This window comes from Thamnophis elegans, chromosome 6 (genome assembly GCF_009769535.1).
Source record: "Thamnophis elegans isolate rThaEle1 chromosome 6, rThaEle1.pri, whole genome shotgun sequence".
In the NCBI taxonomy this organism is placed as follows: Eukaryota; Metazoa; Chordata; class Lepidosauria; order Squamata; family Colubridae; genus Thamnophis; species Thamnophis elegans.
The window spans coordinates 21,188,161-21,250,732 of record NC_045546.1 but is presented as its reverse complement, the minus strand read 5'-3'; the positions used below and the strand labels follow the sequence as shown (position 1 = coordinate 21,250,732).

Sequence of the window (62,572 nt, the reverse complement as noted above, 5' to 3'; positions counted from 1 at the left end):
TTAAACAAACAAGTGTAAAAACTGCAGTAGACTTTGAGAAAGAGCAAAACAGATCTTTGGATTCCAGCTTTGGCTGCACCAACGTATATGAAAATTTGCAAAACAGAATAGATAATACCCTATTTATTGCACAAAAGCAATCATGTATCTTAAGCATCCTTCCAATTCACGTGTGAAGGCTGCATATGAAGAAATGCACGACTCTAGAAGCACATGGAACGTATTCATCTTCTTGAGGAGAAGGAAGAAATTATATGTTTGATATGCAAATATGCAACCAATACTTTATTTTTTTCAATATTTTTTATTTTTAAACATAAAAGATACAGCATCCTTCTTTACATGCTATAGAAAGTGTATCAGTTGGTTACAAAAAGACTTTCGTGCATCTCTTCCACAATCAACAAACATAATTCATATTAACTTAGGTATTTTAACTCAAATATTTATACATGTCACCATCATCATATCTCCATTTTCATTTAACTATAATTGTTTAAGCATCCTTCATCATATAATATACCAACATTTAATACATAACCACATACTGGCCTTTCAATTACTATTTCTAAAATCCTCCACTAACACTACATCCTTATGTCCTATTCTAGCTAAACATCCATAATATTTAATAACGAAGTTTTCTAATCCTCCTTTCCAAATCATTCCAATAAAGTTTACATCCAATTTCCTTATGTTATACCCATATCTATATATACATTGTTATTTTTATCCCTCCTTTATTTGACTATATCCTGTATCATAACATTTTCCCCCTAATAATCAAAACTTTAATTGTATCTAACTTAATTTTTTTAAATTATTATTATTAACCTTTATGTATAATCCAAAGGAATTGCTAATCTTCCTTACATGGGTGCCAATCAATATTCATATCCAATTATACTCATCATAACACTACACATTGTATACATTAGTAACATTATCAGTTATTTATTTAAACTCTATCTATTATCAATAAATTTCACTAAGTTTAACTAGTTTTAAATTATATTCTTCCATCTATCAACCTGTATCTTTCCAATAGCAAAACAGTCTCATATCTTCTGTCATTTGTGGTGCCAGTCCTCTAATCATCTGCTTGGTCAGCTTTGTATAGACTTCTCTTAGCAACTCCTTGCTTAGAAGATCTCTCATATAATCTTGATGCTCTCTTTCTGTTTCCTTATTCAGCAGTGTTATCAATGCTTTTGCTAATAGAATTTCTCTCTTTAAATCCATAGATTCTTTAGTTTTTTCTTCTTCTGTATCTTGCTCTCTGGAATAGATTTCCTCTCCATTTAATTCCTTTTTCAGTATTCCATTCTTTCCATTTTCAGAGACAAACCAATTACCATAAATATCAGCAGGTTTAATCCCTTTATATTCATTTTCCACTTCGATTTTTTGAGTTTCAACCACCCTGTTTTGCATTTGATGGACATCCTCAATTTCTTCATCATATTTTATTGTTATGTGCTCTAAGTATTCCAGTTTTTTCTCTATTCTTTCATATGTATTTGATAATTTCTGTATTTCTGAAAGTATCTTTTGCAAACTTGAGACCTCTATTTTCTTTTGAAATTGTGCAATTCTAACAAACACAGCTGCTCTATCTTGGAAGGTTAAATAAAATTAAAGCATAGATTCACAAAGAACATTGTTTTCCATTTTTGTCTAATTAGAAATATATTTCAAAAGGGACATCTGTGTGCTTCCCTTCTTATCACTCTCTGTAGCCAAGCAGTAAAACCTTGTAGTGCCAAGTCAAAACAATTCGTGGAGAAAAAAAAAGTGTTCAATTTTCAAATCACAAAACTCCAATCAACAAAAACCTCCCAGCCTCTGAGCAGCGGTAATACTGTTAAAGATCTAATTTCCTTTTGTATCTTTTTTTGTATTTCAAGTTAGAAAAAAGAGTCCAATCTTTAAATGAATTAGAAAATACCCACAGCAATGAAAGAGGAAAACTTTAGTCCATAGGTTACAGAGAACAATTAAAAAAAACAGAAGAAGAAAACTTAATCCATCCGTTTCAAAAATTCCTTTTGCATAAATTCCATCCATGAAGATAGCATTTAAAAAGTAAGATAACCATTGTCCAAAACCATTCCAAATTTAATTCTGCCGCTTGATTCTTCTACTCCCCAATTTAGATTAATTTTAAGTTTTTATAGGCAGTCTCTTTTTAAAACAGTAAAAGTTCCTCACCAGCTGGAAACACTTTCTCTTTCCGTATCCTTCTGTTTTGGAGCCGCCCCGACTTTGTCAGCCTTGGCTGGATTTTTGTCACCGATTTGAAGAACTTATCTTGCTTCTTTCAGGGATTTTGCAATATCCCTGAGGTCAGCAAGACATATTCTTCCTGTTCACCGTCTCTTCAGGATGGTTTAGGTCTGATTGGACCACTCAGCGGCAAAAGTATTGGCTGCGGTCTCAGAACATCGAGACCGCACGTCCATCTCGTCACAATGTTAGCTCCTTCCCCCACAACCAATACTTTATGAGCAGGAAAACATGAGAAAATACAGCCCTTTTTGTAACAACTGTACTGCAAATGTTTCGATATCCTAGGACAGTGATGGGCAACCTTTTTGGCGTGGTGTGTCAAAAATCGGCAAAAAATCGAGCATAACTCGCGTTGTGTGTCACTTCGACAAAAACATAATTTTGCACAATTTATAGTTTAAACTACAAAAATGTATAATTGCAATATATAATTGTATTTAATAAACCAAAAACAAATTATTTAACATACCTGCTTAGTAACTTCTTTCATCCTCACTTTTTTCCAAGAGCTGGGAATGATTAGTTTCAAAATGTCTATTTATATTCCACGTTCTGCTTACTACCGTTTCAGTACATAGAACGCAAAATGATCTGCCATTTTTTTCTATAATGCCATACATCTCGCTCCATGTCTCTTGAAAGGGTCGGCCACTGCCACTACCACTCCCATTACTTAACCTTTGTTTTTTATTTTTTGGGTGCTCCATCAGTGGCCAGTGACAGCAGATAGAATTATAGATAGCCAATTAGGGGTTAACTAGCCTAACAAGCTAACACAACCTCCCCCTCACTTATCTCAGTTATTGTGGGCAATTACAAGTCCATGGCACCCCAATAGTTGCTGCTAATGGCGCTCACAGTTCCCGTTGGCACTCCGCTGTTCCCTGCTGTGGTGCGGTCGTAACCGACAGTCCCAGGAGTAGACTCTCTGTGCCGGCCTGACTGGAGAGAGGCGCGCACTGTTCCCGCGCTCCTCTCCTGCGGGTCCTCCCTCGCCGCGCTGATGACGTGTGTGCGCACAGCACGCACGCCTTACCAGCAGCCCCTGCGCTCAGAAAGGGGCGGCGGCGATACAGTAAGTGAGTGTGGGCGGGGGAGATCACACGTCCCGCCCCCCCCCGTTCCTCCAGCACAGATTCTTTCATCTTCGGCGGCCGTGCAGGAGCTGAGGATGAATCGCATGAAATCCTGTGTGTGTCACCCCAAATGGCTACGCGTGTCAGCACTGACACGCGTGTCATAGGTTCGCCATCACTGTCCTAGGAATTAAGTATTGAGGAGATGGGTAGAAGGAGAGAAAGAACTGATGCACCTTTAAAGCATAAAAATGGGATTGCTGGAATATTTAAATGTAGTAGCAAGCAAGGCAGCTTTACATGGGCTTTTTGAAATGCCTTTTCTGCAAGTTTTGAGTTTCTTTTCTGCAAGCAGGAGGACAGTTTTGAATATATTGTGCTCCCAGAACTGGAGGTAAGTAGTAGTTTCTTCGATGGATTGTGTTTAGGTTTTCCACCCAGATGGATGTGAGATTTCGCTTTTTATTTTATTGTTCGTTACATGTTAAAGTAAAGAGGGACATGGTGGCTCAGTGGCTAAGATGCTGGGCTTGTCAATCAGAAAGGTCGGCAGTTTGGCAGCTCGAATCCCTAGCGCCGTGTAACAGAGTGAGCTCCTGTTACTTGTCCCAGCTTTTGCCAACCTAGCAGTTTGAAAGCATGTTAAAATGCAAATAGAAAAATAGGTACCAACTTTGGTGGGAAGGTAACAGCGTTCTGTGCACCTTTGGCATTTCGTAAGGCAAGCCATATGACCACAGAGACGTCTTCGGACAGCACTGGCTCTTCAGCTTTGAAATGGAGATGAGCGCTACCCCCTAGAGTCAGGAATGAGTAGCACATATGTGCCAGGGGAACCTTTACCTTAATAGTTTCTTTGATGGATTGTGCTTGTTTTTCTCCCAGATGGGTGTGAGGTTTCCCTTTTTATTTTATTGTTCTTTGCATATTACGGGAGCATCATGTGATGTATCGGGACTTCCCCCCTTTGTTAAACCAGACGTGGGCGTGGCCAGCGCGTAACGCATTCAGGCGTGGGCCAGGACTTTGACAGCCTTGCCCTAGAGCAGTGTTTCTCAACCTTGGCAACTTGAAGATGTCCGGACTTCAACTCCCAGAATTCCCCAGCCAGCGAATGCTGGCTGGGGAATTCTGGGAGTTGAAGTCCGGACATTTTCCATTTGCCAAGGTTGAGAAACACTGCCCTAGAGTATTGGTCAATGTGTGAGTACAGCCTTTCATTTATAAAATGAACAATGAAAGAACTGTAATTCTTCACTTGCCTCTATGTATCTAGAATCTCTAGATAAATAAAAAGTAGTTATAAAGTCCCTCTTTATGACGTCTTCAACAAAACAAAAAGCAAAGCAAGCACAAAGACAATGTCATCTATAAAATGTAGAGTACATCCATGATTTCTACCAAAGATCTCAAGATGACATTCATGATCCTGGCTCCAGGAAGAACAGTGTTTGTCAACCCTGGCTAATTTAAAATGTGTGGATTTCAACTTTCAGAATTCCCACGCTGGTTGAGGAATTCTTGTAATTGGTCTACACATCTGAAAGTAGCTGAGGTTGAGAAACACTGAGAGAGCGTTTAAAGTATCTGTTCCATTTAAAATATTGCACAGACATAATTTCTTGGGTAAAAGTTCCAAGTTTTACTTCACAACCTATGACAGGATAGCACTGTAGTGAAATCTTTACAATTTATCCTGTCAATTGCCTCTTTGCTTCTTATCCAAGCTATTGCTCAACGTATTCCTGAATTTCATTCTTTACTACTGCTGTGAAACACAGTAGGACCTCTGGCAATCCTTTCGCAAGCTTTTCATCTTGCAAAACCTAATCAAAACAGCTCCCATGTGTTGTAAAGCCAAGGACAGTTTTGCCAGCGCTCCTGCTAAAACCAAGGAAGATTAACTTGAACCATATTAACAGAGACCTGCATTGTGCTTCTTTGTTATGCGAGTATACCAGTCCCATTCTTTCAACAACAGCACACACTGAAGCCAATAAGGGTTTTGTTTTTGTCTTTTAAAAAATATGAATTGGAATGTGCTTGAGGTTGTAATGTAATGCTCACTCCACAATGAAGCTCAGTGAAGGAGGAAGAGAAAGTAATTTAATCTACTGGAGTGAGTGCTTAAAGGGAAAGTAAGGGTTTTAACCTTGCCACATAATGCCCCCAACACAGGAAAAATTGTAATGATGGCACATTCCCAAACAAATATTGAGTATTTTTATTTTATTTATATCCTACCCTTATTACTTTATAAGTAAGTCAAGGCAGTGCACATACCTATTACCCCATCCTCCTATTTTTCCTAGAACAAACACTTTGTGAGATGAGTTGCGCTGAGAGAGTGTCTGGCTCAAAGCCATCCAGATGGATGGGTTTCATGCCTAAAGCAGGCCTGGAACTCACAGCCATCTTGTCTCTAGCCTTTGCCTTAACCACTATACCAAACTGGCTCAGGTAATGTAGCAACTTCACATTTTTATGTTAAAAAATATGCCTAAGCAATGCAAGCTTAGGAGACAACTTCAGCACAACTTCCATATTCAAGTCAATCAATAAAATTTAATATAATTTGATTTCCCCCCCTAAAAGATAAAATGCATTTTCTGAAGATATAGAAAATTGAAATTTATAGGATTGTGCAATACTTTAGATTCAATCTTCAAACAGTGTTTTAAGCACATAAGAGGAAGAACATAACATTTCTCCCCAACCCTTTAAAGCAGCTGTTTTAGGGATTGTAGGACTGCCATCTGTTGCTGATGAATATTTCCAGATGCTTCAAGGAATTGCAGCAGGTGCCATGTTCATGGTCCCACCAGTATACTTGATTTTGTTACAATGATTTTTTAAGAATAAAATAGCAGAGTTGGAAGGGATCTTGGAGGTCTTCTAGTCCAACCCCCTGCTTAGGCAGGAAACCCTACACCACTTCAGACAAATGGTTACCCAACATCTTCTTAAAAACTTCCAGTGTTTGGAGCATTTACAACTTCTGGAAGCAAGATGTTCTACTGATTAATTGTTCTGTCAGGAAATTTCTCCTCATTTCTAAGTTGCTTCTCTCCTTGATTAGTTTCCACCCATTGCTTCTTGTTCTACCCTCAGGTGCTTTGGAGAATAGTTTGACTCCCTCTTCTTTGTGGCAACCCCTGAGATATTGGAACACTGCTATCATGTCTCCCCTAATCCTTCTTTTCATTAAACTAAACTTCCTGCAACCGTTCTTCATGTTTTAGCCTCCAGTCCCCTAATCATCTTTGTTGCTCTTCTCTGCACTCTTTCTAGAGTCTCCACATCTTTTCTACATCATGGTGACCAAAACTGAATGCAGCATTCCAAGTGTGGCCTAATTTTCCTCATTTACATCCTTCATTTAATTTCTTCATTTACATTCCTTTACAGGAAAACAACATACCACACAATAATTCTTTTCACCACCGGCTGACCTGGCTCTGAAATGAATAAGTTAACACTCTTAAGTATCAGTAATAAACCTGCAGCACCAACTGTTGGAGACAATGGCAAGATGAGATTTCAGACCTCTTCAAGCTTCCTCTCTCTCTCTCTCTCTGCACTTTGTGTTCGTGGATCGGATGGCGACAGGTATTATTACTGATCACTAGCATTAACCAGCAGCAGCCATGCTTCTCCTTCCTCTTCTTCAGCAGATGGCTGTCCATCCAATCACACCCCCATCCTGATGCCTCTTCCTCTGAGACAGGGGCCATCACAGTCCATACCTGTTGTTTGGTTTAATAAAATTTCTTGTTCCAATCCTCATATTTATTTTTAAAGTACTAGTAGAACTTGCATTTGTTGCACACATATGCTCTATAATTTTCAGGCCTTAGCAAAAGTGCAGACTTCTAACCATTTATTTTCACTTGTTTTCTTAAGGGTATTACCAGTGTAAAGGGCTTTATTTTTTCTTGTTCTCTTCCCGGTATCTCAAATTAGCCGAGTGGCAGTCTCCAGTATGGTAGAAAAATGTTTGGGAATCCTTTTTGATCCCTCCCTCCTTGATGGATTCCTTTAACACTCAGCAACTATTTAGGTAATGTCCTTTCTGTCCCATGTGGCTGAGCACACACCCTTCTCTAGTGATTCCACCCCTTTCTTGTCCTATTCAACTCAATTGCTAAACCACTGAGGCAATCAGGTCAGCTTCCATGCTAAAGGGTAAAAATTATGCTACTGTTCATGATTGCAAATTTATGATTAGAAATGTAAGACTCATAATTAAGAAGCAGGGGTTGCTCAGATATTTAACTATGTTTCATCTATAAGCATAATAATATTAATCTAAGCTGCAGCAGAAAGTGGCACAGCATCTGATGTGTCACTGTTTTAAAATAATAGCCTGAGACATCTAGTGGTGGGATACGCCCGGTACAGGCGTACCGGTGCCTGCTGGGAACACCAGGTACAATTCCAGTATGGTGCTCCGGAAGGCCCACCTGCCCACCTGCTGTCCTTACTTGCATTTGAGCCGATCAGGGCTTCTGCACATGCCGCCTGCACGATGCTCCGCCGAGCAGCTGGAGCATCGCAGAGCCATCGCGGGTGGGGAGTACGCATGCGCATGCTGTACACACACTTGTGGTGGATGCCTGATCCTGTTATACCGTACCGGTTGCAAAGGGATTTGGAATCCACCACTGGAGGCATCCCATATTTATGTACAAAAAGATGAGTATTCTGAGACATACATATATTATTTGAATGACTATTTATTAACAAATAGAAAAATATATAAACACGTACACAATGCTTCAAGTCACACTTGTATTTCTACATATAAAATATTTAAAAAATCTTAATTGTGTTTGAGAGAAAAGTCTGTGTCAGTATATGTTTTTGTTCCCTCCTTCCCGCCCATTTTTCAGCCCTGCTATACTTCCTTATTGTGGTAGCAGAGGGCACGGCTGAGCTTGTGCACCAAATGGATCACCCAAGGCATGAAGGTAATCCTAGTTGCTCAGACAAAGTAAGTAAGCATCTACATTGGGTAGCAAGGATTCATGTATTTAATTTATTAAATTTAATTTTATGCAGCCTTAGAAATAACGGAAATGGTATAATTTTACACTGAGTGGGAGAAGGCAATGTTAAGCTATTCCTGCATTTCACTAAGAAAACCACATGGATAGACCAGGTAAAGCGATTGAGGAAATAATGCCAAATGATGAGCTTCTCATATCAGATGCATTGAAAAAGCTACTGGGAGATGGGATTATTTTGAGTATTGATGCTGCATATGATGTGGTTAGATTAAAACATACAGGATGTAATTGTAACATAGGAAACATAGTTGTAATGTAGGAAAAGAAAAACTGAAGCCACATGGACAAGTGCTCCAATGGGCATGTGGGAAGCATAAATGTGGGAAAGCTCAATACAGTGAAAGATGAAATTAATAAACTATATGTTGACATCTTAGCTATCAGTGAACTGAAATGGCCTGAAATTGAATACTTTCAGTCAAAAGATCATCCTGTTTTATCACTTGGAACATGAAAAACAACGAAGGAACAGTGTTGCATTCATATCCAGGAAGAATATAACTAAGACAGTACTGACAACAGAATCAACACAAATTAGAATCCTACAGATTCTACAGGAAAGGAAAAGGGCAGATGCGGAAGCGGTTTTAAAAAAGGCTGAGGAGCAAGAGACATTATTGATATTTGATAAAGCCAAAGAATACCAAAATAAAAGTTAGCAGAGCACTTCACTGATACCACCAAGGTTTTCAATTGCATTGACCATCTCATGTTGTGCAATGTCCTTGGGAAAATTCAGAGACACATCTCAGTGCCCTTACGCAAAACTTACACTTAGGACAGGAAGCCAAGTCTGCAAGGAACATGGCAAAACAGACAGGCTCCAGGTTGGGAAAGGAATGAGACAAAGTGTATATTTTTCCCTTATTTATTTGACTTGCATTTATTTATTAAACGTATATGCTGCCCATCTAGTTAACAGGCAATTCTAGGATAAAGGAGACTGGATTGGAACAAGATAAGCATGGTTTTAAAATTTGGAAGAAGAAACATGAATAACCTTTTCCACATTACTCTAATAGCTGAAAATGATCTGCAAGCTCTCATAATCAAAGTCAAGGAGCACAGTGAAAAAATGGGACAAAGATTAAATATAATAAATACAAACTACCCTATTTTTCCGTGTATAAGATGCTTTTTCTTAAAAATAATGTAGTTAAAAATGGATCATCTTATACACAGGAGGCCGAGAGGAGAAGGCATGGCCCATCCCCGTCCTCCAGTTCTGCCAGATGAGCCGCTATATTATATGCAGCTCTATCATTCCTCTCTATTGTAGTTGTTTCCTGTATCACACTGCCACTCTAGGTTTCATCTCTATTGTTCCTGTGATGCATTTCCTGTTCTTGTATTACTCTCTCTCTAATAAGGTGACTTCTGCACAGTAGTGGCTTGTAGTGTGCGTTCTTACTCTACATGAAACATGGGGGCATCATACATGGAAAAATGCGGAAATAAATGGTATGGCAACTAGCCTCAGAATTGACAATGAAGATACTGAAATGGAGAATAGCGTTTGCATTTTAGGATGATCTATCAGCTACAAAGTAATAAAGAATTATGCCACAAACTAGCACATGAAAGGGCAGCATGAAAATCTTAGAAAAAAAATATACAGATGCTGTGACCTACAAAGATCAGCATCATTCAGGCAAAAGTTGGAATTTGAATAAGCACAAAGGGAAGAGTACTGAAGTTTTTGAATGTTGGAGAAAACTCACGAGAAAACATCAATCGCCAAGAAAAGAATGAACAGATCACAGAACGAGTCAGCCAAAAAAATTGTTTAAAGCACAAATGGGCAAATTATCATATTTTGGAAACATAATATAAAGACCTAGCTTTTCTGGTAAGTCCATAATGTTGGGAAAGACTGAAGAGAAGTATGATCAGCAAGTGTGATGGCTATACCACTGAACGTTTTGAAGGGATGTATCAGGGACAGAATTATACTGGTGAGGGTCTACCTATGTGATCATCAACTTTATAGCTCATAATCAATCATTCAATCTTTTTGCATATATCACTGTTTGACATAGGCAACATAATCAATATGAATGTTGTTGAAATGAACAGTATATTATACATAATTTATACTTCCCTGTCCTTCGGTTTTTAATATGTGGGCTGGTGGGTAATCTAATTATATAAAGTGTAAATTACACATACAAAATGACCATTGTCCACAGATAGCATAGATGAAGGATAAAGATGACAAAATTAATTTATGAAAGAGCTTTCATGGGTGAAATTTCTATACATATTTTATCAAAAGTTTTACACAATACTGAAATGCATGTCAGATTATTTACAAAATTTACATAAATATGGTTCCTCATGCAAAAATTATAGAAACGTGAATTTTGCAATAATGTTAACATAGTACCCTGCATACCTATCTGCCTCGGATGTCTGACCTTACATTCTAGTTTTTTGTGGGTCTCACCTTTCAAATAACTATGGATAAGACTGCATTCCCTCAATTATGTATTTGTGGGTTAAAAATGTAGCTTTTAAGATTGCAGTTTTATCCATATCTACTGAGAAAATAGATCCCACTGAATTCAATTTTTATCCACAAGGAAGAGGGAATAGTATTGCAGAGTGGCAGAACTATTCTAATGCTCTCTTTGCTACTATTTTAAAGAGTAGAAGTAATTACTGATATATACATCTCTACCTACTTCTTCAAGCAATGAGATTTCTTTTTAATAGTTCCACTGCTGAGCTATATTTCCCTGCAGTTTAGAGACATGGAAACAGGTTGGAAATTAGGTAGAGAGTTTTGGATCCTGAATGCTTTCTGTTCTAACTGCTCATTTCTTTATTTAAAAAGAAGAAGAAATGTAAGGAATCCTAGGATCCTGAGATACTGTCCAATGGGCCAAAGCCATTTATAATTTTATTTCAAACTTTTAAAAAAAAATGTATAAAAAAGCACATTAAATTTCACTGATATAGTAAATGCCTGGTATAACTAACAAAACATCCCTACTGAAATAAATGACATCTAATGTGTTTTTTTGAATTATGAAATTCTGCCAAACACCAGCATATAACAGCAGTTATTTATAGGGGAAATATTTCATTGAAAATTGGTGTTATTTTACCTCCAGGGTAGGCAGCACCGAACCCACCAGGACTTAGTTCAAGATAAACATCAGAGAGCTGCCCTATAAAGAGCCGTGCAAAAGACTCTTGAGCACCGCTTTTCAATTTCTACAATGTGTTTTTTCCATATAAACACTTATGCAATACTGAACTGTGAAAAGCAGAGGAGATTTCCAGGTTCACAATAAATAAATATAGGCAAATCAGACATTTTCATTTTTCTTAAAAAGGATTCTTTGCAGTGCTAGGATTCTTGGCACATTCACAGGGATTCAACACAGCTTTTTGTTGCAAATCCTATCAAATGCTTCCTTTTGCCAATATAATAAAGGATAAATTCCTGTCACACGTCTGCTGTTAGTACATATACTGAGAAGACTATTCTACCGCTTGTTAGCCTTACATAATCTCCTTAGCTGTGAGTTCAATCCATCAAACTATGTCTGAATGAGGGAGAACCCGCAGTTAGCTGCCCCTGGTCTTTGACCACACCGCTCCTTGAAATCTTCTCATACAGCTGCTTTGTTGCAAATCCAAGTGCCAAAGAGCTTTCAAATGCTGCCAATTTATTCCAGCTGTTTCTGAAACAGTACCACTGAGACCCAGGCAGCATTCCATTCACAAACATTAGAGAAGAGGCACTCAATATAAGGGCTGCCAGGAAAGGTCATGCGGATTCCTAAAAAAAAGAAAAGAAAAATGTTGACAGAATGCAGCAAGTCTCTCTTATTTTTGTCCTCCATTTTATTAGCGATAGCCTAAAGACCTTTGTAGGCCACTTAACTTTTCATTGCGACAGAAAAAAACTACCTTTCTTTTTCTCTTGATATTTTTCTTCTTGACATTTCAGATCAAGGACTTTTCAATCCTATTCAGAGAAAGCTTGTAGTGCATCTGCAACTGCTGTTGTACACATACAATGTTACAGTTTTATTTTCAGATGATCTCATTAGTTAATGAAAGATGACAAGATCTGCTAAACCAAACACATGAACTTTTTTTCCTCACCTCTCTGCTAGCCTCCAAAGATGGTAGAAACCCCCAGAGTGGAAACTACAACAGGAGCAACCGAGGAAGCCTAAACCTCATTTGACACATCCAAAACCCAAGGACAAATTTGGAACATCTCTAAAAACAGAGACATAAACATTTCTGCAGCCAATAGAAACATTATGCACAACTAACAATTGGTCTCCTTCTCTCCTTCCCTGTTTATTCTCCTACCCTAACTCATTCCTGCATGTCCACTCAACAGTTTTAGAGGACTAAGCTGCAGCAGTGTCCCAGGGGTCTCCAAAGCTTTGCTTTGCTGCCTGAGGAATTCTGGGAGTTGAAGTCTACAAGTCTTAAAGTTGACAAGGTTGGAAACCCCTGAAGTAGAGGAACTCATACCAGGAGGAGCTGCTACCCCATGGGAATCAGTCTGGCCTTTTCCTGCTTACATTGAAAAAGATTCTCAAAGAGAATTGTTCAGACAATATTCTAATTAGATCAGCCCTTCTTTAGTATTTTGGGGGGGCTTGCTCTATTCTTGACTTTTTATTTATTATTATACTGCTTTGATTTTATTCTACCATGAATGTTTTAGACTTCTTTTTCCATGTCAAGTTAATTGCTGACAGTCATTTGTGGTGAGATATAAATGTAACAAATGAATTATACAAAATACAACCCAGAAAAGTAGTTTTAAAAATAACTTTTTGTCATTTTCTCCCTGTGGTGTGCATTTAATTGAACAAGAAAATAATTATTCCAGGCAATACTGCTTAACAGTTTCATTTAAACTATCTAGATAACTGTGCTTACCTGTTTATCAGTTTGTTCTGTCATAATCTGTTGCTGAGAATGGTTCAGCAGCCAAAACCTGATTTAAGGGAGCAGTGATACTGGAAAGTTCATGTGATTCTGTCAAGCTTCCGAAATGAGGGTTTGTAGATGTGACTATATTTAAATCCTGTTTGTTATCTGAATCCATAGCGTCACTTTCTATCTCTAAGGGGCTGAAAAGGTTTTCATCTTCTCCCACTAGTTCAGAGTATGATTCAGAGAAAGAAATACTATCACAACATTCTGGTTTTTGGATGAGAGGCCAAGCATCTGAAAGATCTCCACAAGTGGAATGTGAAAGAGAACCAAGAAATGCTGGAATCATTTCTCCAACAGAATTTGAATTCCTGTAAAAAGTTGAGAAAGAAGACATTTAAAAATATATATATATATATATATATATATATATATATATATATATATATATATATATATATATATATATATATATATATATACACAGTATGTATGTATATGTGTGTGTGTGTGTGTGTGTGTATGTGTATATATATATATGCTGTCTTGTTGTATTCGGGTCTTTTCCCATGTAAGATTGAAATTGTCTTGGCAACATTTCAGCGAGGTCTCACTCGTCATCTTCAGGCTGGTGTTTTGGGCTTAAAGTATGATTGGAGCTGCCGTCCCTCTACAAACCTTGGGGATGGGGGTGGAGTGCTGGTCCCATTTCAGCAAATGGATTGATTGGATGTGTGGCTGTATCATGATTGGTAGATTGGTGCTGGCTGTAGGTGCTCTGTTGTTTCGTGTTGTAACGGCCTGGGTGGTGGGTGGGGCTCGTTTTTTGACTAGGGCTGGTTTCCAGATGTCTGGTAGGCGGGAGGTATCGTCATGTTTATTCATGTTGTGGGGGTGTTTCTCTATTTTGATAGCTTCCATAATTATTCTCTTGTTGAAGTGTTCAGTTTTGGAGATTAACCTGGTTCCTGTAAAATTAATTTCATGTCCTATAGCTTTAAGGTGCTGGAAAAGGGAGGAAGTTTTTTTCTTACTGCGTTCTTGTGTTCTGTGATGTGTGCATTTATTATCCTGTTTGTTTGTCCTACGTATGTTGCAGGGCAGATTTTGCATGGTATTTCGTAGACTCCTTGGTTTTCTAGCTGGATTTTGTCTTTGGGGTTTCTTAAGATGTTGGCTATTTTTTGGTCAGTGTTGAAGGCTGTCTTGATATTGTGTTTGTGGAGGATTTTGCTGATTTTATCTGTGGTGCCTTTGATGTAAAGGGGGAGGGTGATGCTGTTGTCCTGTTCTGTGTCTCGGTTTTTGGGGGGAGTCTCCCTTTGGATTAGGTTGGTAACTGTTTTTCTTTGGAATCCGTTGGAGAGTAATACGTTTGTGAGAGTGTGTAATTCAGTTTTCAGGTAGTCTTTGTTGGCGAGGCATTTAGTTCTGGAGATGAGGGTCTTGACTATAGAGTTGATCTGTGCAGGGTGGTGATGGGATTGTGCGTTTAAGTAGCGGTTGTTTTTTTTTTTTTCTGGTAGATGGTGTGTCCTAGGGAGCCATTGGGTTTTTTGTAGATTAGGATATCCAGAAAGGGAAGTTGGTTGTTTGCTTCTATTTCCATGGTGAAATGTATTTTGGGGTGTAGGCTGTTGAGATGTGTGAGGAAGATGTCCAGTTTTTCTTTCCCGTGTGGCCAAATCACAAAAGTGTCAACATATCTAAGCCAGAGTTTGGGTTTGTGTTCAGATTTATCTAAGGTGTTAGTTTCAAAATGTTCCATGTATAAGTTTGCGATGACGGGTGAGAGGGGTGATCCCATGGGTGCTCCTCCTATCTCTTTGTATCTTTCTCCATTATGGATGAAGTATGTGTTGGTTAGGCAGTGGTTGGTCAGGATGTGTTTAGAGGGATTGTGTTTGTTCTGGATAGCTGTCAAGGCTTCTTTTATAGGCACTTGGGTGAAGAGGGATATGACATCGAAACTCACGAGTAGGTCGCTGGGTTGTAGGTTTTGCTTCTTTATTGTTTCTATGAAGTGGAGTGAGCTTTGTACGTGTGAGGTGATGGATTCTGCGTAGGGTTGGAGTTGTTTGGTGAGGAATTTGGCAAGATTCTGTAGAGGTGAGCCTATGGAGCTGACTATGGGTCTGAGTGGTGTTCCTTCTTTGTGTATCTTGGGGAGGCCATAGAGTTTGGGGCATCTGGAAGATTTCTCTCTGGGGATGATTCTTTGCTGGATCTCTTCACTGATGGGACAGGATTTTATTTTGGATTTGTTGGTTTTTCCCAGGTAGGTGGTGGGGTCTGTGTTTAGAGGTTTGTAAGCGGGGTCTTGGAGTAGGTTGGATAGTTTGGCTTGGTAGTCAGACGTGTTCATCACTACTGTGGCGTTATCTTTGTCTGCTGGGAGAATGATTATGTTGTTGTCTTTCCTCAGGTTGGTGGGTACTGTTTCTTCTTCTTGCTGTAAGTTTCTTCTGGGTGGATTACTGGAGCAAAGGACATTGCTGACTGCAAGTCTGATTTTATTGGCTTCATCTGGGTTGATTTTGGGGAGTGTAGCTTCAACTCTGCATATGGTGTCTTCAGTGGGGATGCATTTAGGGCGACTGCAAAGTTGAATCCTCTGGAAAGGACATTGGTTTCAGCTGTGGTGAGGGTTCTGTCTGATATGTTGTGTACTGTTTGTTTCATGAGTTGCTCTGGAGGGGGGTTGGGCTTCTGTTGTTTTTCTAGTCTGTGGAGTTTGTTGGTGTGTTTGTCTGTCTTGTAGGAGGTTTCTGTTTCGGCTCTCCAGAGGGCTAGTTGTTTGGATTTGTCTCAGAGTGCTGGGTGGATTTTGTTGCTGTGTTTGAGGTAAAGAGTGAGTAGGTCTCAGTTGGTTTGGTCTAGTAGGAATCTTTTCCTGTGGAGTTTGTTTCTGATTAGGGCTAATTCAGTTCTTTTCAGGATCCTTTTGGTGGCTGAGGTTTGATCCTAGCATGCTAATTGCATATCAGTAAAGTATGGTTTGTGTCAAATTTGTGCATTTAGGAGCAGAAAGATGGCATTAAAATATAATTAAAAAATAATAATATAATTTTACATCATACAGTCAGTTATAATTATTGCAGGTGACAAGACAGAGAGAAGTTCAAAATGTAAGAAATGGACACAACAAAATTATGCTTTTCAGTACTAACAAAAGTGCAACAGAACTTTTAAAAACAACATTACAGAGTAGAATATAGTTAGAATATAGTTAATTTACCTGAATTGGATTTTTCCTGCATATTGTACATTCCCCTTTCCCTTTCAAATTAGTGATTGAATCTGTCAGAAATGTCTGTTCCATTGATTGAAAACTCTACAGGATATATACTCCAATGTATCATGTAATAAGGCCAAACAAATATTCAGTAGAAGAGTTAGCAAAAGGCAGAAGTTAAAAACCTGAAGTACCTTTCATGAAGTGTAGTCTGAGAGTGAAAAGGACAGCTATGACAACTACGTTCAAAGCTACAGGACTCGTCACAGCACAACGATGGAATCAAATGCACTGGACCTTGAAGAAAGAAAACCTTAAATAAGAAACAAATTGCAAAGTGTTTTCTAGAAATACAAATAATTTATACTTGTTGAGACTAGCTTTGAGCTGGTTCACACAAGTCCCATAGTGTATACTTGACACATAGTGAAGAACAGCTGTTGGCTTCTGGCTTTTGCCTCTCTGTTATGTAAGAAAATATCAACAACAAAAGGGGTTGTTTAGATCCCATTAGAATTTAATGCCTAGCCAAACAATCCATCATCCATCCACTTTGGGGAAAGGGGCAAGTGAGGGATGATGATATGGGATTGCGTTCTACACAACAATCATATGTTTGAGAATGACACAGCACAGGCCTCATATCTGCTCTTATACAAAATCTTCATAACACATTTAGCCTTTGCGATGGTCGTGTTGCATTTAGCCTTCATATAAAGTTTTAATTATAGAAACATATATTTTTATATTTGTAATTTTGATTTGCTTTATATTATTAAATGCTAGTAATTCTATTATTTTAACCCTATTGGGATCTATGCTATTAAATAGCAATGTATCCATAAATTACTTTTCTATGCTTCTTTCAAATTTCAGTTTCACTGTGTTTCTCCTACTTAGACTAACCCAGCAAGTAACTAGAGACCATACTTACCACACATCTGTAATGAATCTTGCTGGCCCCGGCAGCATGTTCTATGTTCATATATATTAAGTTGTGATCTATCAAAACATGCAAGTTCTGACCCTTCATAGTGAACATCCTGTGATTGTACAGACCCTTTAGAACAGAGAAGATATTGACACTGGGTGTTAACCCATTTTATTTACATTTAAATTATTCTATAATCATATTTAGTAACATTACATTTTAACTTAACTTAGAGCATCTATTATAAAAGTTTTCACGGAATATGAATTAAACCTTTTTAATGGATCTTGTTGCTTTATGCCTATTTCAATATGTTCCCCATGATTTTCTAATTTTAAAAATCTAAATACAGAATTTGGAACACAAATTATAAACTAACATGATCAGTAGCACTCAAAGAAAATATGTATAAAATGTTTTATCATTGGCATTTAACACCAACGAGATTGGCTAAAATGTACCCAAACATGAATCCGACCTGCTGGAAGTGTAAAAAAATACAAGGGACTTGCATTTGGACCCGCCCGGAAACTCAAAAATATTGGACAAAAATTTGGAAACGGGTGCAAGAAATTACAGGAGAACAAATAAAATACAAACCCGAACTCTTTCTGCTGGGAATAATCAAAGGGAAATATACAAAGAAAATTAAGTACATATTAACACATCTGCTGACCACAGCTAGAATAGCGTTTGCCCAATGCTGGAAACAAATAATATCCCCTCGGACAAATTAGTGATACAAAAAAGTTTGAATTGTGCAGAGATGAACAAATTAACACTAAAATTAAAAGACAAAGACGAGTTGGAATATTATGAAATTTGGAACAATTGGTACAAATGGCTGCAAAACAAGAATAAAATTAATTAAGCCAAAAAACTATATAGATAGATGATAGATAGATAGATAGATAGATAGATAGATAGATAGATAGATAGATAGATAACTGTGTATAAAGGTTTATAAACATAGAAGCAAAATAATATTTACATGTAAAGGTATGATGACATAATAATGTTGATATAATGACTGTAAGGTGTTATAGAAGGAAAAAATAATAATAAATTTTTTTCAAAAAAAACCCAATCGAAATACAACTGAGTAGCACGAAAAGTAGCCCTAACTAACTGCTAATCTTTCTTCAGACTCTCACAGTTTTCACACTGCAACATGAATTTGGGATATTAATTTTTGATATATTTTTGTATGACCTTTTGAGTGTTTCACAAAATGCTAGACAAAATCAAGAGAGATATAGACGGAATTTATAGTCAGCATATTCACATTATTTATCTTCTTTGATGTAATTGATCAAAGCTACATTTGGGAAACTGTGAAGCAACTCCAGGTTACACTTAAGTTACATTAGTTAAGCTCAAATACATCTTTTTTTTTGCCACAGACATTTATTAGATGGTAAAACTCAACATAAAGATGACATGAGTAAGAATATTAGTAATAAATGTAATGTGGTGGCGGTAGTGGGAGGAGAGAAACTTACAGTTTGGCTTCTTTTCCATGAACTGTCTTTTGCAATAGATAACACACAGGATGAAGAGCGCTGAAAGTACAGTTGCCAGTGCACTGCATATCACAGCAGCGAGAGCAGTGTCTCGTGGGCTGGAAACAGTTGATGGGATTTTCACCAAGTTCACTTTTGTGGTGCCTATATATAAATAAAAGCATACCTCTTATTGATATGAAATTTTAGGCAGGGAAGAACAAAAAAACATTTAGGCACATGTGATAAATCCTTTTAAAACTTTACACAGCACAGCACAAACAGACTAATAAAATTGGAAATGGCCAATGAAGTCAAACCCCACTAAGTGAATGAAACCAAAGAAAAATATTTTTAGTGAATACTACCATTACTCAATCTCTATTTGAATATAACTAGCAAAAGGAACTTATCTTTTTCAGTAATTCATTCCGCTGTCAAACTACTCTTAAGAGCAAAATGCTTTCTCCTACAACTCAAATGAACTTGTCTTGTAACTTAAGACTGTTATTCTGTACACTTTGAGATGACAGAGAAAAACTCTTGTCCTTCTTCTATTGGCATCTATTCAGACATTTGAAGAATCTTACTGATCTCCTCTCAGTTATCTTTTCTCAAAGGAAATCCTACCCCAGTTCCTTCAATCTCTTCTCATATCAGTTAATTTCTAGTCCCTTGATCCTCATCACTGTTATTCTTTGCTCTTAAGAAAATATCTTTCCTAAGTATAGTGCCCAGGACTGAATACTCTACTTCATCTGGTGAAATTGTAACTTTTCCAGCAAGCTATATACTGTAAATGTGTTCACTGTAACTAATTCTTATACAGAGGGTCAGATGAAGATGTTTTCTATTACTGTTTCATAAGTGGATAAAGAACAGCAATCCAGATCTACTAATATCAGCAAAGGGACACCAACAAGCTCCTCCACTAATTTTATGTTATGCTCTCAGGCCATTTAAATAAGGCCAACAGAATCTAACCACTGCTCAGTCTGTCCAAAATTTGTTAAAAAACAGAGTCAACAATTATCAACTGAAGATATATGAAATACAATGGCTAAAATCCAGACTTCCGAGGAGTTGTACTATAATAATTAACTGTCTTATGAAAAGAAGAGACATAATCTTCACCAATTCCCCCAAAATATTCCCCCCTTCATATCTGAAACAAAAATTTTGGAGACTATCAGAAACAAAATAAGGGGAAAGAGGAAGTTGATTAAAAAAATCTTCTGAGTCTGGATCTGGATCTAAGGCAGAAAGTCAATAAAATGATTTCTAAAAATGGAACTAAAGTAGCACATTTATTTTTTTCAGTATATTCTACCCTGAAACAAGCAAATTGAAATTGTACTAGAAATATATAAATTTTTCAATGTGGTTTGCAGGACTGCTCCAGAAAATAGTGCAGCATTAATACATCATTTGTTTGTGACTGAGGAAAGCAACTGCATATTTCGGGGAGATCCTATGGCTGCTGCCAGGAAACTTTTGCTGCCACTATGTGAACCTGGAAACTGGCAAAAATGTCTTTTAAGAAGACAGCATATTTGTAATCCTTCATGTTCTAAACTCCGATCAAGTCAAATCAAAACACAGCACTAGCATAATGTCTATGATAAAAATACTGAACCTCCCCCCGACCCCAATTGGAAGTTCCAAAGAAATTCATCCATGTATCTTTTGTTTACTTTGAATGCTGATGAAGTAGGAAATTGATGTTGAAAGTAACAAAATTACTACTTTCAGTATATCAAGTACAATACAATAGTAAAGACATCAAAGACTTTTAAAAACATTTTGGGAATCTTATTTCTTTTGTTTGATTAGTCTTGTTCAACATTAATGGGGATACATTCAGTATTTGTATGGGCCAAGCAATATGGGAGCTGTCTCAAAATGGGCCTATGCAATAAATATATGATTTTTATATATTACTTACATACAGTGGCTCTCTACACAGTACACTATAGTAAACAAAACCCAAAGGCAGAGCCTGCCACTATCACTATATGCATTCTTTGTGGATTATTAACATCTGCAGAAGGCTATCATTATCTGTATTCATATATGTTTTAAATTACAGAAATCTACAAAACCTGTTTATCAGAGAAAAAAGTATAATTTGTCTGTAATAAAAAACCCACCCAAAACCAAGTATGTACAGTATATCTAATGCAACAAAAGATATGATGTAAGACATTTAATGCTTATAACACTATAATTGACTATTAAACAACTATAAATTGCTGTATTCATGGACTCTCATAAAAAGCTCTGGCTTCACGTGCAAACATCCACAAATATTTAATGTAATAAAATATTACAAGAAACTGTTCCAACGTATTAGCTTCTGAAAAATGTTAAATCTATTACCACAAGTTGGTCTAGACAAAACTAAAAGGGTATAATTTGCTGAAAAATTATATGTAGACATAATGATCAGTTAAAAGACCAAACACTGACAAAGTATCTGCATACACTTCAACGTGTCTTTAATCTGGGACCTAGATATGTTGGACTCCAATTGCATTATAGCATCTGAAGACTAATACCACTGGAAGGTGCCTATTTGGCAAAGGCTGCTCTAACATGTAAAAATGTTTAAATTTCCAATATATATTTAGTAGAAAAAAATCAAATGGTTTTCATTATGGTGTTTCCTATTTACTTACTATCACATTATATGAGGGAGAATAAAGTTTTATATTCTAAGTAAATAGGAGAGAGTAGACTAAGCTACAGCTAGGGGACAAGAAGAAAAAGATAATCAGACAAACTTGGCTCAGATTAATCACACAGTGTCCATCAAGACTACCATTTAAGTTTTCAAAAATTAATTACACATATTACTAGATTATGCTGAGTCCTTAGCATAGAATTCATGTTGCCCTGTGCATACTTCAATTCAAAAGGAAGTTCATATTTATATTTCCTTTAAGATTTTCTAATGATTGACTAAATCCTTTGTATCACATCTGTTAAGCCAGAAAGAATCTACAATATATTACTATGAGCTAGTATTCTGCCAATAGAACTATGTCATGAGCAAAAGTGTATAATTCAGCAATAATGACTACAGTATTTAGATAAATTAGAAAAACTGAAATATTTGAACCATTTTCTGATACAGTTAAATTATATAAATTATATAATAGAATATACTGGGACTAGTGTTACATAATTACAATGATGAAAAATAAAAGTATTTTAAAAAAGTCACAGCAGTATTTCAGAAAGAAAAAAGTAGATAGGTTGAAGCTCTAGTTCAGGAGAGTCAAACTCAATTTCATTGAGGGCCACATCAAGGCTGTGTTTGACCTCAGGAGGCTGGAGTGAGTGTGGCCATGGTGGGTGTGGCCAGCTTGACATCACTTGTGTCGGAGGCGCCTGTGATGGTCTGAGAGCTCTGCCAGTGAAAATGGGCTCCTGATCTCTGTTTTCAGCTGGGACAGTCTCCTGCAATCCTCTGCCAGCGAAAATGTAGTTTGGAAGGGCCATGTGTGGCCCTGCTGAGCTCTGTTTTTGCTGGCAGAGGCAGGGCGGACCGGTCTTTTGCTGTTTCAGGGTGGCCCCGCAGGCCAGATCACCCTGCAGCTCGCAAGCCTTGAGTTTGACACCCCTGCCCTAGTTTCATAAATATATTACTGATGAAATGATGTTATTTACAATACTAGACTTTTCATTTATATATATAAACATCCTTGTTTAACACAGATTTGCCACACTGGATAAGTGTTTCCTGGATTATCTGGATTATCTTTCATCTGTAAACCAGTAACCTTTTTGAAATTTGAAAGAATAATAAAAATGCAGATTATGTAGCTAAAAAGCCCTACAAATTATTATGTTACTATTAAATATAACATTTGCAGTCCTATTAAAATTGCCCATTTAATGTATACAGGTAGTCCTTCATTTAATGACCAAAGTTACAATGGCAGTGAAAAAAGTGACTTACGACTGTTTCACACTACGACCATTGCAGCATCCCCATGGTCACATGATCAAAATTCAAATGCTTGGCAACTGACAAGCAAAGTCAATGGAGAAGCCAGATTCACTTAGCAACTGTGTGACTTATTTAACAACAGCAGTGATTCACTTAACTGTGACAACAAAGGTAAAAAAATGGAGCAAAATTCACTTAATAACTGTCTTGCATAGCAACATAAATTTTGGGCTCCACTGTAACTGTAAGTTGAGGATTACCTATAATTATCTGCAAATTTATACTAAATATTCAGAAACTTTCAGAGGAAAGAAACAATAATATTATTTTCTTCTTCTGCATGCATCTACTCATGGATTCATATGTAATTATAAAAATTTTATTATTGATACCAACTTCACATAAAAATATTTTTGTAACAGATCCTATTATAAAGTACAATCAAATCACATTATCAAGATTAATGATTACTCACTTTTGTTTCTAAAATGCACTTAAAAGTTGTTAATTAGAAAAGGGTTGACTGATTATTTGCTAAATAATTGTAATTAAAAAATTAAATTTATTATTTTTTGAATCCTCAAAAATATAAGCAACTGGATAATTCGGGCAGCATTAAATCTTAAAATAATGTACTATTATGCTATTGGCTTCAAACTTATTATCTGAATTATCTGCTAGTCTTAATTGTAAATCTTGGTTCATATGTGCATACTGAATTTATCAACAAATTGCTTGTTTTCTGTGGTAATAGTAATTAGATAATATTAAAAAAATGTTTCTACATTTTTTCTGTTTTCCAGGGCTTTGCAAAATTGTTGACATTAATTAAAGATATATTTCCTTCCTTATCTTTAAAACTACCATGGAAATGTCAAGTTAAATTTTTTCAGATTACCTATTCAAATTTTTTGTACCCCAGTGCGCTTACATTATTTTAATAACAATATTACAAGCAGAAAATTCTACCCTTTACCTGCTCTTTGGTCACCTTGCATTGGCTACTAACTACAGTAATCCCACAATGGAGCTTTTGGTTATTAGATAGGTTTTCAATTGTCATCTCATTGAACATTGAATGCTAAATACAAAATATTCTGGACCCACTCTTTTGTCCTCTAGACACCAGCACAGTGTTTTCCTTCGTCGCCCCTTATTTTTGAAAAAGCAATTTACCCAACTATGAAACATTTATAGGTTCCAACACCATCTATTTTAATTTATTCATCTCCCTGAATTGCTAGGAGTCTGTTCATCTGCAGAGCTTTTCAGGTTGCTTTGTTTGTTGTAGGAGAGCTAGAGCAAACCCTTTCCCCTAATATATGGGGAAAGAACATCATGCTCTATATTTCAAGAAATGGGTTGGAAGTTCCACCTTAACTGTGTGCACAATCAACACAGTGGCATATTGAATAGCACATCAATGGCCAGCACAGCAGACATCATACCAAGGAAGGGTAGACTTAAATGCAAATAAGATCAACAATATTTCATTCTTTATATAATTTTCTGGAAGCTGAGGACATAAGGAACATAAGCAACACTTGTTATCACTTATACATTAATCTAGTTATAACCTAAATTACTTTACTGTTTACATCTTAAGTTGAATTTTGTTCTCAAATGGAACAAGAATGAATTACTGAAGTATATTTTCATTGTCTACAAATTTTGTGTGTCAATAAATTCTGAACAAAACTAATAAGGCCACTGAAGTATGTACAGATCACATTCCTGTAATCTTGTAGTTTAATGAGCTGTAGGCAAATGTTTAGTTAGTAATTAATATCGGGTGTAAATACTTTCACTGTCCTTAAGGGTTAGCTGTTTTAATAAACACATAAGAGAATCTATTCAGTATAGGTTAATCATTACCCATACATCATTCCCTCTCAGGAATTTCAAGTTCACTTAAATCTGATAACTAAGCAGCTATTTCTTTGTTAATAAAAAGTAATGATTAAGTTAAATATCTTGCAGACATCCTATATGTAAAATAAACACTCATTCAGCCCCTGGCAAAGAAGGATCCTAATTATGGGATTGACTCAAAAGATGAAAGACTGGTTCTAGTATTAACTTGTGTAAAAACTGGTTAAGAGAAATACTGACTTTATCAAATCTCATGGCTGAAATTAACACTTTCTTTCCTCTTTCCAGGGAATAAAGCAGATGTACCAGTGTGTGCACAATAGGTAACTGTAAGGAATAAGAAATCTCACAGTATGTCACATCCCTATTTAACTTGTCCTTTCTCTTTAACAAGGGTGCAGCTCCATGATCTTTCAAGAAGCCTACACAAAACATACTTCCTCTATAACCATTTGGCATAACTAGGCAGGAAGAAAGGAAAAAAAGAACAGGTAGGTATTCCCATGGAATGTAAAGGTAAAGGTTTCCCTATCCAGTCATATCCGACTCTAGGATACTATGTTCATCTCTGTTTCTTGGACAAGGTAGCCAGCATTATTCAAAGATAATTTCCGTGGTCACATTGCCTGCATGTGACCTATGTATCGAAGGAGCATGGAAATAGTACCTATTAATTTACTCACATTTGCATGCTTTTGAACCTCTAGGTGGGCAGGAGCTGGGGCAAGTAATGTGACCTCACCCCATTGTGCAGAGCTCGGGTCTCGAACCCCTCTGTCAACTCTCCATCTGACCTCAGCATCTTTAAGTTCTGAGCCATAGCATTCCATATGGAAAATAATCTGTATCCCAAATGTACATTCATCTAAGCACTATCTAGTGCTATGTGGGTAAATATTTAAGAACCAGCTTTGCCAGTTCCATTGCCACTGCCATGCTGTTAGTTGCAGAACAGCTAATCAGAGATTGGTGATTTCCAAGACACTTACAAAAAGCAAATGCAAACTCAAAACATAAATAATAATAAAAATGATCTAGCCTGACTTGATTAAAAAGGGCATTATTTTTTCTCTACACCAACTTTTCTAGAGTTGATAAACAAATGCTAAAAATAAAAAATACTTTATTTGTGTAATGGAATAATATACTGTGATTTTTATTCATTAGGTGTCTGTTCAGAAAAGAGGCCCTGTCAAAGAGGAAAAACCACCAAGAAGCATTTTAAAATAAATTATAAGAAGACATTGATTAAAAAATATCCCTTAAGTTAGCTAGCAATAGGATGGTATCTCCAATTTATGATCCTGGTTAACAATAAGATTACTAAAAAGTATTTTTGACTACTGGGGGTCAACAGATTAAAAAATGCAGCTTTTAAAAGGTTAGTTTTTCTGAACATGTCCAAATGTCATTTTTTATACAGAACAAACTAATTTTGATTAGCCAGGGTGAACTCGAACTTCATTAAAGAAATGCTGGTATAATCAATTCCGAGACACAGTTCATTAAGTAAGTCTAGAAACTTGTTTTGTTTCATATAATATACTGCAATCAGTATTTGTGGTAAAAAAAATGAAATAACTATTCCCATCCCATTTCCTTGAAAAATAAAACCAGAAAAGAGGGAACATAAGAGGATCCTGGAACAGAATTTATTAAACAAATGTTTAAGGGCCAAATTATGGTCAGCAAGGAAGCAGTTCAATTCATTTAATCAATATCTTAGTGTATACTGAGTTGGCATCTGCCTCTATAGCCATACGCAAAGTTAAAATATAAGAATGCCTTCAATATCACAGTTTTAGATTCTCTGCTATAAAGAGCAGAAATAAAATAGTTATGTTTTTAATAAATTTGTATTTATTATACAAGTGCAATATTTCATCTCTAATATCCCTTGAATCGACTTTCTGCCTATTGGCTCTGACCAGACAAAAGCATTAGTTATGCTCTAGGCATTACCCTGGTTTGTCTGGACATGAAGACGACAAATCACTATTGAGATGAAATGTAAATGGAAAGTTACTTTAAATCTTATTATGAATCCTCCTAATTTAAAACAACAACTCCATTCTTGAAAGGCTGTTTTTAGGCGTGTGCATCTACCAAATGTAGAAATACGTTATCCATATTTCATCTAGCTACTTTATCTAATGATGAAAAAAATGACTCAATATGTTCTGCTCTGGCATAAATGTTATGATGTTTGATAATGTTAGAGAACCATGTTTCTTTTAAATGTAGAATTAGAAACCAGTTTGGCATTTGATGAAGATGTGATATTTATAGTTAGTTTCCCTTTTGTTGTTGTTTTGGTCTTTTTTTTTTTTTTAAAAAAAAGTTACCAATTCAGGATTTAAAGTATTTTCTGTTTTTGTAGTTTCTTGTCAAATTTGTTGAGGCAGATAAACTAAAAAACAAAAAGTCTTAGCAGTGATGTAAATTGCATGTTCACTTATTATTCTCCTGAAATGGTAATGGTAAATATACAGGTAGTCCTCAATTTACAATCATTCTTTTAGCAACCATTTACAGTTATGACAGCATTGGGAAAAAAGTGACTTACCAATGATCCTCACGATTGTTGCATCTTCCCCATGATCACATAATCTAAATTTGGCTGCTTGGCAACCAGCATGTATTTATAAATTTTTAACTAAAATTATATTTACATGCTTTTTTCCAGGCCTTCAAGTTTTTGAAAATCCAGTACATTTTATGCATATTATATCTAGCAGAATATAATATACAATATTCAGAAATGCTTCCTTTATTTTTTGCAAATTTATTTGTTCTTGATTCCATTTCAACATATGTCACCGCATTATTTGCTATTACTGAATGTTACAGAATTCAGTGTTTATCATAAATGTTTACTCAAGAGTGATTTCTCTTCTTTTGCCTTTTATTCTCCTTTCAGAAAGTCCTTTTAACTTTCTGAGAGCCTTTTTACAATCCACAACGAGTTTTTTCATGAGTAAATATTTAAACCATAACTCTGTTTTAAAAGATCTACTGATGGAGAGTAGATGAAAGCAGCCCTGAAATTTATAGCTAGCTAGGTAATAATCAACTGCTATCAACATTCTCTGATCGTTATTAATGTTGCTATCACATTATATGATCATAGGATTTTAGCCTGGGAAGGCTGTGTGGATCCAATTTAGCATTCAAGAGCAAACAGTAACACACTGTAATATAGGGTATCAGCGTACACTTTGGGGAAGTTCTATGAAATTGAACATGCTTACTAAACATTTCTAATTTTGTCCACATAATTATTGTGCCAGTTTTATTTACAATACACTAAAGTTTCAAAAAACTGAAATAAATTGGTTAATTTTGAAGCAATTTATCGAGTATTAAAGTATTATAAAACAGCTCAATATCAGTATTCACCAATACACATAATTATCTACAGATGTAGGGAAATCTTCAAACAACATATTTCGACTTGATGAGAACAGCAACAGGTTTCATATTACTAAATTCTGATTGTTGTTCTCCATAAGGGATCTTTCATTAAATGCTTCAGTTTGAAAAGCTACTGTTTTACTTTTCCAATTAGCAATGTTATTCTCCACAATATTCCTGACTTCACAGGGTTGTTAAAATGTCTCTTTCAATTTTTTTAAATAATGAAAAATCTGTATTTCTGCTAAAATTGGGTTTTGTGAGTCTAATGATATATTTCATTAATATTAATATACCTCTTCCTCACATTTTGTTTAGCAAAAAACTATATTGGCAGAAAATATATTACCCTGGTTGCCAGTCCCTAACCTATCACATACCAATGCTGTCAAATTGGCTGGTCTTATTTACTATTAACTACAATGTTTTAAATCAGCTTTCCAGCTTAGCGGCCTGGGGGGAGGGGAATGTTTCTGTGTGAGTGGCAAGTGCATGCATAAGCACATACAGCTCCATTTGTGCAAATGGAGTACATGCATGTCCACTGCTCACATAAATGAAGCTTTGCGTGTGAGTGAGAGCACCTGCTGCTCGCGCAAATGGGAGCTGCGCACACACAGATTCATTTGGCCACCCCTTATGTTGTTCAGTTCCAAAGCACAAATGGAGTTTCACATGTGTGCCCTCGCCTACCGCTTGTGCTTGTCTGGTTCTGAATGGGCCGTGGCCCGATAGTGAGCTGCACCTTGAGAGTTGGGGACCCATTTTAAATAAAGGCCCGGGTAGAATCCATCAATTTTGCTGCCTTCATTTTCCATAAAAATAATTTCTTGCACGTACTTCCTATACCTATCAAGTCAGGCTACTACTGTCAGATATAGTAACAGTATTAAATTATGCTTAAAAGTAATATGACTTAAGAGTTGCCATACCATGAAAACCATGCCATACCATGCAAAGACCTCACCTCATCTATTTCTCAAGAGAATATAGGCAACTTTGTTTTTTTAAGGGGGCTTCGCAAAGCCCACAAACATATGGAACTTCTTCAGAATTACACTCTTTGTAACTCTCCAGAGAATAATTATGGACATACAGGTAGTCTGGAGCTATAACAACAATTGGGGACTGGGATTGATGTTGCCAAGTGATGCAGTGGTAAAGTGTGAAATTATATGACTGTATTACTTAGTGATAGCAATCCAAGCCATCCAGATTGTCACAGTAACCAGGAAAATGCAGTTTACATCATGAACGTTCTAATATTTTAATATCAGAAGCACTTACAATGTGGTTCATAAGGAGGAGGTGGATCACCACAAGGAATACATTCCATATCTTGAAAGCCCCCAAGCTTTGTCTTTCTATAAAATCTGGAAGACACAAGAAAAATATCGTATTTTTCATACAGAATTATGCTAATAAAATCAATAAAATGATATTGAAATAAGATGGGATCATATAAACTGTGATTAAGCAAGAGGTTCAGGTAGTGACACTCTTCTGATGGGCTAGGACAATGTAATGTTTTATTGGACAGAAAAATGAGGGCAGCGGTGAGCACAGCAATGATGAAAAAGAAGCAGATTCATATCAAATGCACAAGCATGGGCAAGATTTTGCTTTTTCTTAAGTTTTATGAAGATTGTTTTTAAAATAATGCACAGTACTATACAGAACTAACTAAAATGGCAGGAAACTGTGCCAAATTTTGGCAAGCATAACATTGAAATTCATCACTGCAACCCAATGCATTCTGGGCAAAATAAAAAACAGGTTTCTAGGCTCACTTTCCCCATAAAGCCTATAAGTTCAAGCCTTTGGTCTAAAATCCTGAGGTGAATTTGGTGAATTTTTTTATTTTGTCATCATTTGTTTTACTATAGCTTGTTGTTACTCACTGCTACTTTTTGTCCTTCACCTCCATCTGTTCAATTGGAAATGTGATGGGGAACTGATCAGCACAGAAACCGCTTTGGTCGCATTGACCGATGATCTTTGGAGAGCCAGAGATGGAGGCCATCCCTCCATCCTGGTTCTCCTCGACCTCTCAGCGGCTTTCGATACCATCGACCATGGTATCCTTCTGCGACGACTGCGGGAGGTGGGAGTGGGAGGCACTGTGCTGCGGTGGTTCTCCTCCTACCTCTCGGACAGGTCGCAGTCGGTGTTAGTGGGGGGGCAGAGATCGACCCCTAGGCCCCTAACATATGGGGTGCCGCAGGGTTCGGTCTTATCCCCCCTACTATTCAACATCTACATGAAACCGCTGGGTGAGATCATTCGCAGGCACGGGATAAGATACCATCAATATGCGGACGATACCCAGTTGTATCTGTCCGCCCCGTGCCAACTCAATGAAGCGGTGGACGTGATGAACCGAGGTCTTGAGGCCGTTATGGACTGGATGAGGGCTAACAAGCTTGTACTCAACCCGGAAAAGACCGAGTGGCTGTTGTGCTTCCCTCCCAACAATTCGACCAGTACTCCATCGCTCAGGCTGGGGGGTCAAATCCTACACCCCTCAGAGAGGGTTCGCAACTTGGGAGTCCTCCTGGATCCACAGCTGTCCTTTGACCACCATCTGACGGCTGTGACCAGGGGGGCATTTGCCCAGGTTCGCCTGGTGCGCCAGTTGCGACCCTACCTGAATCGGGAGGCTCTCACAACAGTCACTCGGGCCCTTGTGACCTCTAGGCTGGAATACTGCAATGTGCTCTACATGGGGCTGCCCTTGAAGAGCATCCGGCGACTTCAGCTAGTCCAGAACGCGGCCGCGCGAGTGATCGTGGGTGCACCTCGGTTCACCCACATAACACCTATCCTCCGCGAGCTGCGCTGGCTACCTGTTGATCTCCGGGTGCACTTCAAGGTGCTATTAGTCACCCATAAAGCCCTCCATGGTAGTGGGTCTGCGTACTTGAGAGACCGCCTTCTGCCAATTACCTCCCTGCGACCAATTAGATCTCATAGATTGGGCCTCCTCCGAGTTCCATCTGCCAGCCAGTGCCGGCTGGCAATTACAAGGAGGAGAGCCTTCTCAGTAGTAGCTCTGACCCTTTGGAACGATCTCCCCGTGGAGATTCGTACTCTCACAACCGTCCAGGCCTTCCGCATAGCCCTTAAGAACTGGCTAGCCCGTCAGGCCTGGGGACAAAGATAATTGCCCCTCACGAATGATGAATGAATGTTGCTCATTATTTTATTCTATGTTTGTCTGCGTTACTGTTTGTATATCCCTCCCTTGATTTTATGTAAGCCGCCCTGAGTCCCCTCAGGGAAAAGGGCGGCCTATAAATGTTAATAAACCTCTAAACCTCTAAACTGCACTTGCATTTGCTTGAATGCCAGTGCAATTTTTTATGTGATCTGAAAAATTAATTTATTAGACTCTTGGATCATATTGAGAGTTGTCACACTGAAACCAACATAAATTAATCCTTTTCCCCCCAGATTTCCAACTCATCACTGGGCGGTCAAGCAGGAGGGGAGGGCTATGTCAGCAACTCTTCTTTGGCCACTTTAACATCTCCACATCTCCACCTAAAATATGGTATCTCTATCTCTCCTTTATACATATCTGAGCAATGTGCACTGCATAATGGAGTTCTGAAGAAAAGGAAGTTCTGCTATTGTGAGATGACTTTTCATCAGAACACCCTAAGAGCAAGGTATCTGGAAGACATGGTAGAAGGAAAATCTAGCAGACTGACTTTGATGTAATAGACTTAATACCCAGGCCAGTGGACAATTTTACATATCAATTAACATTAGTTGTATAATTAAAATTGTGGAATGATGTAAACCATCATTTCTTTAACAAAAATAAATGCATTTACTATTAATATTATAGATATTTATATTGAATGGACATTTGGAAGCAACAGACATTCCCTCCTCTCAATTTAAACCATGAAAGCAAGTTTTCACTGCAGTGTACAGAAGCAATTTGACAACTTTAAGTAGCAGAGCCAACCAAAACTGAGAATACAAATTATTTACAGTCCTTCATCATTCCTTCTATAACTTACCCAGGCAAGCAGTCTCCACAAACAGCATTGCTAATGGCAGAACAATTGCTTTTCTGAAATCGATTTACTGAAGCACAGTCCAAACATTGTTTGCATTTTTGAAAGCCCCAGTCCTCTTTGAATCGGTTTGGCCTGCATGTCATGCACTGGGCATCCTCTCCATATCCAAAACCGCATTCCTGTGGGATTAACGAACACTACTGTGACACTTCCAAAGAGACATGAATAATGGGAAGCAATAAAGATGAAATGAGGTTTCAGGGTAATTATTTCTGAAAATAAAAACTTTCCAGAGATAAAATAGTCTTTTCAGCAGTTTCTAAAGTGCTGTCCATTGGTAATAATCCCCTTTACTTTTATAAGAAATACTAACTTATCCACTTTATCACAGAAACCCTAGCAGTTGAATGAAAAAGGATTCAGTGGATTCCCACTGCTTCATTATTATAAATTTATGAAAATTGATGGCACATCCATCTTTAAACTATGCCAACAATGTCAAAATTTAGAAGCCAGCCTATGAAGTCCTTCAAGCAATTATATGAACACCCAAAAAATAATTTTAATATAAACTTGCCGAGCTAAGCTGAAGGTGTATATGATCAACAAAAATGCTTACAATTGTTATTTTATATAAACAATAGAAAAAGCTATATGTTAAATATAATGCAAAGTCTCTCTCCCCCTTCCCCCTCTCATATTCTGCAATACATGGAGGCTCACATAAAATACATGAAATTGTACCTAACCAAACAAAATATCAGAAAATATAATAGAACCATAAAATTCTATCAAGTAAAAAATGTGGGAAAACTTTAAAAAATACTGAGATAATTCTACAGTTCCTCTAAAAACTGCTTCCTAATAGGAGCTGTTTACAAGAGGGGAAAATAAATTTGCAAAATAATTAAAAATAATCTATTGTTAGGCAATTATCATATAGGCAGATACAGTTCTTTACAGAGAAAGAAAGATCAGCCTGGTGTTGTTACTTGTGAAGTGCTACAGGGCTCAGTTCCTTTTAACTTCTATATGAAGCCAGTGGGAGAAGCATCTATCAGTATGGGGTGCAATATCGGCAAATTGCTGATCACATCCGAATGTGCATCACCAATTTGACAGTGTGGTCAATGTTTTGAATCAATATTTGAAGATAATTAGAATCTGAATGAGACGAATCAAGTGAAACTAAACTCAAGCAAAATAGAGTTGTTGTTTGTCCACTGAGATTCTCACATGTTGTCTTTTCAGGAAGTGATGCTAGGGGAGAAGAACCATGACTTGGGGATCTTCCTGGGTTGCTAGGTATACTACTCAATGGGCAAGTAGAAATCATGGCCTGCTGGTCGAGCTTCAGCCTTAAGTGAAGCAGGAGCATAATCATGTCTCATCTATTACAATGTACACTAAATGAGGCTGCCTTTAATTAATGGAAAATGTAGCAACCGGTGCAATAATTTCTATGGGACACCATGAACACAATAACCCTGCACTGTGACCCTGCATTGTCTTAAGTGAGATGGGTGGCCATACAAATAAAATGTATGAAAGAATGAATGTTTAATCCTTAAACTATGAAAAGACCTCTCTAGTAAATAATATTGCAATTTCCAAAAAAAGTTAATTTACAAATGTTTTTTCAGTGCTATATGTAGTGGAGAAATATAGTTAGTAATTATCAAACTTGAAAAATTAAGAGAATAATTTTCATAATTTTATATGAACATACCTTAGATAATTCCATTCCAGGGCCACACTGTTCACACAATATACAGTTTCCACCATGATCTCTGTACTCCTGCTCTCTACACTCTCCAGTTTCACAAATTATAACATTTAACTACAAACAAAAGAGAAGCAGTTAAGATTACATTGTTAAAGAAACGAATACAGTCCTATACATACTCAAAATTTGCTCCCAAGAAAATACATAGCTACAGAAATGTACTTGGAATTGCTAATCAAAGTTCGGGAACATATATAACTAGAAGAGTTTTTGGGGAAACCCCCCCCCCCCAAATCCCCAGATTTATACTGCAAGAATGGGTGTTGTATAGTAGTTAAGTCTCAAAGGTGCTTTTTCAAAAGGCAATTGGACTGTTTTTTCCTTGAGGAAGAACAAAACCAAAAAGCTTCATTGGTTGTGATGGCAGGGAAGCAAAATGTTTTATTCTTCTTCCTCAAGGAAAAAAGCCCAGTTGCCTTTTGAAAAAAGCACTTTGAGACAACCCATGACCTGAATTGCTGAGAATCTCCACAGACATATAGTACTTAAGATAATGAACTTGAATAGGGGAGACCTGTGCTAAAATCCTCACACAAGGATGACTTGGTGCATTGGGTTACTTGTGTTATCTCAAGACAACCTATCTCATATGTATATTGTGGAGATGAAATTTTGCCATTTTAATAACCACATTGGGGCTTCAAAAGACGCAGCAGCAAGTTCATTTGTGCACCACTCCTCCAAATGATTTGTGCAGATTGCTTTGCATCTGCAATTTTTAGACAACACAGAAATCACCCATGCTTATATTATTATGATGGTTGGTCGCACAGCCAGCCAGATGTTTAGACTGGATTTTGCATTTTTATCTACCTATTCAGTCCTTGCCAAGAACCTGGGATAGGCAAATGTTGTTGTTTGATGACATTAAAGTTGTTATTGCAGAATGTAAGCTGTTCCAAGGAAAACTGCCTTTTACAGTTGACTGATGGTGATTTTTGTCAATGGCAATGGTATTGAAGTTGTGCTCTAGATGTTTTGGGATTGTACCCAAGTCACATATTACTACTAGTACGTATATCTTTGCTTTCTTTTACCATAGTAATTCTACTTTTATTTGCAGATTTTTGTATTTTGTGATTTTCTTCAGTTCTTTGTCTTCTGCTATTTTCACTATTACCATGTTTTTTTTGTCTTTCTCATCAATAGCTGTTAAGTCTGGGGTGTCAGGTCTGTTTGAATTCTGATGTCCCAGAATACTTTAGCCTTTTCATTTTCTATTACTTAGTCATTTTGTGGTCCCATCAGTACTTACTTGCAGGCAAATTGTATTTTTTGTAAATATTCCGGGGCAACATTATTATGGTTTGTTGTACAGTCAGCCAGATGTAACATTATTATTACTATTATTTGTCACACAGTCAGCCAGATGTTTAGATTGGAGCTGGCATTTTTTCAACCTGTCAAGTCCTTCCCAAGGACCTGGGGATAGACAGTTGTTCTTATTGTTTTTACACTAAAATAAATATATGTTAACTTAGCTATCCTTAGGTTAATGTCAACTTGTGTTAATCAACTTGATATTGATCAGATTAATCTGATATAATAAACAATGACATCTGGTCAGTAAATCAACATTTATAAAAGAGTAATTCCTTTGCTGCAGTGTAAGCAAACAATACAAACAAACTTTATAGTGCTTCACATGCTGGTTTGCGGTCATAAAACAACTATCCAATTACTTAGTTTTCTGACTGCAAGAACATTTACTAGTACAACATACAATGCATAGTAAGAAAAATGTTTATCTACTTACAACATATATCAAAAGTATCAGCAATCTAAAGATGAAATATTGCCACTCAAACTTTTGTCTATGCATTTTTCCTTTAAGAAAGAAATAGACCTATAAACAAGAAAAAAACAATTTGTAAAGTTGTAAAGTACAATTATGCCTATGCCATATAATAAATAATACACAGTAATAATGTTATGCCTCGATTTTATGTCTGAATCGAAATTTCAGTGAGAAAGTTCTCATAACCACTATTTGAATGCTATCTATGCATTAACTATTAGAAGAAGGGACAAACCCATAATTTTTAATAATAGTAGAAAAATGAAGAGGACAGAAACATTATTGACCAAAATGTCAATGTGGTTGTTTAAATATATATTAGCTATAACATTTACAAAATAACTTGTCTACTTTGCAAACTAGCATCATATTGCATTTCCTAATTTAGTTCCAACTACAATTAAACCAGATTAATTTTCACTGGAGGAAGAATGATTTAAAACATGAAGATATAAACAAATACATTTTGATTTCCTAATTCAAAGAACTTTTATTAAACATTAGGTTTCCAACAATTAAAGGCATTTCAAGTAAACTTATTGATAAATCCTCTCTCTCTAATAAAACTCCTGTAGGAGAGTTTTTGAATTTGTTTAAATCAGAGACCAGCATACTTCATTTAAGATCCTAATAGATATGGAGCAAAGACAAGTCTAAAGAGGAAGAGTTATAGTCCTCTACAGATGTATGCAATTAATAGGTTTTTAATTATTTGAGTTAAGCATATGTATGTAATAATGTGATTAGATATGTGAGCTAATGAGCAAATATGATGTCATCTTATAATTGAAACAAGAGGCAATATTTGGAGCCCATATATTCTTCTCGCCACTATCTAAAGCTAGACATTAGTTTCCAGCAAAATTTGTTATTTCTTAGCTACTCTAGTTAGCATTCTTGTAGTTAGCACTTTCACTATCTTGTTACTTAATTCAACTTTCTTTGTATCTGAGTTTCCTGGCATTTAGTTGAATATATCTGATCTTAGCATTTGTTTTTCTGGAAATAAACTTAGGCTACGGGTTTTTGCTTAACTCCCAAATTCTAATTCACTCTCCATAAAATATCAGTTATAATCTGAAGTCACTGTGATATTAATCCTATTTAGACTATCTTTTTCTGTATCAAAAGCAGTGGTGGGATTCAGCCGGTTTGGGTGAACTGGCGGGCTGCCGCCTCTGGGCAAAAGAAAGTGAGCTGGCGGGCTGCCGCTCTCTTTCTTTTGCCCAGAGGCAGGAAGCTCAGATGGGCTGCCGCCTCTGGGCAAAAGAAAGAAAGCGCCAGCCCGCCAGCTTGCCTGAACTGCCCCGTCTCTGGGCAAAAGAAAGTGGCAGCCCGCCAGCAGAGGCGGGCAAAAGACTCACCTCTGCGGGCGGGCTAACGTGGACACAGAGAAAGAAAGCTGGTGGGCTGCCCTCCCTGCCTCTCCTACCCCCTTCCCTCTCTTCACTCTCAAACAAACTCTCTCTCAAATTGAGAGTGAGTTTGTTTGAGTGAAGAAACAAACACACACACACAAATTACTTACAATTACTTACAAATTACATTAATTTTGAATTCCTCCCCCTCCCTCCGACCCACATGCCTTTTCCAGCTGTTTCACAGAGGATTTCAACTCTGCTCTTGCCTGCCATCATGAAAATGTAAAAATGTAAAAGGAAAAAGGCAAGAGCTGCTGAGGTCAGGCTGACTAGCTTCTGCCAGTCCCCACAATGGATGACTCTGCTTAACTGTTTAAAAAAGCCTCTAAAAAAACGCCCTCTACAGGAGGAGGCAAGAGAACCATGTGCCTCATCTACATAAATAATTTTGGGGCTTTTAAACCTTGCTTAACTATGCTCGAGTGATCATAAAGTCTGACTAAATGAAGCACGTGGGTCTCCTGACTCCTCCTGTAGAGGGCACTTTTTTAGAGGATTTTTTAAACAGTTAAGCACTAAGCAGAGTCATCCACTGTGACTCTGGCAGCAACTAACTCAACCTTTTTCCTTTTACATTTTTTTTCTTTTCATGATGACAGTGGCGAGGCCCTGCCTCCCCTGACTGCATGTCACTGTTACAGACTATAGGTAGACTTACAGCAGTTTGTTTAGTTACCATTCAAAGTTACAATGGCACTGAAAAAAGCGACTTAGCACCATTTTTTACACTTACAACCATTGCAGCATCTCCATGGTCATATGATAATTCAAACACCTGACAATTGACTCATATTTACGGCAGTTGCAGTGTCCTAGGGTTAGGTGATCACTGTTTGTGACCTTTTGACAAGCTAAGTCAATGGGAAATCCAGATTCAGTTAATAATTGTGTTACTAACTTAACAACTGCAGTAATTTACAATGAATGTGGCAAGAAAGATAGTAAAATGAGGCAAAACTCAGATAATAACTATTTTGCTTAGCAACAGGAATGTTGGATTCAACTGTGGTCATAAGTCAAAGACTACCTGTATGTTAATACTAATTACCCTATTAATATCACTGGTTATGAGGCAATTAGGATACTGCAATGAAAAGTAACGTATATCATAACTAAGTTATTCCTTTTTTTCCAGTTTTTTATTTTTAATACACTTTTTAAAACGTCAAAACAGAATGAACAGTTTTTGACTGTTTTATTTTTTTATAACAAACCTTCATTCATTACTCTAAAGAAAAAATTAAAGCTACCAACGAGAAAATACAAATGCATTTTGTTCCTTTTTATGACCCTTTAATCCCTTTAGTCAGGGTGGAGTCAATCCATGACCTGAATTGCTGAGCATTTACTGGCCAGAAACCCTTCCTGACGCCTATGCGGAGTTCACAGCATAGTAAGTAAATCTTTATTACGGTCAAAGACCAGAAATACACATTAGTTTTTACAATATGTTAAAAAGTACTGACATTAAGATATAATTAAAAAGTATTGACGTTAAAAGTGGAATATAACATACATGTTCTCAGATTGTTCGGGTCATTCCCTGGTTTACCTGGGTGCAACGCTGTTAAGCATAGGAGTAAATACAATGGTCCAAAGATTGTTAGAGATATGTCCAGATAATTGGTACAAGATGACAACTATACTTCTGTAGCCATTTTTTTTCTTATGGACATTGCAGCAGCACAGAACTTTGCTACTGCATACGTGGTAACCGGGTAGTGTCCTGAAGGAGAAAGCCTAGATAAAAATTGCCTGCCCTCCCTGGCAAGCTCTCTAATAAGGGGAGAATATGTGCAGACCTACAAGCTCTGTATAGTTTGCAGTGTAATAGAACATGTGAATTATCTTCCACTTCTCCTTTACCACATATACAAACCGGTTCTGCTATAGGTGTTCTCTTATACCTGCCCCGGAGGGACAGGAAGGAAGAATGTTAAATCTGGCTCTGAAGAAAGCTGTTCTTTGTTTTGGGAAGATCAGGTCATTTAGATATCTTGCCCATTCCCACACACCCTGTTTGATTCTGTCCCTACTGTGGAGAGGCAACCTATTTAGTTCTTCTTGGAACTCCATGTCCTTCATTCTATTAATTACTGCTTGCTTTGCATGATCAAAGCCTAGGGACATTAAGAATAATGGTGAGAGCCCATAAGAGCCAGCTTGTGATCAATTGCCTGTTTCCAGGGGGAGGGGAAATTGTCAGTCAACACTAGTGGGGATAGTTCCTCTGGGAAGAAATGCATTTTAAGCCAATGAATGATCATCATCTTCCAGGCTCTTACCTCAATTTGAGGCATGCCTGTCTCAATTCTTAAGTGGGCATTTGGAGTTTCATTGGGTGCAGCTAAGATGGCTCGCAGGAATTTGGTTTGCATGGTTTCTAGCAAGTCTTTCTTTGCAAGGATTCCTGTTTATGCCCCATATAGAATTTGTGCCAATGTTTTGGCCTCAAAAAGTTTTAAGGCAGCAGGTACTAACTGACCTCCACATGTATAAAAGAAATGTTTAATTGCATTTGAGGACATATTGGCTACTTGCAATGTGTGATCCAGGAAAACCACCCCAAGGTATCTAAATGTTCTAACCTGTTCCAAACTATGTCCTTCTATTTTCCAGGAGTATTGGTTGGTCTTTTAGCAAAAACTAAAATTTTTGATTTATCAAAGTTAAGGACCAGCTTGTTTTGCCTGCAAACCTGAGTGTTGCCCTAATTGCTCTCTTCAGTCCTACCGGGGATTGAGAAAAGATAGCGGCATCATCAGCATATAAGAGAATTGGCACTTTGCGTTGTACTAGGTTAGGATGGAAATCAGGGTTCTATAAGAGATCAATCAGGGGATTAATATGTAAGTTAAAGAGGGAGCGGGACATGATGCAACCCTGCCATACCCCTTTTTGTACCCTTACTGGGCCGGTTAAACTCCCTTGGGGATTGCACCTCATTTTCAAGGTGGAATTGGCATACAATTTTTGTATGAGGAAGAGGAGGTGTTTATCGATAGTGGTGCATTTTAACTTCTCCCAGAGGGTGATACTGGATATTGAATCAAAGGCCTGCTTAAAATCAAGGAAGGCCCCAAAAAGGGAGGATTTTTTTTTATATGTGTATTTTTGTACTAAATGGTGGAGTACCAAGATATGATCCACCGTAGATCTTCCTTCTCTAAAACTGGCTTGTTCGTCTTTGATTATCCCCCGTGAAATTAGCCAATCTTGAAGTTTATAATTTAGGTTTTTGGCATACAGTTTACTAATAATGCTTAGAAGACTAATGGGTCTATAGTTGCCTGGGTCATTTCTATTACCTTTTTAATAAATTGGTATGATAATTGCTACTCCCCAATCTCTAGGCATATGGCCTGTTTTATCTATAAATGTAAAAAGTGATGCTAAAAGTGGAGCCCACCAACTGGCGTTCTTTTTGATTATTTCTGGCAGGACATTATCAGCTCTGGGTGCCTTATTAGCCTTTAGGGCTCCAATCAACTGGGATATCTCTTCTGGTGTAACAGGGGGCCAGTAAGGAGTTTGGTCCAAACTAGCTTGACTCTTCTTGGTTACATAGTCAGGATCTGTATAAAGCTCCCTAAAATACTCTTCCCAGGCATGAATCGGAACCTGATCTGTTGGGGGTAGGGGAGGTTTTCCCAATCCCCTGGTGATGTACCAAAAAAGGGATGTATTTTTTGTCCTGATTGCCGTAATTAGTCTATGCCAAGACTCCTTCATAGCCGCACTTTTCTTTTCTTTTAGAAGGTTCTTATATTGTACTTTCAGCTGCTTTAAGTAGTGTGATCCTCAAAGGGGGCACTTTTACTTTTCTTGTATTCCATATTATATATCCTTTTTAGTTGCACGCAATCTCTATCGAACCATTTTTTGTTCTTTGAATCCGGTCTTTTGGAGTGAGCTAGTGATCTGTTACTGAGAACTGAATTCAAATTTAAAATTAAGGATTCAAACTCCTCTAGATAAGATCCTCCACACTTATTTCTTAGTAGAGATGTACGTGGGCTAACATCCATTTGGTAACTTCCTTAGTGTTTTTCTCATTCCATTTAATTTTTACCTGGGTATTTTGAGTCTCTAACCTGGATAGGTAGGCTGTGCCTGCCCTTAGAGATTTCTGGTGCAATGTGAGAGTAAGGAGTATTGTATTATGATCGCTTTCCAGTCGCGAGTCTACCTCCATCTTCTGTAAGAACTTCAGGAGGTCATGATATTATCCAGTAATCAACTGTGGATTTTATTCCTGTTCCCCAATAAGTATATTCTGCTGGAAAGTTGCCCCATGGGGACCGTTAAGGATACAAAGATCCAAACATACAGTCATTTGTCTTACACACAAACCTGCCCAATTAGCTTTAGGGTCTTTAAATTGTCTGGAATACAAAGATTCTCCTGTTACATTTTCATCATAGTGAATCTTAAAATGATTAAATAATGCTTGATCATTTGGTCCCATTCTAGTGTTTAAGCCCCCCCCCCCTATAATTATTGCAGCTTTGGGGAATTTGGCTGAACAGCCAAGAATAAAATCTTCTATGCTATCCCAAATCTTGTTAATCACATTATTCTTATTAAGTGGAGGAATATAGATATTAAAAAACAAAATTTCGGCCTGTTTAAATAAGAATACTGTAGTTACAACCCATGGCTGGAAAGGTGGTAGTGGTACACATTTAAATTGCAAGGTTGTATTAATTAATGTCACAATACCCCGTTTAGCTCTCCCCCCACACCTTGCTTGGGACAGCTGGGATTGAGTTAACCCAAAAGCCATCTAACTGAATCTCTGTGGAGCACCAGGTTTCCTGCAAGAAGAGGCTGTCAAATTGTGATATATAGTTTAAAAAGAGTTGGTCTTTTGATGGAACAGACCAACCTGCCATATTCCAGGTTATAAGGGAAAGTGTGTCATCTTTTGCAGCTCATCAGGAAACTTGATTTATACAAAGGGAAGTTGTCTGGTTGCTACCATTGATTGAGGTGTCATCGCAAACCGAATTGGCCTTCTTTAAAAATAGGGAGGCCCCGTCTAGGTCATGTGTAGACTCTTGAAGAACTTGTTCAGGGTAAGAGGTTTTCGTACCAGCTAACAGAGCTTGCCATTCCGATTCCTCTTCTCTGGGTGTGGGGGAAGGCATTATTAGATCGTCTTTCATTCTTTGAGATGGGGGCTCTGACGTGGGTCAACTCTCAGTTTCTTGGTTTGGGGCTGAAGGTGCTGAAGGTGTCATGGGATATTCACACAGGGATAAAAACATCTCCATTTCTACTGGGATCTCTAATACCCCCTTTGAGTCTTGGCTTCTATTTTCCATGATCTTATATTCATGTAATCCCTTGTTCTCTGGGGGAGAAGTGAGAGGCTCAATTATTGGGGAAATCAGATCTATAAGCGGCTCTGCTGTGTCCATTGTGACCAATAAGGATTTCTTTAAATTTTCTAACTTGTATAACATATTGTCTTTTCTTTCCTTGGGAGAGCACCAAAAGCGTTAATGAGACCAGCTTCTGTGCTGTTAACTATCTCTTCACCAGGCAGGGCTGGTTGACTGCCATTGTCTTTCTCTCTCTTTTCCAAGGTTGAAAATGAGGAGGCAGCGACCTTGGGAGCTTGCATGTTAGCTATTAACGGAGTAACCCTTTCCTCACCAAAGACTCTGATGGGAAAGATTTGGAAGGAGGCTAAATATGCCTTCATCTTGAATAACATCTGTGGTATGGTGGGCTGTTTGAAAGACAGGAGAATCCGCTTACAATTTGGGGCTTCAGGTAACCACTCCACAGCACGGAGATCAATCATGCCCCTGTGACAGTGAAGAAGCTGGCTTAGGGAATTTAATATTGCACTTCTGGAATTCCAACATCCATAATTAAGTCCGTTCAAATGGATTCTAAAAGCTATCCGTTGGGTTTGTAGTGAGCGATGTGATTGTTGTAATTGAGGGAGGAATGCTTTCCTGATTTCTTCTTTATTGATACCTTTTCCTCTTGTTGCCTTGTCTGGGGAGGGGCTGTTTTTTCTGAGAGGACTGCCACCTTTTATCCAACTCTTTAACTGTTTCTCTGGCTCTTTGCCCTTTTTCCTTTTCCTTATCCTGCGTATGGGAGTTAACCAAGTCTTCTGCAAGAACTTTAGTGGGTGTACCTGGGGCCCGATATTGTTCTTGAAGAAAAACAGCTAAATCTTTTTCAATGTCTCTACATCATGTTGGATGGCAATTAATTGTTCAAATATTGAAACCACCATTTGCGCTGTGAGAAGGCATTACTTTGCCATAAACTCAGTTGAATTTTCCCAAGGTAAACTCTCCATACTCTGAATTATCTGGTTGTTGGTCGCCTTTTTTGCCTTTAGCTCAGCCTTCATATAAGAAGTTATTGGGCTAGTTGTTTGTGAGAAGAGCTGGCTTTCAATTTGTTCCCTCGCGCCCCCGCGCCAGATCGGGAAAGTCTAGTAAATGCTGTTTTGCCACATCTTTTTACCAATCCCGTTCTAATCTCTGCAGATTGTTGGGGATGGGAGGGTTAGTTTTACTTACAGATATCTTGAGCTCCTCAATTCTTGGTTGTTTTGCTGTCTTCACTGGAGGCAGAGATCCTGGGCTGGTGCCATGGCGTTTCTTTCTTTTGCCCATGCTTTTTTAATTCTCAGCAGCAACAAAAGTTTTTGTTTGTATTATGTTCTATGCTGTTATCTCCATCAAAAAAATGTTAATTAAATAAAAAAGGTTCCAATGGGAGTACTAAAAATTGATAAAATGAAATAAAACCGGGAGGCACTACTGCAAGCACTCTCCAGCTGCACCAGCTGCAGCTCGCCCTCCCCTCCCGTTCACAGCATAAATTTCCTCTTTGCACCCTGATATGGAAATATCTGCTGCTGCCTATGGTTGAACTCTCAGCCTTGCGAGTGGGAGGTGAGCGTCTTCACCTCTAGGCTACCCTGCCGCTTAGTAAATGCAATTTAATAAACTACAAAAATGAATTTAGATATACAATATAGAGATTTCTCTCTCATGTCAGTGCATGACTTGCTATAATTGCCCAATACTTTCAGAAAGATACAACTTTGACATATCTCAATAAGGAAAGCAGTCAACATCATGGAAACAAAACATGCTGCAGAAATATTATCATGGGTATAATATACTATGGGCATAAAATAATCTGCCTATATATTTCATTTAATTAACTCAACTCTCCCAATTTAGTACAGTAAGTATCCTCTATAGCGGTCAAAATTTACAGTAAGAATTCTTGGAAATTGTAACCCACCATATCTGGACTATGAGGAAAAGCTAACCTGTATGATCAATTCAGCTAAATAAATTGTTAATTAGACTAACAATATTTTAAAGAACTCACCAGGTGAAGTGAATAGATAACATGTTTATGTATATTTTCTAATACAGATTTTCAATTTGGTAAAAAATAAATAAACGTATCTAAACTAGGGCTACCTAGACCTCTGCTCTCAGTCTCTACCATATGACATCTTTCTGTCAATTGTTTTGCCTGGGTTTTCTTTCATTGACCATTGAACATATTTACCCTAAATTACTTTTAACATGTTTTTAGCTGTTGAGAGTAATGCTCATAAGATGGGTGGCCCTACAAATTAATGTATAAATAAATAAAAATCAATACATTTGAGAAACAAAACATAAGCAACAGGGGAAAAAGGTTGGCTTAACATCATACTAATCATGGTTTACTAACAATAATGACAGTTCATACAGGATTATATTGAGCTAAAATCAAATAAACCATATTTTCTTTACCATGTGATATGTGAATCCAGATTCACAGATTCACTTGTATTTTGACTTGCATTAACAGTTTTAAAATAGTTTATCCTGCTAAGAAAATGATAAAATTGTAATGCACAAAACTGCTATGAAAAGGATACAATTAAGATAAATAAAAGTGCATCATTATATCCAATTACCTGTGTTTAACAAAAGGCATACTAAATAAGTTCATTCAATCTTAAAAGTTACTGTCATATATATGCAGTATACTAGTCTAAAACACTGCATATTTTTGTCAGTATTTTTAAAAAATATTTTTCCTAATGAAAACATTGAAGCACTTTCCTACTGTATTCAATAATATAGCCAATATTTTCCTACTTAATTTGCCAAACCCTGTTTGAGAAATTCAGCAAATTTGAATGTCACATTAGTTTTTAACATTAAACATTTCACTTGAGATGATTCTAGTATTAGTGCAATACATCTTGTCAACTGCTAGGATAGAAGTAAGCAGCCTCATTTTTACAGGAAGAATTATTCAACCTTCTGACTATTGCAATTCATCAAATGGCTCTAAGGTAAAGTTTATTACTGCTGGAACTACTCTGAACATCTGGATATTATATTTCAAAGAATATGTAGACTTTCAACAATTGTAAATTCTCCGAACTACTTCACAGCAGATAAGAATTGAACTTTTTCAAAGATCAGACAAATTTCACAAGCTTTCTCTATTTTACAAAAATACCCAAAGACAGCTCAGCTAATGTAGAAACTATGTATGAAGCTATTGATTTCTGAATTAGATTATGCACTAATAACACTATAACTTTTAAATCTAATTTTCTGTGTGAAAAGTAAAGATTTGAAATATAAATAACTGACTTGCCTGGAAGCAATTCTTGAAAGAAACAAAATTGTGCCAACAGTGTGTTTCTTGCTTCTGTGTTCAGTACAAATATTTCTATCTTATAAACATACATTACCAAACTTAATTAACAGTATTTAGAGAAAATACTTTACATATCAACGAAATTTACCAAATGTTTGAGTAATGCTAGATTTGGAGTTTAATTAATTAATTATTTAATTAATTTTAATATATTAATGAATAGTAGTTTCAGCCTTAGACAGATATACCAGCCTCATCTTTAATGTCATCAGATATTGTAGTTAGCTGCCAACTTTCAAATTTTTAAAATGTTCCACAAAACCTGAGTGCCCAACTATCAAAAACCTACTGCAGAGATGAACTTCCTACAGAATTAAAACCTCAAACTCACTCTTAGTTGGCACCTGCATAGTTTTTTTTTCTATAAATGCTAGCAAGAAGGCTAGAAATGTAATAAATTAACATAAATGTGTAAGCGAGTTCTGGAACACTAGGTTTCTTCTTGGAATAAAATTATATCCTACATCCTGCAAGTAACATAATCTCACCCACACCCACCCCAAAAATGACCTACAAAGAAAGGGCATTGAATAGTGTGAATGACAGGTTTTAGTCATTTCAAATTCCCTTTTAAGCACCAAAAATGCCATGAAAAGGTGTCATTTTCATTGCTTCCTAAGCTGTTTATTGGATGGGGCAACAACACAAAAGACCTTGTTTCTCACTCCATTCCTCTAGTCTAGGAGGAATATGGAGCAGCTGTTCCTGATCTGAATTTACCAATTCTATTTGGAACATAGAGTTCCCAGATAACCAGAATCAAACTGTTTCTTCCCAAAAAAATGAATGAGTATTTATTCAAAGAATAGGATAAGAAAATATTTACATAATGAAGGCTTAAGTATATGAGATAGAAAAAGTAGCTGAAAGATCATGTTTGTTTGCCAACAATTTCATCATACAAATAAAGGTATTTACCCACAACAGCAGAAAAGCATTATTGAACCAAACCAAAAAATCTAGTTTTTATCAACTGAATGCCAGCATTTCTGGCAAGCAAACCCACTTGTTCCCAACCATCACATATTGATCTCAATACTGTGTGTCGTTGCTGAGTTTACACATATTTACAGACCAGTGTTTGCAGATGATAAATAATATTAACATTCTCTTTAAGAGCTCTACCTTGCAGTCCTATAGAGATATTATTTGTAACAAACCTCATTGGGCATAGCAATATTATTCCAAGGAAGAACAACAGCCTTTTAGTCTTCTACTACATTTCACTTTTTCCTTTGATAAATGCCTTCAGAAAGTACAAAAACCTAACAGCTAAAAACAAAACAAAACAGGAATACAGTTTAACTCAGCAAACCTTTAAATGCAGCAAACACAGTTAAATGTAGCAAATATCAATGAAGACGAGTTTTCTTTAACTCCAAATTGGATCTTCTTGAAGTCAGATAGGTTTAGACAAATGACAGAAAATATCACCGAAGACTGAAGATCTTGTTGTTAGTCTTGTGGTGCATTCCTATGGGCCAAAGAAGGTGAAAAACTATAATCTCTTGTTTCAGCTGGGATGCATTCATATGACAAATCACAAAAACAGTACATAACATTAATTTTAGTTGTGTGTTAAATAAAGCCGGAAAATTGGGATAATCCACCAAAATAGAATAGAATTCTTTATTGGTCAAGTGTGACTGGACACACAAGGGATTTGTCTTTGATGTATATGCTCTCAGTGTACATAAGGAGAATAAAATACATTCATCAAGAAAAAGATACAACACTTAGTGATAGTCAAGGTTATTAATAAGCTAGCAAATCATATTAGGAAATAAATAAAAACAATATAAATTGAAAGATACAAGCAACATAGTTATAGTAATAAGTTGGTAATATAATATAAGTTGGTAATATAGTAATAAGCAATAAGTTGGAAGAGATAGATAATAGTAAGGAAGAGAAGGATAATAGTAATACAGTCTTAGTAAATTATTTACAGTGTTGTGGGAATTAGTTGTTAAGCAGAATGATGGCATTAGTGAAAAAAATGTCCTTGTTCTGGTGTGCAGTGCTCTATAGCGTCGTTTTGAGGGTAGAAGTTGAAACAATTTATGTCCAGGATGTGAGGGATCTGTAGATATTTTCACAGCCCTCTTTTTGAAACTGCTTTGGTTTAGCTATGGATAAAGCCTGTTATGAGGACAATCTGATTCCCAGGATGATTTGAAAGTGGCCCTTCTATGCAATGGAGTATCACCCTTTCTTTCTATGCCTAAACACAACATGCGTGTCTTTGTGTGTGGGTGTGGGTGTTTTATTATCGCTTATTGTAATAAACTTGGATGCCGCCCAATGCACGGGAGTCTGGTGTCGGTGGGATAATCGTGACAATCTCCATTGAGCCTCTGGCGGAGAGTCATGGGAAAGGCAGGAGCCTCCCACCAAGCCCCCCTCACTCTCCGGCGTCTGAACCAGTGCGAGCGCCCTGCCGCCTCAGATCAAAAAGGCCCATCTTCTCGGCCATCCTGCCTTGCCACAGAAGCGAGCGAGCGAGCCAGATGTTTTTGGGAAGCCGGCTGGCAAGGAGGACCGGAGCGAAACAGAAATAGCCCTCGCCTACTCCAGCTTCCCAGCCCGGGTATCCTGTTGCCTCAATCCCAGGCGGAGCTCTACTACCCGCTTTGAAAGCCGGCCAGGCTGGCGGCCACCATTTCTTCGTACAAACAACCTCCGCCTTTTCCCGGGAGTCCCCTCAGCCCAAAGCGGGCGAATCCCCCGCGCTGCCTCGCCTCTCGCGCTTTCCCCCTCAGCTTCTCCACTCTACCCAGCGGAACTGCCGCCGCCTCCTCCTCGCCCGGTCGCCTCACAAGAGAAGCCCACAACACGCTCATCAGCCCCCTCAAGTCTCACCGTCCAGGGTCGCTCCGCAGCGCTTGGGAGACAGGGGAGCTCGCGAGGGGTGAAACGTCGCCCCTCGTCCCCTCCCCAGGGATGGCGGGGCAGCGGCAGCCACTCTCGCCACGCCAGGCTCCCATCCAGAGCAACCGCCGTTTCGGCGGCTCCCGTCGCTCCCCGGGCTACCCCCCCCCCCGCCTCCTCCTCGGCCCTGCAGCGCTCTCCCCGTTGCCAGGCAACTGCCCGCCGCTTTCCCTTCCAGCCGGGCTGGCGAGCTCAAACCAATCGTGGGTCTCTAAACCACGTGACTCATCCCCGGAGGAGGCGACGCTTCGAAACGCGAGAACGCAGCGGCCGGGAAATTTAAATAAATAAATAAATAAATAAATAAATAAATAAATAAATAAATAAATAAATAAATAAATAAATAAATAAATAAGGGTGATTCCCCCCTCTCCCCTTTTTCTTCTTTTATATATATATATAAGGCGCAGAAAGAAACATTTGGGGAGGAAGGGAATCGCCTTGAGAGGAATACCTCATTTTTATATTGGCAATATCCAGCTGATCTTGGCTGGAACGGAAAAAGGGTAATTAAGAGTTGGACCTGGTTAATAACGGGATCGGGGACCACTAGAAAATCCAGGCTAAAAGAGACGGGGAGGGAGGGAGGGAGGGAAGGAAGGAAGGAAGGAAGGAAGGAAGGAAGGAAGGAATTGTTGCCCAAAAACTTGCATGGACATATTCTTGTGATCAACAGAAATTCAGCTTGATGAAGAGTTTTCATAGGACCTAAATCGGATCTTCCGGAAAATGGAAATTGGTTTGAAGAAATGATAATAACACAGGATTGGAGATTTTCCTTTGTGGCAATCTTGTGCATTCTCATGAACTATAGAAGGTGAAAGACTAGCTCTTTAGCTGAGGTGTATTCACATGAAAAAAATGATCACCAAAATTAAATTGGGTTATGGGTTTATAAACTCCCCAAATTGGAATAATTCACTAAAAGTCATGGTTCACTTTAAAATAAATAAGTGTGTTATTTGAAGAATTTGTGTTGTCTGATTCAGATGACGATTAGGAAGGTGGCATTGCATTGCGTTCTCTGCATTGGAAAGATATCCTTTTTTTTCTATGTCCAATATCAACATAAGTGGGGTTTATTTATTATTGATGCTACTGAATTCCAACCATCTCTCAGTGGCTCACAACAATAAAATAACAATCAACAAAATACAGAAAACTGACCAAAATAAGTACAGAAACAATTACAAAATAATCACCAGATCGCAATCCAACCACAAAATAAACACAAAAATTTATTAACAAGAGAATCCCATCTATACTAACCCCCAAAGCCTAGATAAATAGCCAGTACTTCAAGACTTTCAAAAGCATTATCAGGGTGAGAGTCATACAGATCTCTGAAACAACTACAGAGTAGCAGTCACTACAGAGAAAGTGTGTTTCACTTTTAATTGATGGTGCCCAGAACATGTCTATTCTTCCCGATCTGGCTATTTTCATGAGAGTCAGACTTGAATTCATCCCAGGTCACCCCATTGGATTGTGCCTACACCTTGGTAGACCTGTCCAATCAGAGTCCAACTCAGAACAGATTTGACCAACTATATCTGCTAAATAGCTGGAATATTTTCACAGCAGCCCTGTAGAGGCTGCAACACATTGGATCATGATAAACGGCCTCTGGATAGCTTTCAGCCTATGCAATTATGGTGGAGAAATACAGGTAGTCTCTTCTGGTGCTTTGTTTCCCAGAGCTCCTCAGTAAACCACAAGGCAACCAAGGCTTCACCTGAATCACCCATAAGTTCCTTGGAAAAAAAACCAAGCTCCATCTGGAATCCAGTAGGATCTATCATTAATCAATTCACCTCAATCAAGCTTAACTCAATCAAGCCAATCAAATAGGCCCTATCTTCCCATAAAGGAGGGTGGCACCAGCCAGAAGGCAATCAGTGTATTGTATTGTATTGTATTGTATTGTATTGTATTGTATTGTATTGTATTGTATTGTATTGTATTGTATTGTATTGTATGCCGCCCTTCTCCGGGAGGACTCAGGGCGGCGAACAATTCAAGGGGGAAAAAAAGGGGAACATAAAAGACAAAATACAAATAATAAAAGTAGACAACAGTCGCACAGCCATACATGTCGAGAGGGGAGGGAACTCATCACCCCCAGGCCTGCCGGCAAAGCCAGGTTTTGAAGGCTTTTCGGAAGCCTGGAGAGAGGTGAGGGTCCAAATCCCTGCGGGGAGTTCATTCCAGAGGGCCGGAGCTGCCACAGAGAAGGCCCTCCCCCGGGTAATAGCCAAGTGGCATTGGCTGGTAGATGGCACCCGGAGGAGGCCAACCCTGTGAGATCTAATGGGTCTGTGGGAGGTAATTGGCAGCAGGCGGTCTCTCAAGTACCCAGATCCAATACCATGAAGGGCTTTGTGTGATATAGGTGGATTAAAACATGACTTGTGATGTTGGCCTTTCCCAGCCACTAAAGTACCCTAAGAGTTATCATGACAAAGATAGCTTTTATTTGGTTAGGCACAGCTGAAGCATACAGTACTAGGTTGTGTTAGCTAACTACCATTTCCTCCCCCTTGTACAAGTGACTGCAGGCAGAGAAAAACAGAGGAAGATGTAGATAGAAACAATGAAAACATTAGCATGCCCATGCTTTTGAAGAGCATTTCTTGATGCATCTGCTGTAATTAAGGACTTAGTCATAACATTAGTGTTAATTGCATTCATACATTTAAAAAGACTTGCTGAATTTTTCTGATGAATTAGCTTTTCTATGAGATGCAAAGCAGCAAAGAATCCCTTATATCCTCCCTTTAGCGCAAGCCGTAGAAAGAATTATAAGGAGGAAAATATTCAAGAAATGCCACCTAAATTCTACAGAAAGGATCTCAACCTAATCTGAGCCTGCCATTGTAATATTACTGCATCAAATGATTGTGTGCAGGAAGTCTTCTTAGATTGCTTAATATAGTAAAACATTTATTATATTTATATGGCACTTTGAGTAAAGCTGCTACTGTTGCTTAAACGTCAGTCCTACTGAATTCAAGTTAAATGCTTACAGATAATCCTCGACTTACAACATTTCAACTAGTGACCGTTCATACAAAAGTGACTTACAATCATTTTTTATACTTCCGATCATTGGAGCATCTCCATGGTCACATGATCAAAATTCAGATACTTGGCAACTGACTCATATTTATGACAGTTGCCGTGCCTTGTATTCATTTTGCAACCTTCCGTTATGCAAAATCGATGGGGAAGCTCATTCACTTTAACTACTATGCTACTAACTTAACAATTGCAATCATTCACTTAACAAAGGTAGCAAGAAACTGAAACAAAACTCATTTAACAAATGTCTTGTTTAGCAACAGAAATGTTGGGCTCAGTTGTGGTCCTAAGTGGAGGACAACCTATATTTGAAGCCTCACTTTATTGAAATACATAAACTGAACTACAGCTGAGTTCATTTTATTTATTCGAATTTTTATTCTGCTGTTATTATTTTTATAAATAACTCAAGGGAGCAAACATATGTAATACTCCCTTTTCTCCTACTTTCCCCACAACAACCATGTGAGGTGAGTTGGGCTGAGAGAGCGTGTCTGGCCCAAAGTCACCTAGCTGGTTTTCACACCTTAAATCAGGATTAGAACTCAATAGTATGTTGGTTTCTAAGGCAGCAATTTAACCACTACATCAAACTGGCTCTTCAAAGGGTAAAGCTGTTAGAACCTCATCTTCATTTTTAATTCCCACCATACTGAGCTCAACTAATTTGTTCTTTCTGTGCATCAAGTTTATTATTTTAATTTTTATTCCCAACCTATTCTGTTACTTTTATCGATCTCCTTTGCCCCTTCAGAAATTCCCCGTTTATAATCTGTTTTCAATCTAACAAATACCCCCTTTTTAAATGATATCACTGACTATCCCATTTGTTTTCATGCTTTTGATCTTCATTTTATTTACATGGTCAGGTTTTGCATTTCTTAAGCCAGTATCTTTCCTGACTATGAAATGCTTTTTTTTTTTTTCATTCTTCCTTTAGAACTCTTGGCACAGAACTCTTTCTTGTTAATGGTCGACTCTATAATTATGGATTATTTATTTGAATTGTCAACAAATTTAATTGCATTTAATACAACATATACCTGCGGAATTAAAGATTAGGATCTAGTGTAAAATTTAAAAGGTTAGGCTCATGTCCTCAATAATCACCTTTTAAACCCAATACTTTTTAAAATATATATATTACATTTTGTACCATCCTCGTGATTTGCTTATGCATAAAAGTACTTTCCTTCAGCAAAAGCAATAATAACTGGGTGTGAGACAACAAAGTTACTACTGAGCTGATCATTGCAACATTAAGCATGACTTTTTTTTTAAGGCATGCTTAATACCATCACTTTAGTTTTTAGTTTTCAGCAGAGGTACTGGAAAGGAATGAACATTCCCAGACTTTTCCTTTCTACACTGCTAGAGTAATTCATAACTGAAAGCTATTGGGGACCATCATGTTTAGTGTTATCAGTGAGGCTCCTGCAGAATGATGAGACAACATCTAAGAAGCCTGACATTAAATTTAACAAATTTAAATGGCTAAAATCTCAACATGATGACAAAGTTGAAGAGATTTTTGGAGTTATCTCCTCAAATGCAGAGTGTGAAATGAAGATCAAGTGCATAAAAAACTTGGTGAGATTATGCAATATCTACTTTGTCAATTACATTTTATGGGTGTTAAATATATACTAACTTTGCATTTACAGCAGTAAATTACAGTATCTTTACTCCTGAGTCACAGGTTAGGCAATTTACTGGTTGATCACAATGGGACATCGCTTAATAGTGCTCTCCCTCTAGGAGGCAATGCACCGGCCCCAATAAATCTAGTCCCCTCCATCATATTGCCTATTGGAGCCGAGGTGGCGCAGTGGTTAGAGTGCTGTACTGCAGGCCACTTCAGCTGACTGCTAGTTCGGCAGTTCGGCTGTTCAAATCTCAACGGCTCAGGGTTGACTCAGCCTTCCATCTTTCCAAGGTGGGTAAAATGAGGACCCGGATTGTTGGGGGGCAATATGCTGACTCTGTAAACTGCTTAGAGAGGGCTGAAAGCCCTATGAAGCGATATATAAGTCTAACTGCTATTGCTATTGCTATTGCTATTATGCACTTTCTAAGAATTTGCTCTATTTTTACTGTTGTTGTCTGCAAAGAACAATTGGCGAAACCTTTTGTCAGGCCTCTGTCTCTGAGTGTCATTCTAGAGTGTAATTCACTAGCTTGAATCTACACAGCAAAATGCAAGTGTGCAACTTAGTGGACAATGTGATTGCTTATTGGGTGATCCACCTTCTCTGTTTCACAGTTCAAAGAGAACTGCTAAGCAGATGGGTTTAGAGGGTTGCTTCCTGTTTCTGTCTATGTACAGTTTCCCAGGGGGGGGGGGCAGGGAGACATTAGTAGCTGTTGCCAATCCCTCCATTGAATACACTTCTTTCCCAATCACCAGAGTTTGTGGGAGGACAAGTTATTGAGGGATAGGCCCAGGATATTCCCAAATCATAGCAGAAGGAAGAAGTTGCTATGTTCCGTTTCTTCTTTCATCACCGCATTATTTATAGTCTACTTAATCACCAGATGCTTGCTTCAGATTAAATGCTTTCTTTTGAAAGCATGTTTATTGAGCATTCAAAAAATTCTCTTGATAATTTCACATACAGATATTCTCTCAGTGGTATTCTTTAGAATTTTAGCAAGGTTTCTTTTAATATTATTATTTTAGTAATTCTCATTCTCTCTCTCCCTCCCTCCCCCCTCACATACATCAAAACAATTTAGCATTGCGGTACATTGTTGTAGCATGTTTTCAATTATCCCAGTTAAACCTATACTTCTGACATTTTCTGGAGGTTTTTTCATCCAAGTATTCACCATTTCTGACTATTCCTAGCCTTTGAGCCCAGGCAAAATAGGTAGATATTGCTGTTACATTTTCCTCTAGTGATGTTTTTTAAAAGCTTGTAATTTATGACTATCAAAGATGTGAACTGGAATATCCTAATTGTGTAATAGCCAAGATGAAAAACGCTTTTCTTCCTATAATAGGTTGCTGACATGAATGTTTGAGTGTGAAAGGGGAAAAAAACTTATGTAAAATGACTTTGAGCTCAGGGCAATTCTGAAAACAATACTTGGACTGAATAACTGCCTTGGAATCACTTTCCTTAATTCTAACTATTGGTGTTTCATTCTGAGCATCTTGGACAAAATAGTGATTTTACTCAAGAATAAGAGGTCATAAGTTCTTCAAAAATAAAAAGACATTGTTGTTGTTAGTTGTGAAGTCATGTCTGACCCATCACAACCACATGGACAACGTTCCTCCAGGCCTTCCTGCCCTCTACCATCCTCTGGAGTCCATTTAAGCTCACGCTGACTGCTTCAGTGACTCCATCCAGCCATCTCATTCTCTGTCATCCCCTTCTTCTTTTGCCCTCAATCTTTCCCAGCATGAGACTCTTCTCCAGTGAGTCCTTCTTTCTCATTAGGTGGCCAAAGTATTTGAGTTTCATCTTCAGGATCTGGCCTTCTAAAGAGCAGTCAGGGTTGATCTCCTCTAGGACTGACCGGTTTGATCGCCTTGCAGTCCAAGGGACTCGCAGGAGTCTTCTCCAGACAGTTATAATTTTGTAGACAGCATTAAGCAAAGATGTGCATCAATCTAGAAAATGCCAATGACGCAGCCTAATTACACTGAGTTATTTCCGATAAATAATCCCCTTTTCCAAGAATTTCACGGGTTACTATTGTGATGCAGCATATACAGAAAATAGTCACCATGAGAGCTGCTAAAGAATTTGCTTTTACAGGTAGCTCTTGATTTACAGCCCTTCATTTAGTCTCCATTTGAAGTTATAACACATTGAAAATAGTGATTTACAGCTAATGTCCTCAACAATGTTTTTTTTGACATGAGTAGCAGCATTTGTCCTGAAGTTTAGAAACCAAGGGGTTTTGATTTCGGAGAATCAAACCAGATGTTCTTAATAGCACAACAGACTTCCTAGCATTACATAACTGATGATATCCTATTATATTTTGGAAGAATGTCATATAATGACCACTTTTATATATTCTCTTTTATCCTTCGACTTATTCATTAATGTCAATCTCTGGTTGAAAAGTAAAATCTTATCTATTTGGGAAGTTAACTGCAGCAGCCCTTATGATATAGCAGAAATATCTACCCTAACTTCATAACTGGAGCGGATCTGCACAGATATTGGCAACAGATGCTTATATAGTACAAGAGCAACATTAACTTTCTATACTAGTATTCTCCCAAATATATTATGGTATTATGTTGGATGGTCTCTTTGTAGAAAGAAATTGATGATTGCTTAACTCTGAGCAATATGTTTCCATGCATCTCTTGCTGAAAGCTTTGTGCTGGGATGATTTACTAACTGAGCGAGTGAGTGAATGGATGTTTATATAGTAGAACACTAAAGCCGCTCAACAGAAGTATTACTAAATTCTAAATGACTCAAGACTCCTTTAAACTTTAAAGCATTGCGCTTTTTTGAATGGCAGAAGGTTGCAGTTTTTAAATAATTTGTTATAAACATTGTAGCAACAGGAAATAAAGCTATACGGATAGTCCTCGAGTTACAACAGTTCATTTAGTGATGGTTCAAAGTTATAATGGCACTGAAAAAAGTGACTTACGACCGTTTCTCACACTTATGATTGTTGGGGCATCAAAATGCAATCAGAATTTGGATGCTTGTCAATTGGTTCATATTTATGACAGTTGCAGTGTCCAGGGCATCATGCAATCAGCTTTGGTGAGCTTCTGACAAGCAAAGTCAACAAGGAAGTCAAATTCACTTAACAATGTTGCTAACTTAACAACTGCAATGATTTGCTTAACAACTCTGGCAAGAAAGGTCGTAAAATGGGGCAAAACTCGCTTAACAAATGTTTTACTTAGCCACAGAAATTTTGGGCTCAATGGGTTGAGGATCACCTGTAGTCTCACACTGTCGAAGAATATCTCACTTCCCATCTTGGTGCTATGAACTCGCAACAGCTCTCCCTTTGCACGCTGATGCTCATCATAGGCCAATGCAGGGGTGAAATGCTCTGAAGCCTGCTACTGGTTTGCTTCGCACATGCATGCGTGCCAAACATACCCTTTGCGTGCATGCGCACTGTAGGTGCTAAGAAGCCTTTTGTGAATCTGAAAAGATAAGTAGAATAGCGAGCAGGGGGGGAACAGCCATGCCGCACAATTTAGATTTCCTGCTTTCTAGTGAATATAAATCACATGGTACAGCTGATTGTGGCACAGCTGACTATCGGTTCACCCAAACCTGTAGCATTTTTCTTTCTATCGGTAGCATTTCACCCCTGGGCCAATGCCTGGAAAACAGCCAGGTTTTTCTGGGCATCTGGAAAGTCGAAAAGGTATTATTGCTTATTGACATGCTGTCTCCATATTTTGTTCTACTGAAATATGTATATGCTATATTGTGTCTTCTTTCCCAAGTGCTCATAGTGATACTGGCATAATCTTCAATCCCATGAAGCAAGCCAGGAATAAATAGATCATTGAGACTGGGCAGTATGGTTTTATCACAACATTAATTTCATTGGCTTCCAGTCTGTTTTCGGAAGGCTGTTTGTGACTGGTGATTTCAGACCACTAGCTTGATGGATTACACTGCTGCATTTGGATCCTACAGCCTTCTTCCGAGGCTTTCCTCTATGGCAGGGGTGTCAAACTCAAGGCCTGTGGGCCGGATCCAACCCATAAGGTGCTTAGATCTGGCCCCAGGGCTGCCTTAGAAACAGCGAAGGACTAACCCGCAGGGCTTTTGTCAGTGAAAACAGAGCTTGAGAGGGCTGTGGAAGGCCCTCCTGAACTCCGTTTTCGCTGGCAGAGGGTTGCTGGAGGCTGTCACAGCCGAAAACAGAACTCAGGAGCCCATTTTCTTTGGCAGAGTGCTCGGGTCACTACAAGCATCCCTGACATGAGTGAGGTCAGGCTGGCCACCCCCACCCTGGCCACACTCCCACCCCGAGGTCAAACACAATCCTGATGCGACCCTCAATGAAATAAAGTTTGATACCTCCGGCCTATGGAGCCCTGATCAGTGAATTCTGCATATGTATTTGAGAAATAATTTTTCACAGGTGGTACCTTAACCATAAAAATCGCATGAATCAGTGGAAAGAATTTGTTTTGTCTCAGCTATAGTTTTTACGCAGTGTTTAAAGTTTTAAAGATGCATGGCATATACTTTAATTGTATATAGTATCTTAGTTGTAAAGTAGTATATATCCATAAAGAAGCATATACCTATATTATCACTATCATCTTGATTAGATTTTTATCCTCTTTATTTTTTATTTGTTAAATTTCTTTGTCGCCTATCTCGCCATGTGACGTCTCCAGACTGCTTATTTTAAATATATCTCAAGGTGGCGAACATACCTAATAATCCCACCTCCTATTTCCCCACAATAACCCTGTGACGTAGACTGACGTAGAGAGAATCAGCCAGCCAACTTTCATGCCCAAGGAAAACCTAGAACTCAGCGTGTCCTGGTTTCTAAGCCAGCATCTTCACCACTACATCAAATGGGTTCTACTTTTATGTGAAAAAAATAATTCAGTAAGTCTTGGTCTAATATAGGTACTCCTCAACTTATAACAGCTCATTCAATGACCATTTGAAGTTACAACAGCATTGAAAAAAGTGACATGACGATTTTTCACACGTATGACCATTGCAGCATTCCCATGGTCATGCGAGTTACATTCGGATGCTTGGCAACGAGTTGACATTTGTGGTGGTTGCAGTGTCACATGATGGGGTCATGTGATCATCGTTTGTGAACTTCTGGAAAGGAAAGTCAATGGGAAACCCAGATTCAATTAACAACCGTGTTACTAGTTTAACAACTGCAAAGTTGTAAAACGGGACAAATTGCTCTTAACAAATTTCTCACTTAGAAACATAAATTCTGAGCTCAATTGTGGTTGTAAGTCGAGGACTACCTGCACCCTGTACACCACAAAGAGGCTTTGTTTTAAGCCATTTTAAGCATATCACAATTCCTCCGTGCCAAGTTTGAGCAATCTTGACACCTCTTTCTGTAAATTGTCCAAGCTTCCATATTAGTTTTAGGAACAGTAACAAAGATTTTATCTTTCCCTCTGTAATAATGTTGTTGCAGGCAACATTTTGGCACGCTATTAAAATCATTAGACAATAAGCATGGACTAATGAACTAAATTATCAGCACTGTATTTCCAGTAGCAGAAATTTACTGTGCTCCTTCATGTTAAAAATTACTGTGGGACTTTGAAGTAATATTCATTAGAGGAATCAACAAAGGTATTACTTGATTAATGATGATAGGGTAATTTTAAGAGATAGAGGCAACTTTTGGTAGGCCTGCTGCAAACTCATTATTTTTATGGTCATCAGGTTTTGCTGTGTCGAAACATGCATTAAAGATAACCTTTTCATGTATAGTAATAACTAACAGAAAGTATTAGCTGTAATCCTAGACCAACCTTCAAGTGCCCTTGAATGCAGTAAAAATTACTTTTGAGCAGATATGTACAATATAGGATTGTCTTATAAGTGACTGACAAGTTACATTTCTTATATTAGCAATACAAATAACATAATCCTATAAAGAGAACAACAGAAAGAGAAAACTTGGTTGGTAATGGGACAATGGGAGAAAATATGTATGATTCATTTATTGAAGGGTGTCAAACTCGATTTCATATCATGACAACAGGGTTGTGATCTCGGGGGGGGGGCTGGGGTGTGTGTGGTCAGGATGGGTGTGGCCAACTTGACGGTTCCTATGGCGAGCTGAGCACCCTGCCAGGGAAACGGGCTTGCAAGCTCTGTTTCCAGCTGTGACGGCCACCTGCAACCCTCTGCCAGCGAAATGGAGCTCCATTTTTGCTGGCAACAGTACTGCGGGCCGGTTGCTCACTATTTCTAGGGTGGCCCCACAGCAGGGGTGAAATCCTCCCGGTTCGGGACAGTTCAGCTGAACCAGTAGGGATGATCGTCCTTGGTTTTGTGAACCGGTAGTAAAAAAAAAAGCTTCCGAGGATCACGTGGCTCAGCTGTGAGTTCCGCGATCCTCAGAAACTTCCCCCCGCCCACTTTTTAAAGCATTCTTCCTTCCTATTCGCCTGAACCAGCAGGAAAAAAATGCTTTAAAAAGTGAAAAAAAGTTGGTCGCGCCCACCCAATCACATGACACCCCCCACCAAGCTATGCCCACAGAACTGGTGGGGGAAAAAGTTTAGATTTCACCACTGCCCCACAGGCCAGTGGTGACACCCCTGATTTAATGTATTACATTTATATCTTACTTTTCAGTCATGAAAGTTTTATCCCTATAAGGAGTATGGAGATAAAGAATGTCCTATACTTTCAGTTAGCTTTGTGATATGGTATGTGGTTCCCCAAACATAGCCCACCTTCTGATTACAGTATATTTAGAGAACAATTAATATTATTAAATTAAGAAAATAATAAAAGGATTAAAATATAGCATGTATATGCTTGGACTTAACAGTAGTTTTCTTTGGTTATTTGCCCAAGGCAAATGATTTACATTACTTTTTAGTAGTTTCTTTGAAGTATGAATTAATTGGATGGAATATTAATTACAGTTGAGTTTAGGCATAGCAAGTCCATGCCTGATTTCTAATATCCTCAGAAATGCTCTCTAAATTCATAGAAAAATGAACCCTTCTCCACTGATATGACTAGTGATTCAGCCCAGATATGCTACATCTATTGAAGGGTTTGTGTAATTGCAGTTACAGTTATTGATGCAACTGCTGCTCTCTTAAAAGAGTTATAAATGCTATAGATTTGCAAAAATTCAGTAACAGGATTATTTACCTCTACAGCACCATTGATGCATTCACTGTTATACTGTCTCTCATCTCACTTCCATTCACCCATGACTTTCGTGGTCTTTCTTTTCCTTTCAGTCCATTCTATCTTATTTATATATTTGTTTTCTGACTCAGATCTCATTCATTCTCTTTATAAAACCAAACCATTTCAATGTACTGTATATACTCGAGTATAAGCCTAGTTTTTCAGCCCACTTTTTGGGCTGAAAAAAGCCGCCTCGGCTTATACTCGAGTCAGTGAAAAATTTGCCCGAAATGGAGGAGAAAAAGGGGCGGGGCCATGCCGCTGGGTGACACTCGTGAATGGCCCAGTGCCCCTGTGAGTTTCCCCTCCCTCTGTGTCAGTTTGCCGCGCAGCGCGCACCGCACCATCCCCCCTCCTCACGTTCTAATGTAATGCAGGGCTGTCTTACGATTCCCCTTCCTCCCCCTCCTGCCGCTCTGCAACGATGTCCCACCTCCTCCTTGTTATGGCAAGCAGCCACATAGCGATGTCCCACCTCCTCTGGTACAGTGATCCAATGATAGGAATCACTGTGCCGTGTGTCATAGGAGGCGGGACATCGCTCCCGCGGCTGCACGGGACATCATCATCACAGCGGGACATCAGCATCATGAGGTGAGTGAAGTATTTCATTGAATACACCGCTAGTTTACTGTTTTTCTTTGAAATAAATATTCAAAAACATTATTGGTATCTATTTTTATTTTTGAAATTTACCGGTAGCTGCTGCATTTCCCACCCTAGGCTTATACTCGAGTCAATAACTTTTCCAGTTTTTTGTGGTAAAATTAGGTGCCTCGGCTTATATTCGGGTCGGCCTATACTCGAGTATATACGGTACTTCTTTTGTCACGATCACTAACTTGTGTATTTCAGCCACTTTCATACATCACCCATTCATCCTTAACCCTTTTCCTTCTTCTAATATATATATAGTATAAATATATATACATCGAATCCCAGTAAGGGTATGGCTAGCTGATGAGAGCTAAATAGCTTGAAATAGATCTATACTAGTCTCCCTTTATTTATTTATCAGCACAAATACTACACAAATGTAACAAAGGCAACAGTAAAATATTGGGCTTTCTGTCTCGATGGTCTCTTGTGACGAGCCGATAGACAGAGAATGGAAGCAGTTAGCTTCCTCCCATAATTGGGGCATACCAGGGGTTGTGACTTTAAATATATACATTTCTCCCTGGCTCAGCTGATAACAGATCAGAGCCTGTGGCTTAGTGGTTAACACATCTGTCTAATATGCAATACAGCCCAGGTTCGAATCCCAGTAAGGGTATGGCTAGCTGATGAGAGCTAAATAGCTTGAAATAGATCTATACTAGTCTCCCTTTATTTATTTATCAGCACAAATACTACACAAATGTAACAAAGGCAACAGTAAAATATTGGGCTTTCTGTCTCGATGGTCTCTTGTGACGAGCCGATAGACAGAGAATGGAAGCAGTTAGCTTCCTCCCATAATTGGGGCATACCAGGGGTTGTGACTTTAAATATATACATTTCTCCCTGGCTCAGCTGATAACAGATCAGAGCCTGTGGCTTAGTGGTTAACACATCTGTCTAATATGCAATACAGCCCAGGTTCGAATCCCAGTAAGGGTATGGCTAGCTGATGAGAGCTAAATAGCTTGAAATAGATCTATACTAGTCTCCCTTTA

At 38.0% G+C, this 62,572-nt stretch overlaps 1 protein-coding gene across 1 annotated transcript; it reads right to left on the bottom strand.

The window, feature by feature from the left end:
* Positions 1-10,595: 10,595 nt before the first annotated feature.
* TNFRSF19 (TNF receptor superfamily member 19) lies at positions 10,596-35,896 on the bottom strand. The gene is made up of 9 exons (XM_032219297.1): positions 35,831-35,896; positions 34,018-34,128; positions 32,289-32,467; positions 29,545-29,630; positions 19,017-19,181; positions 17,518-17,643; positions 16,778-16,880; positions 13,352-13,719; positions 10,596-12,224 (listed from the first exon to the last, which is right to left on the bottom strand). The coding sequence occupies exons 1-8, from the start codon at positions 35,894-35,896 to the stop codon at positions 13,359-13,361; spliced, it is 1,197 nt and encodes a 398-aa protein (XP_032075188.1). The 3' UTR covers positions 10,596-12,224; positions 13,352-13,358.
* Between the last annotated feature and the right edge of the window lie 26,676 nt (positions 35,897-62,572).

What these genes read in the sequence shown, in the direction of transcription:
- TNFRSF19 (XM_032219297.1), bottom strand. Translation starts at nt 35,896, where the DNA reads ATGCATAGACAAAAGTTTGAGTGGCAATATTTCATCTTTAGATTGCTG. An exon ending in CTGGAATGGAATTATCTAAG is followed by an intron (nt 32,468 to 34,017) that starts GTATGTTCATAT and finishes TTAATCCCACAG; the next exon opens with GAATGCGGTTTTGGATATGG. An exon ending in CAGACTACACTTCATGAAAG is followed by an intron (nt 13,720 to 16,777) that starts GTACTTCAGGTT and finishes AACTTTTTACAG; the next exon opens with GAATTCAAATTCTGTTGGAG.